Source organism: Alosa alosa, chromosome 7 (genome assembly GCF_017589495.1).
Source record: "Alosa alosa isolate M-15738 ecotype Scorff River chromosome 7, AALO_Geno_1.1, whole genome shotgun sequence".
Taxonomy (NCBI): domain Eukaryota; kingdom Metazoa; phylum Chordata; class Actinopteri; order Clupeiformes; family Clupeidae; genus Alosa; species Alosa alosa.
Genome location: NC_063195.1, coordinates 13,904,763 through 13,976,851, shown reverse-complemented (window position 1 = coordinate 13,976,851; position 72,089 = coordinate 13,904,763). Strand labels below are relative to the sequence as shown.

At 40.0% G+C, this 72,089-nt stretch overlaps 2 protein-coding genes across 5 annotated transcripts in view; both read right to left on the bottom strand.

The window, feature by feature from the left end:
- The window catches only part of LOC125298256 (NACHT, LRR and PYD domains-containing protein 3-like), a 33,640-nt gene extending 26,506 nt beyond the window's left edge, over positions 1 to 7,134 (bottom strand). The window contains exons 1-2 of the mRNA XM_048248958.1: positions 7,046 to 7,134; positions 878 to 1,434 (exon numbers count right to left, since the gene is read on the bottom strand). Coding sequence (XP_048104915.1) covers positions 878 to 1,340 — 463 coding nt within the window. The 5' untranslated portion in view covers positions 1,341 to 1,434; positions 7,046 to 7,134. The remainder of the gene's footprint in view (positions 1 to 877; positions 1,435 to 7,045) is intronic.
- Positions 7,135 to 14,783: 7,649 nt separating this feature from the next.
- On the bottom strand, positions 14,784 to 46,994 carry LOC125297051. 4 transcript variants are annotated; one of them, XM_048247197.1, is made up of 17 exons: positions 46,847 to 46,994; positions 44,551 to 44,593; positions 40,285 to 40,815; positions 38,430 to 38,701; positions 38,052 to 38,154; positions 33,100 to 33,729; positions 32,780 to 32,844; positions 31,896 to 32,009; positions 31,177 to 31,279; positions 28,034 to 28,096; positions 26,567 to 26,635; positions 25,009 to 25,143; positions 23,019 to 24,828; positions 22,713 to 22,886; positions 21,683 to 21,847; positions 16,687 to 16,733; positions 14,784 to 16,374 (listed from the first exon to the last, which is right to left on the bottom strand). In XM_048247197.1, exons 3-17 carry the CDS (start codon positions 40,685 to 40,687, stop codon positions 15,845 to 15,847), a joined length of 4,683 nt encoding a protein of 1,560 aa, XP_048103154.1. In that variant the 5' UTR covers positions 40,688 to 40,815; positions 44,551 to 44,593; positions 46,847 to 46,994; the 3' UTR covers positions 14,784 to 15,844. The 4 variants fall into 4 exon arrangements, with proteins under 4 accessions (XP_048103154.1, XP_048103156.1, XP_048103153.1 ...); XM_048247199.1 differs by lacking the exons at positions 44,551 to 44,593; positions 46,847 to 46,994 and adding an exon at positions 43,529 to 43,676 and having other exon boundaries at positions 40,285 to 40,403; positions 40,674 to 40,815; XM_048247196.1 differs by lacking the exons at positions 44,551 to 44,593; positions 46,847 to 46,994 and adding an exon at positions 43,529 to 43,676.
- Between the last annotated feature and the right edge of the window lie 25,095 nt (positions 46,995 to 72,089).

Sequence of the window (72,089 nt, the reverse complement as noted above, 5' to 3'; positions counted from 1 at the left end):
CTTTCCCTCCCTCCCTCTCTCTCTCAGCAGGTTGATGGAACATATAACGAGCAGCTCTTGTGGTGAAAAGTGAACACGATAATAAAAGTTTCTTTAGACCTCAGCCGTTACTCCTGAAGTTATCTGGATAAACCAGTAAGACAGTCATCTTGTTTGTAGCCTACGCTAGCCCATCTTAACCGGTGTTAAAGTAAAGTAAAAAATAATTCAGTGGAAATGCATGGATTCCAGTTTCTTCCAGTAGCAGCAACTGGAATCCATGCATTTCCACTGAATTATTTTTGGAATCTGATCCCTTATCTGATCCCTGTTCATTCTTACTCGTTGCTTGACTTATCGTGACTAAATTCAAGATGGCTGCAAAGCGCTAAAACTTCGTGAAAGATACTGTCTGTATAAATCGTCTTGTAAAGTAAACTACCAGTGCTTTTTTCAAAGTTCTCAATGTCTCGTTTTAAATGTCAGGGCCCTCGGACGTCTACCAATGAAGTGTGGAGATACATTGAGCCCTAAATAAATGGGTGTAAAACAGTGATTTATTTGCATGGCTAGCCCGATGCGAAGCACCACTATTGAAAAAAGCTGTTGGTAGCATCGCCTAACTAGCGCAGATTTTGGAGTGCAGGGGACAAGCCGAGATGGGCTATGAGACATACGTTCACACTCGGTATCATGTTTCAATACACTTTAGGTCAATATCACACCGGAATTCTCCTTTATGCACCTGCTGCAGCACAGCTTGTGCAGGATGTGATCACATGTTCCTGTTCTTCCCTGTGAAAGGTGAACATGCCTCTGATACATGCGAGTGTTGGTTTGCCTGTATGCATGTGTACGGCACAGCTGTGGTCAATGTGTGTGTGTGTGTGTGTCTTACGTGTGGCGAAACCTCCTTCTGTATCTTCTTGCACAGTGGCTGTGGCTAGGGATTGGACTGGGGTTTGGGGATGAAAGTTCTGCATCGACCCCATAGGCTCCGGTTCCTTGTCTTCATACTCCTCTTCATCCATGAAGCTGTCTATGCTGTCCCCGTTGTCGTTGGCGCGTTTGCCTTGTGAAACGCCGCTGTCACTACTGCAGTCTGGTGTGAGCTCACTTTTTTTCTGGCGTTTCCTCGGCAAATCTGCGGCGTTCCGGTAAGAGATGGAGCCGTTGCCGCTGTCTTTGATTACTACCTTCTGTTCTTGGACCAGTTTCTCCAGTTCTGCACGGGTGCGATCTGGGTTTAACCCGTGTCTCTTTACCCTTCCACATATCTTCTTAAAGTCTGGTTTGGTTTTACTAGACCGTAGTGAATCAATAGCGTTCACAATCAACGTCCTGTACTTGGGTTCAGACATGTTTTCTGTGTGGGTTTGGCCAGAATGTATGTTTCTGTGTGCCCAGAGGCCGAACCCGGCTAGCAATCCAGTAAATTCATTGCCATTATTGTGGCTGTGAATGGAAAAAGAAAAAGAAGAGAGTGGTTTTAGTAAAATGCACAATATATCTTGTAAAATGTTACTTTTCGCTGCCCTGTTATATAGCCGGGTCATTCTGTGTGAAATCATCACACTTTAGAACCGCATCACCTCAGATTTGAATGAAACTTGGAATGCTGATGATTCGGACATAACAAAGTCATGAAAATGAAATTGCATGTGTTTTGGATCAATATTAAGGGAAGTTAGGTCTAATAATGAATTAGGGGGGACTATGACTTTGAATTAATGTATCTCCCTCAGTTTTATTCACAGACAAATGGTTTTTCATCGTTATAAAACTCTTTTCCAGCTCTACATTTAATAGTATTTTGGGTACCAGCTGAAAACAATAATAACACTCAATTAATTACACCGTTTTGACATTTCTCTATGCTGGATGTGAAGTACAACATACAGTACAGAATAGAACTATAAAATCATATATCAAAAGGCTTGTATGGAGTGGCATTGCGCTTATCATTCCTCTCATTTGCCTGCAGACCTACATTCTTGATTTGCTTACAGACCTAGCCTACATTGCAGAATGCCGACAGCTGATACTGGTTGAACAGGATCAAGGAAAATATTTCCTGGCTTTGCATTTTGCTTTAGGCTTTTACATGTAGATTAATTAATAGCCTATTAATGGAAAGCGTTCGATGTTCCATTTTTCTTTTTCCAAGAAGCCATACTTTTATTGATTTTCACTGATTTTTTGTCTACCTCTGTTCATACATTTGTATCCTTGCGCTCTTGCAATCTGATTTGACACTAAAGCCAGTTTTATGTGTTGACTGTCTCTTCTATTGAGTCTTAAATCTGAGTATGGGTATTGGGTAAGCTGGTTTAAAATTGCCATGCCAGATTGCTTATTTCTAGCTCATACAAAGATGAAGACCTAAAGCAGGGGTGTCAAACATAAGGCCCGGGGGCCAGATCAGGCCCGCCAGCAGGATTCAGGCGGCCCCCAGAGAAAAAAAAAAGATATTCACATCCAGTTGCGTAAGCAGAGATAAGCAATATCTCTATGATATGAAAGTGCAAACCTGTATACACATGGTTTGGCTTTAACCCTAGCAACCAGCATAGCAACCACATTATTTAGCATAGCAACCACCATATGTACCCTAGCAATGTCCGAGTAACCATCTTAATTACCCTAGCAACCACCACTATAATGTGACCCTATCAACCACCATAGGAACCAACATGATTACCTTAGCAACCACGTTATTTAGCATAGCAACCATCATATGTATCCTAGCAACTTCCCTAGCAACCTTGTTATTTTGCATAGCAACCACCATATGTATCCTAGCAACACCCTAGCTTATCTTACACCCTATCTTAATTACCATAGAAACAACCCAGAAACCCTAAATTATGATGTGACCCTTACAACCACCATAGCAACCACCATATGTTTAATGTCTTCCAGTCAGGGATGGATTACTGCACGGGCCTACCGGGCCCAAGCCCAGGGGCCCAAAGGGTCAGGGGGCCCTGAAGCCCACGCCTTAGCATGGAATCATTGTTTTAATATCAACAAATCAGGATGTAGGCTATGAATCTGATTGAATTTAGTATATTGGCCATCCCCAAAATGCACCAGAACATAGGAAAGCACATTAAACAAATTAAAACATTTCTGGGGGAGGAGCCCCAAACCCCCCCTCCCACACACATGTATATGACAATAAGTGGGGGGCCCACATCTGGGCCCAGGGGACCGAGAGTTCATAATCCGCCCATGCTTCCAGTAGCCTATCGTATAGGTTATGTTGGCTTGTGCATGAAAAGGACTTGACGTTTCGTAGCCTATATTTCCGTCAGTCTACTGTCTTTTAGCTCATCTTTACCATGACAACCCAGAACCCAACGCTCTACTTTGAGAGACCAACCAGCACGGAAACTGATCAATCTGACCAACAATTAACGCCGATTTGACACTCTTTTGCTGTCCAGGTTTGCAAATCATTCATTTAGAAAATTTAAGTTGCGCTATTTGTTATTATAATCACAGCACGACCTTACTACCATTAGGCCTACCATATCATTAGCATACAATATCGCAATAAATAAGTCATCATAATCATCATCGTCAGCATGGCATGTCACACATAGCCTACCTGCTCCACCACTGAGTTGTTATCATGTAGCTCTACACTCCACCACCTGCTCAATGTCCCTCTGCTCTGTATGCTTGCCTACATCTCCTCGCCTGCTGCGACACAGCGCCCCCAACAATATTGTATTTTTGATATATGATATTGTAGCTTCTACATTGGTGTTATTTTGCACAATTGTCACTACCGGCACCCGCCGCAATTTCGTGTAGGCTACATCGATTAACTTTAGATGCGCTCACATAATCCTGGCTCTGAGCCAAAATGGGAGGGGTGGGACCTGATTAAGTTGTTATTGGATCAGCCCAGTGTCAATAAGAAAATGTAACCAATTTGATTGTCCTTCCTTTGGGCCGATCGTTGGCCAAAATTATTAAATTATAGCCTATTCTATCGGCCCAAAAGGTGCGTCGGCCAATTCAAGGGTGTCATGAGGCAAAACATCCAGATAAACAGGCTCAAGATGTGAAATTAGCACAAATACATTAGGGAAACCAGGCACCAAACACCAAACTCATAAATTGAAGGACAAAAAAAAAAAATACCTTACTCTCACATAAAATGTCTTTGTATTTGAATAAAATGCTAATACAAATAAACAAACATATTAAAGTTAATTATTAAAGACTCTTTTTTAATAATTAACTTTAAAAAAGACCCTTTTTTAACGGCACACCTTATTCCACCTATTTGTATGGATTGGAATGAGGGAACATTGTAACATTGCATTGTGTGCTTTTTTTCTAGCTAATTGCTCACTGGTTTGCTGAAATGTTGCTGTACGATTCATTACACCACACTGAAAGACATGTATTGTCCTCTCCATTCACTCTGTGAAAAGTTACAGTGTTTTATGATTCACACACCTGCATTCAAAGTTGATCCATGTTAAACCAGGCCATAAAATTGTAAACTTTTTTTTTTTCAGACACATTTTAATTATTGTTGTGATGTTTGGAATTAGATGGAAAATAATTGATTGTATTACACCATATTGAAATTGTGAAAATGTTAATAAATGTGCATGTTCAAACTGTATACTGTTTCATGTTGTCTTGGGGTACACATTTGCCACACTAAGGTACAAAATTCTTTGTCGCTGGGGCAGTACACTGAAATCAACATATTTGTTCCTTTTCCAAGGGTACCATTTTGATCCATTACATAAAGGTACAAGTTTGTACCTTAGGGTACATATTTACCACCAAAGGGTACAAACTTTAAGGGTACAAATATGTACCCGGTTGAAAGGTACAAACTGTGTACCCTTGAGGGTACTGCCCCAGCGACGAGCCTTTGTACCTTTAAAAGTACAATTCTGTACTTTCTTTTCTGAGAGTGTAGGTAGCACTGCAGCCAACAGAGTGTAGCACTGTAGCTGCCTGGCTGCTCTATTTTAAATGTATCATAATCATCTATAAAATACATAGCCACACCATGTATAAAAATCACCTGTATTCTTCTATTTTGAAAGTACCAACATACTCTTTAAAAGGAGCATGATATCACTTTGCAAACCTTTCATAGCTATCTAATCTATTCCAGTTGATTAAGTGGACAGTGTTTGAGTTTTTCAGTTTTTCTCTGCCTATGAGACATGCCATAACCTGCAAACAGTCAACAGATCAACTATGCTGACCTGCCTGTTACATCTCATCGCCTAAACACTGTATCAGAGATGCACTCAAAAAGTCACAACTGAACTTGTCAAGCGGTACAAAGTGGAGACAAGTCTCTGACATTGTCAATGCATGCCCAGATTGAGCAGTGTTGCAGAGCAACCACATAACTGGTTCCATGTGTTCCAATTGGATGATTAAAGTTCTCAAAAAACTGATCATTAAAGATCTCAAGAAACTTGAGGCTGGTATGAGAGGGGGTATATTGTGTGTGTGAGCAACCTACAAGTTACTCATCGTGCACTGGATCATCTTCCTGAATCTCAATATTCACAACATAATCACAACAAGTCTGGGCAAATTATTAATTAAATAAAATGTTCAACGTTTTGCTTTAGGCAATACATGGGGCAACCACATAACCGGTTCCATGTGTTCGAATTGGATGACTAAAGTTCTCAAGAAACAAGAAAGTGTATTGTGTGTGTGGGCAACCTACATGTTATCTGCCTGAATCTCAATATTCTTATCACAACAACTCTGGGCAAATTACAAGTCAGTGCTGCATTCATTGTTTTGCACTTTTATAATGTCATCACCAAAAGTAGGTTATTGGTTTTACCAAAAATATTTGGCAGTACGTCACATTTGGTCTGGATGATCCTGCAATGTCATAGCTGACCCTAAAAGTTGATCAAAATGTTATTGGAGTTTTTGGCTGGGCTCTGTTTAGGCCTTCAGAAGACATATTTGTACTCAACATAGGCTCTTAATTTTTTTCCCTTATTGAGATAAGTAGAAACACTCTCATTAGGACATTATTGTCAGGACATTATTGATAGGACATTATTGTCATTAAACGCTTTTACAAAAGTATAGGCCTAGCCTACAGTTGACACTTAATGACCTAGCAAATGTCGGTGACTTAAGTCTGTGATTAGATAAATAGGCACTGGCAGATGCAATAGGTAAATAGTAGATATCTTTGCGTGTTAGCACAAGCAGTAGCCTGTAGGCCAATAAAGGCAAGCGTGTTTGCCACTTACATTCCTGACGTCTGACACTTCAAACTGTTGCAAGTGCATCAAGAAAGGTCTTGCCAGTGCATGTTAATGGCCAATCGTAGACTAGGATTTGGGGGTGGCCAATCAAATCTCAAGGGTGGTCTGTGCCACCCGGAGCCACCCCTCTGGCTCCGCCCCTGATGCGCCCTTTCAGTGTCATAAACAAGTTGCATAGGCACAGCAAAGGGACCCGCAACAAACTGAGCATTTTCAATCTTATTTGAAATTACACAACAAACTGGACCAACACACTACATCTACCTGATACCTGTGGTGATGCAAACAGTGATGCTCAAGTAACCATGTTTCGTGACTTGATGATCTAGGTCTAATGTCTAAGATGATGTTGTAATGTTTCTTTTTTAGTTTTAAAAACACACACATCCACACACAAACATCGACATACTTCCCTTTAAACCGAACATTCTCACTAGTATCAGAGTAAATGTAGCATCACTTAAAACTTGGTCGAGTGAGCAGTAATGAATGAACATATCTCACATTAGATCATTGGGATGATAATGAGCAATTAACATCAATCTTTTTTATCCACAACCCTCAACACAACATCATCGAAGATAAAGTTGTTAAAAGAAGATCTAAATAAAGACAACAAAAGAAAACAGCAAATTCCTCGATGTTGTATTTGTTCAACAGATTATTTTGTGTATACGTATCAATGGAGCACTCTGCACTGAACATCCTTCACTCAACAGACAAACACAACGTCTCCACTCAATATGTATCACCATTTAGGCCGTGATCCATCTTACCTTAGAGTCACTCATTCCTCTGCAATCGCCTTAGAGCCGAGCAAATCCGTCTGATGACTGAAATGAAGAGTTGAGAGTGAGAGAACAGTCTGTCCAAAATCAGGAGGCTTGAGGGTTTGGCTACACCGGTTGGGTGTGGGTTACATGCTGCTATTCCGACATGCCGTTACTTAGACATTGGTGTCATTGTCGAAGTGGCGGCATTAACATTAACTAGTGCAGTGCCCGTTCAAACATGCCATTCCTGAAGAAAACTCGTTGCCCAATTACATGCCCACAGGTATGCCTGCTTTAAAAATAGGATGATAGGAAAACATCATTTCAGCTAAGCATTCAATAATGAATACTGAATATTATAGTATATTAGCCTATAATTAATGTGGCCTCATGTGTAATATGTAAATTTAGGCATGGCCACTAGGACATTTCTACAGATCAGAATGACATAAGCCTAACAACTGTTTTGAGTTAAGGCTAAATGTGTTTTAAGCTTACTGAATAACTTCCTAATACTGAAGACAAACCATTTTGTGGAATGATGCATCATTGTTTGACATTTTCAGATCAAGTCATTTTTCCCGACGTCCAGTATTGACATCCACAGTATAACCTCTGTATAACGTCAAGAATTACATCATAGTCCTATTGATGTCCAAATGGGGTCATGCATCAAAATAGCGGACCTAGTTTGCACATCCTGCAGTCTTCCAGAATTGATCTTGGCCCGACGGACGCAATAAAGACATGATCTGCATGTCCATCAGATAATGTTTTGGTTTGGTTAATGTTAAGGTTTTTTCACCACTTCATTTGTGAAATCATTCAATATTACAACAATAAAAATAACTTTTGTAATTTTAAAACATGCTTTGCAGCGCACACAAATGATAGCCTATGTTTGGGGCAAAGAGACCAAAAATAATTCAGTGGAAATGCATGGATTCCAATTTCTTCCAGTAGCAGCAACTGGAATCCATGCATTTCCATGGAATTATTTTTGGAATCTGATCCCTTATCATACCTTTTCGTTCGTACTCGTCGCTCGACTTATCGTGACTAAATTCAAGATGCCGGCGAACGGTAAACTTCCTGAAGGTACTGTCTGTATGAATTGTCTTGTAAATAAACTACCAGTGCTTTTTCAAAGTTCTCAATGTCTCGTTTTAAATGTCAGGGCCCTCGGGAGTCTACCAATGAAGTGTGCAGCTACTTTGAGCCTCGTAAATGGTGTAAAACAGTGATTTATTTGCATGGCTAGGCCGATGCCCGAGGCACCCCCAACAAAAACCTGTTGGTAGCATCGGCTAACTAACGCCAGATTTCGGAGTGCAGTGGACAAGCCGAGGTGAGCTATGAAACACACGTTCACACTCTGTATCATGTTTCAACACACTTTAGGTCAATATCACACCAGATATTTTTAGCACTGCTCTCATGCTGACAGCAGTGAGATTAGGCATAGCATCCTCTACAGACACTCTGTTTGGAACATTTTGCCGTTCGGGTTTCAAGATTGATATAGCCGGCTAAGATTAATTTAATGCGTAGAGTGTGGATCATCTAAAAGTTTGGGACAACCCAACAGCAGTGTAAGGTAGGTAGGCTATTTAGTGTGTTGCGAGCGAATCGTTATGTAACCATAGCTGTGTTTTTTTTCCTATGCAAAATGCATGAGGTAGCAATGTTCACGTCATGTGAGCCATAGCTGTTTGCTCTGTAGCCCTAAAGGTATTTCTGTCCCTCCCAAACTGCATTAAAATGGTGTGTTTACAGTGGTGTAGCCAGAAATGTGCAAATGGGTGGGCACATAAAAAAACAGGTGGGCAAAGCCAATTTGATTGAACATAAGATAGGCCTAGATTAGATGCATACAAACATTAATCATAGGCATATTATATTCATGACATAACATTGGAATTTATTGAATGCATTTGATCACAGCCGAAAAATTACGCAGAAACATTTTCAACCGGAGCAAAAAATGCATGAATGTATAGCTTCGGTGCGTCACATGAAACACAATTGAGACAACACAGATGGATCATATTGGACAAGTGCAAAGCTTTATCTTAGGCATGGTGCATTCATATAGAGCTAAATTTGTCTCAATAATATTTGTTCCACAGGGGATCCACAAATATTTCTTGATTTGCATGTGTGTTTTGATACCTACAAATAAAAAAATCATATTTGTAACTCGTATATTGATTTTTACAAATATAGATGTGCATTTGTTAATAAAATGCCATTTGTAAAACCGAAAATTTCATTTGTGAAATGTGATTCTGCATTTGTGGATCACCAGCACACGCATTCTTTGCTTTCCAAAGCTACGTGTTTTTGAGACGTTCTTCGCATGAAAGTCGCACAAATCCACACATGAAAAAAATCATATTTGTAACTTGTAAATTCGTTTTCACAATTGTAGATGTGTATTTGTCAAATAAATGACATTTGTAAAACTGAAAATTGATTTTGTGAAATCTAATAGTTTTTGTTTTCGCATTTGTGGATCAGCACACGTGTTTTTGAGACAATCTTGGCGCAGAGGAGCCACCCAGATCCACAAATAGCCTACCTCTAATTCGCCTGCTGTAAGACTTTCTAATCCAGTAGATGGCAGTGTTGTTCTATGGGACTCATAACACACAGAGCTAGTGAACCTAGTTCTTAAATGTAACAAGTTATGCCTTTTACAACAAGCTTTTTGATGGAAAAGTGGTGTTTAATTTCCATAGTCTTTGTTTAGTGAACGCATAAAACCGTCAGTTTGTAAGCGAAATCAAGAATTACGATCTTTGGATTTGTTTATTGACATGTAAGAGAACAGACAGGACATCTGCTATCTGTAAGTCTTCAGTAAACTACCCTACTGAACTTTGAGCTTGTGCATCTGGGCCCTATTGTTGGACTGTTTGTCCTTCCTGACGCAGAAATAGAGAGAGAGAGAGAGAGAGAGTTTTATGCCAGACCAGAGAGGGCATGTTTGAACAGCTAGTCTGTTTTAGCACTTATCCACATTCATATTATGTGTCTTTAGATGATTGAACAATTGAACAGGTTGTCAAACTCTGTAGACTATGTGACAGGTGTAATTTATTTTAAAAATACTGTGGTTGGATATTATGAACAAACAATAGCTGTAAGGATCATTGTTTACACCTGACATGGTCTGTCATAGTTTTTATGTGTTTTTTCTGTTAACTTTGACCCTAAGAACCAATAATTGGAGGGTCTGCTCTGCCGGAAAAATTGTGAAAAAAAAATCAAAAACCAACACAAATGTAGACTAGCCTAGGCCAGAGCCACGTAAAATGTGGAAATGTTTTAGGTCTACCACAACTTGTGCAACAGGTGAAGTAGCCAACGTTTTCTGTGGCTTGGTGTGTCGACATGTTATGGCAGGTAGGCATGTATGAGAGTTTGTCTTACCATGGTGGTTTTTTTTGTGTGTGCCTTTTGGTTAACACATCCCGGGGGAGAGTAAGCGGCTTTTAAACTGCGTTCCAGTTTTCTCGTGTGCAACTATGGATATCACCCTCCCTAAACAAGGAAACGTTACAATAATTTAAAATCTATGTCTTCCAGAACCTGCCAAGCCAAGCTACACACCAATGATGATGTCCCCAGCACTTCCCAAATCAATCTTACTCACTGTATCGGTTTCGTTTGCTTGGAAATTATACCATGCAGTGACAACTGGTTGAAATCACCATAAAACATTTCCTGGAATGCCATGTGAGTGAATTTTCTGCTTTGTGCCAAGAGCTCGCTGATGGAAAATAGGTGATGGGGCTTAGCCTACATTGTGTTCATGCACATGGGGGGGGGGAATCCCAGAAAACAACAATTCACGTCACCTCACATCATTTTATGATCCCCTGGGCACAGATGCTATAAAATGTAAAATGTCATTTTTTGGAACATAGCTAATTTAGATACACCTATGGTGTGGGTGCTTGTGTTTCTTTAGGAATCTGCCTTCTTGGTTTGTATAGAAATGGATATTAACTGACACATACACGCAAGATGGTGGAAATACAGAACCGGTGGTAATAGGGGGAGTTCCAATACTATTTTTTTTTATCTTATACTGTCTCTATTGTGCAGTGGAGATTTTTATATTTATATACTTATATTACTTTTTCTGCTGCAAGTGCATGTTGTGTGTGATGTCTGTATGCTACTGAGACCTTTAATTTCCCTTTGGGGATCGATAAAGTATCTATCTATCTATCTATCTATCTATTTATCTATCAGCCAGGCTTAGTTAATTCTAATGTCAATTATGTTGTCCTGCATGTAGAAGCAGCTTGCATGGAGGTACCCAAAGGAGTGGGGTCCCACCGTGATTGACATCAGCGTCATCTCCCAGGTCATCTGCCAGCACCCTCCCGTTTTGTTATTTCTCCCGGAAAACTCCCGTAATTTTCATGGCCATCAAACTTAATTTTAAAATCATTGATCCATTCATTTTCTCTGTTAGTCTGACATCTCCCAGGTTGCCAGATTGTGTATGAACTACACCCTACACATAGCCTGATGAGCCAGACCCAAAATAAAATGTAGGGTCTGGGCACTCAGCATTGGCAGTGCTCAGTCCAAGGGGCGGGATAATCTGTTGTCTTTCAAATTCCCTCTGCACGCAATATGACAGCACTACAACTCAGGATTCCCATGAGTTTTCCCACCATCGGAGCTAATTGGCTAGTTCAAAATTTTGCCAACTTAAAAAAAGCTTAACTTGTGACACTCTGTTCGCCAACACCAACATCAACAGCAACATCTTTGTTTTCAAGTAGCAGGTAATTCAAGCCAAACCGTTGCAACTCTGCCATCAATCATTATGTTAACCAATACGGGAAAATGTCAACATTCATCTTTGTTCAAATTCATCAAAACTGCTGCACTAACTAAACGAGGTGTGAAGTAGAGCTGCATTGGGATTGGGTCCCGCTGGGATATTAATTTAAGTTCATTTCCATTGAAACCCTAGTGGCAAATTTGTGTGCGTGTGTAGAGAAAGAGTGATTTTATGCCAGACAAGAGAGAGAGAGAGAGAAAGAGAGAGAGAGAGAGAGGTTTTATGCCAGACCAGAGAGGGCATGTTTGAACAGGTAGTCTGTTTTAGCACTTATCTTTCTCATCTCACTCTGAAAGGCTTAGCTGTTGAGCGTTAGTCATGTGACTTCCTCTGAAACGAAACTCAGGTGATGTGTTAAAAAAGAAACTTTATGAAAATGAGGTGAGGTGACATTCATATTATGTGTCTTTAGATGATTAAACAATTTAACAGGTTGTCAAACTCTGTAGATATGTGACAAGTGTAATTTATTGGAAAAATACTGTGGTTGGATATTATGAACAAACAATAGCTGTAAGGATATTTTTTTACACCTCACATGGTCTGTCATACTTTTTATGTGTTTTTGAAAAAAAATTGTGGCCATTTTAGTGTATGCACCCTTTATTTGTTATCAGGTTGGGTTGGCTGTCAATAAATGCATTCCAGAGACACAGACCACATGTGCTGACAACATATACTGGAAAAATAACTCTTAAAATACATTTCTGTATGATTTTGCATAAATTTAATGCAAAAAATGTAGGCATTTTCTTACTTTTTTTTCCAAACTTTGACTTTGGCTCCCTTACTTTAGCTTAAAAACAGGTACACAAATAGTCAAAGCCAATAGTTCACAATATTTACAGATTGTTTTATAAACATATGCAGGAATGCAGTGGAGGCATCCTGCAGCCTGATTACACCATGACCATTGAAGGTAATATATCAACAGTTATTATAGCACAAAGCATTTTAGGAGTCACTCTCCGCTATCTTAGTATGCTTGTTGAAGCCATTTATATCGAATTAATAATGTTTTGAGTTTATTTTGTAAGAACTGAGAAAACCTGTGTTGCAAATATAATGTAGAAATTGGAATGCACAGTTGACCAGTAATTTAGAATGATGTAATTTGATTGGCTGTTAGATTTAGTATAAAATAAATAGAACCCCGCGAAACAGCAGTCAGAAGCCACTGGACTTTGGAGCAACAGTCTTTTGACCTACACAGAATGGGAACTACACAGAACAATTATAGAATATTCATACGGGGACTACACAGTTAATCTAATATAAGAAGTTTTTTATGCTTTGTGACATAAGTAAACTGACAAAGAACTTTTGATTCAAGACTTTTATTTTATAACGTAAGAATGATGTCATTTGATTGGCTGTTAGATTTAGTATAAAATAAATAGAACCCCGCGAAACAGCAGTCAGAAGCCACTGGACTTTGGAGCAACAGTCTTTTGACCTACACAGAACGGGAACTACACAGAACAATTATAGAATATTCATACGGGGACTACACAGTTAATCTAATATAAGAAGTTTTTTATGCTTTGTGACATAAGTAAACTGACAAAGAACTTTTGATTCAAGACTTTTATTTTATAACGTTTTGTGTTGAGTACAAAATAACTTTGAGGTCCTAGGCTAATGAGTCAGCTTGCTGCACTTACACTCCACAATGCTATTAGAACGCTCCATTGACTTGCATGGGATTTCCCAACGTTCTACGGTAATATATATGTATGTAATTACCGCTGCAAACATATAATTACCTCTGTCAATGGCAACAGGTTTTGTGCTTCTGATTTAAGTCTTTCATATCATTCCGCAAGTAGTCCGGTCAGTTTTTGCAATGGAACTTCATTCAAAAGTGAAAGCAGATGGTTGATCAGCTGTGTTCTAAAAAATGTTTGATTCAAGTTCAGCCTGTGTTGCAAACTATTTGTTTCTCAGCAGAAGTCATGATGAAACTGTAACAAATAAATGTCAAAGAGTCATATCATGGGGAGTTTCTTTTTTTGTTTAGGCAAGTAGCCGTGTAATAAGCGGGATAATGTATAGAACACCGGTCATTATCGGAAAATAAGTCCCGTCAGGGCGAAACAAGACCTCGACGCACCTGTTTGCCCTGTCAGGACTTATTTTCCGATAATAATTACAGGTCTATATTCAGACTTGGGCCCTTGTTTTCTTTTATTGAATGATGATTCAAAGCACCGATTTTCTTTACGTAACAAAAGATTGTTGATGGCAGCGTTCACATCTGCAAATAAAGCTATATTACAGCAGTGGATAACCCCAGATACAAACTTGAAGCAATTTTGGATAGTCTCATTTAATAGTATAGTATAGTATATATACTTTTTTGATCCAGTGAGGGAAATTTGGTCTCTGCATTTAATCCAATCGGTGAATTAGTGAAACACAAACAGCACACAGTGAACACACAGTGAGGTGAAGCACACACTAATCCCGGCGCAGTGAGCTGCCTGCTACAACGGCGGCGCTCGGGGAGCACTCAAGGGCACTTTAGCCGCGGCCCACTGGTCGGGGCTCGAACCGGCAACCCTCCAAGGCTGCCTAATTACATAGTTTGCCTTGAGTGTACGATTGCAATGATCAATAAGGCAAAGGCAACCACTGCAAACATCTGGAGGAATATAGCCTCTGCCCTTAACAAGCTTCTTAGAATATTCTACCATCAACATGAGTTTTCTGCCAGTGTTTGTTAAATGTGTTTTGTGTGTGTGTGTGTTTTACATTTTACATTATTTCATTTTCTCTTCTCATCTCTCCCTGAATGAATAAAAATAGCATAATCACAAAGAAATATTGAGATTATTCAAAAGGTTTCTGAAAGAAAACAGTTCTGAAAACTGGTAGAAATTGATATATGTAATCATTTTGTATACATGCAAAAATGTCTCTACGGCAGACTGACTAAATGGTGACCATTGATTGAAAATAAAAAAAGCATAATCACAAAAAAAAGAGAATATTCAAAAGCTTTCTAAAAGATAGAAAACTGGTAGAAACTGACTATGTGATGACCACTGCACTGTCATAATCCTCTGCTTAACGGAACAGAGATTTCAAATCACTTAACTGTTGAGGCAGTCAATAAAAAAGAACATAAGTGCTTAAAACATTGGTATGAATACAGGTACATACATATATCTGATAATTCCTAAAGCAGATAAAAGCTAAAGATAAACTGGTAAAAGCCAATATTTCTCAATATTTATACACAATATACACAATCTTTAGCCTGGAAGCCAGCCCTGAATTTAATCCCGCTCACAAAATTTGAGGTCGGGAAATTAGGTCTGGACTTGTTCCATTGAGAAGCTTCTATGCCCAACAGAGAACTGATTGTACTGATCGCCAATCAATGGCCAACTCTGACAGAAGCTAGACATTAGATTGATTTTGAAAAAGAACATAAAACAGCAATTAAGCCATTTGTCGAGAAGAACAATGTTTTGGCCATTTTCCCTACAGGATTCACGGTAGGCTACAGAATTTTTACAAACATATGCAGAAATACAGTATTGGCTTTCTGAAGCCAGATTACACCATGACGACCAAATTCCGTGTCAAATCAGATTGTTGCTGCACCGTCTCAAATTTTGTTCAAACCTTGTTTATATCATCAATGGGTCCTAAATCCAAGGCCTGTGAAATATTTCTGTGCAAATCTTCTGTCTTCTTATCTTTTTCAGACCTTGAAATTCTTTAATTTTACAGCTTGAAAAACACATGCCATGTTTGGGCATTAATATCTTTCTAGGGTGGAAGACCAACTCAAAAAGCATGTGTAAACAATTTAAAGTCTGTGCTAAATGTCTCCTGGCTTTCAAAAGGGCCCTAGATTTCTCATATATCTGTGTAATTCAATAGTGATCGTAGCACAACAAAGCATTTTAGGACTCACTATCTTGTCACTTAGTATGCTCTTTGAGTTGACACAGAGTAACACTCTTCGAAACCTCAAACGCTGGGTAGAGCGGTTCAACAAATGTCGTATGGAATGTGTGCAGGTGGGTCAGTGCTCCCGAGGAGATATTGTAGAAGGACAGGGTTCCACTTTTCCAGTCCAGGAACACTGCCAGTCGCCCAGAGGTGGAGCGAGGAGTTGAGATGGTTTCAGTGTTGTTATTGTGTTTGGCACTGAATAAGGTGATGAATCGCTCCAGACACCAGGACTTGTCGTTGCATCCGATCTTACTGGTATCTTGTCCGTCCCTGTGAATACTCTTGTACGCAACACCAACTGCAGCTCGTCCACTCCAGTCCACTTCCCAGTAAGCTTTCCCGGTCAGGCCCTCAGTACAAAGGAACTGCTGACAGTGCTGGAATCGCTCTGGGTGGTCTTGATATCTCTGGTTCTCCTTTTCCACACTAACCTTTTGGTTCCTCCAACTTAGCTTTTTGTGGGCTGTGTTTGGGTCTAAAGTGATTTTGCAGGCATCTGAGAAAGTAATTGTCATTAGGGAGTCATTTTAAGTTTCTCATCAGAGGTAATGTGAGCTCAAGTATATTGAATAAAGTTTAAAATTAGTGATAATATAAATATATATTTAACCCTCCTGTTGTGTTCGTTTTATGTTTACTAGTTTTGTGTTCCCGGTCAAAAATGACCGCTGCATTAGAAATAAATTATTATTATTTTGATTATCTGCCAAACAGCTAATAATAACCTAATGGATTTTGCCTCAAGGTCTGCCAAAAACAATGTAGACCTATGTCAAAAACACAAAACATGAATTGGACAACCACTCACATTTCCGTAGTCCTGACTTCAACCAGTATTCTGCTTCACTGTCAAAACTAAAAGAGAAAAACAGAAAATATAAGCAAGGCCAGAGTAGTATTCCTCTTTCATAGTTTTGCAATCACATGACACTGGTTAACTGACAAACAGCCTCTTTCCTTGATGGGGGGATAGAATGGATTGAGCATTTTACCTTCTTCTGTGATGTTAACACAGAAGGTATGCAACTTAGGTCAGTCCAATGCTCAGGTGTCATTTTACAAGTTTTATTTCATTTTACCCAATTACAACCCTATAATTAAGCAGGTCATTAAAATGGTCATTTTATTTCGACAATTCTGGCGCCAACGAGAGTGGCAGCATGTCGAGGTAGCTCCATTTCTTTGTGTTTTTTTCTCCGTCTTTTGTTTACTTTTTTGTAGAGCGGGAGATAAAGTGAGGACGAGGCGATGGGACGTTGAGCTGCCCGGCTTCAGTGTAGCTCATTTGGATAGAGACAATAATCTTTCTGGCAAAAAGAACGGAGGTGGACTGGTGCTATACATGAACAACAGTCCTGGACATGTTACAGTGAAGGAGACTCTATGCTTTAAAGATGTGGACGAGAACTGTACGCTGCTTTCCAAATAACAAGCCTTGGATAACCAGCAATGTCAAGACCCTTCTCAATAGGAAAAAGATAATCGGTACGGTCCAAGACTCAAATTTGAGTGCGTGAGGGCGTTCACACTGAAAATTCCAACGACACAAAGTGCACTGCAAGTCCCCGGATGGTGCACTCATAATGGTCAAAAAGCTGAGTGTGGAATGCTGGACACTTTTCACCCTCAACGGACGCCATCTTGTAGTGGAAAGGGAGGGAGCATTTTCCAACTTGAGGTAATCACAGTTGAGAAAGCTGAAGCAGCAGCAGTGGAAAAAACACTACAGAGGTACAAGCAAGTTATAAGAGAAACTGTTCATGTTTTGACACAGTATGACCATGTCACTGTCGAATAGAGGTCACCAATAAAGCTATATTCAAATATTGCGATCGTCATTTTCGTTAAGTGCATGGAGTTGGTGTTCGATGTGAGACAACACCATTCTGTTAAAATGTACGCACTCCGCCAGTAAGCACACAGTGCACAGAGTGCTGCACCAAAGTGTAGCCTACTCATGGAAGTACGCCAATCGAGACATAGTGCACGTGATATTATGGGAACAGCACTTAGCATTGCAAGCATAACCCAAGGCAGTATCAGTGGGCACATTAGCTTAGGTTGCATTCCGATCACAAAGGTCTTTACATTGTATTCCTTACTCACTACCCACTGCACAGGGTGTAGAGTCCACAGGGAACTCTATTACTAAACAGTTTTATTTGGAATGTACTGCTAGTCTTAGGTTATCATAAATATGTTTGGATTCACAAGACATGTCCATTCAAAACGGTGGAGTGTTGGGTCATTCCAAGTGAAAACAGCCAAAATCGGGGTATCATGTACATGGTACCTCTCAGATTTTGCTGAAAAGCGGTGAAAATATGCCTTATGTTACCAAACAAGGGAATCTGAAGTTTCAGGTCAATATCTCAAACGGTTTGCCCGTGGCGTCCATTTGAATTTAGGGGTGCCACGGCCGTAATGACACATTGGAATTTCACATTTCATCTTTTGCCATTTTTGGAAGCCCATAACGTCTGTTCTAATAGTGGTATAATGCTGTAAACTGGTATGGTAGTTCATTGTAGCCTATACTACACAATTCTGGAGGCAGAATCAACATTCCTTACTGTTTGGGTGAGAGGTGGGTCACCAAAGTCCTAACAAATGTTGACGGCATGTGTGATTTTTCACTTTTTGGGTGGCCTTAGCACCACAATTAACCCATTTACTCCTAAAATGCCTGCTAAAAACACCTATAGAATCCTATGGAATTATAGACTAAACCTTATTTCCTGAGGGTTTTCTGAAAACATACTAAAAATGGTCAACGTCTACCAAAATTTAATATCTAAGCCTCTGTAGCACCTAGAAACATGAAATAAAAAGCATGCTGCGCTACGCAGCATCCAGCGGGAGGGTCAATGTTGCACTACGCAGCATCCAGCGGGAGGGTCAATGTTGCGCCATGCAGCATCCAGCGTGAATGGGTTAATGATCATATTTATTCTAAACAGGTTTATTTGTTATATGTGGGAACCTTGCTCTTGCCAAAATGAATTTGAAGGGTATGGTAGCACTGGCAGGGGTTTTATGGGGGTCCAAAAACCTCTCCAGCAGAGGTGACTCTTTTGGAACCCCATATTTGGACCCCCAAATGACCATGTGGGCACTTGATGATCCTAATGGGATTTATACCAGATAAAGATACATATTTGTTCTTTCTTTTAATGAAATAACATTTTTGACTATGAAGCTCCATAATATGAATTTTATTCTTCATAATGCACCATTTTGGATATTGTTTCCAGAAGTCTGGAATGTAGATCAGGGAGAATTTAGTGATGATAAAGCATGAAAATAGTGGAAATAACTTAGTATAATGCTCAGTGATGGCAAACAATTAAATACTGAGACTGTCACGGATTAATTCCTTATCCCCCATGAAAGAGACCCGCCATCAAACTTTTAAAGAACTAAATAACAAGAATGTTACATAGAGTTTTTCCTTGCCACTGTCACTCTCAAAAATAAAATTTAATTGAAAATTGAATTGAATAGTGTCTTTAACTATTATCCAAGAAATTGTGGAAGCAGTGGCATAGCAGTTTTTTGTCATGGTCCTTTTGGTCAAGTTTGTATTGGCGAGCACTGCGTCCATAGATTAAGTTTTGTGGCTAAGAACATTTCATTCTTTGTTAGTGCAGAAGATATTAAAAAAACACAAGGAAACATACGAATTGGAGAGTTACGCCTTGGACAAAAAGATCAGTGGAACACGATCGCATCATTGCTTTATAACAATGTTTTTTAAAAATAAGATACGGATGAAAATAATATCACAGGATACAATATTCACAGATGTCGACGCCGGACAACGATCGGATTCAGAACACTTGGATACAGAACACCCGGAGGCAGAACACTCGCAGTCAGATCGGCTACAAAACTCAATTTTCTAGCCAGGAAAATACATTGCCTGTATCTATGATGATGACATTGTTGAACATCCAGATGAACATGGTGACGTTTTTGTGAAATTCATGAAGTGTGTCAACAACATCCTCACATGGCCATCGGACCAAAGACAGATCCCCTGTTTGGTGCCATTCCAACATATCATTTGTTGTGTCAGTGTGCCAGACATCTATGGACGCAGTGCTTGCCAATACAAACTTGACCAAAAGGACCATGAAAAAATTATGCCACTGCTTCCACAATTTCTTGGATAATAGTTAAAGACACTATTCAATTCAATTTTCAATTAAATTTTATTTGGAGAGTGACAGTGGCAAGGAAAAACTCTATGTAACATTCTTGTTATTTAGTTCTTTAAAAGTTTGATGGCGGGTCTCTTTCATGGGGGACAAGGGGTTAATCCGTGACAGTCTCAGTATTTCAATTGTTTGCCATCACTGAGCATCATACTAGGTTATTTCCACTATTTTCATGCTTTATCATCACTAAATTCTCCCTGATCTACATTCCAGACTTCTGGAAACAATGTCCAAAATGGTGCATTAATAAGAATACAATTCATATTATGGAGCTTCATAGTCAAAAATGTTATTTCATTAAAAGAAAGAACAAATATGTATCTTTATCTGGTATAAATCCCATTAGGATCATCAAGTGCCCACATGGTCATTTGGGGGTCCAAATATGGGGTTCCAAAAGAATCACCTCTGCCGGAGAGGGTTTTTAGACCCCTATAAAACCCCTGCCAGTGGTACCATACCCTTCAAATTCATTTTGGCAAGAGCAAGGTTCCCACATATAACAAATAATCCTGATTAGAATAAATATGATCATTAATTGTGGTGCTAAGGCCACCCAAAAAGTGAAAAATCACACATGCCGGTAACATAAGGCATATTCTCACTGCTTTTCAGCAAAATCTGAGAGGTGTCATGTACATGGGTGGCTGAGTTGGCGTGGAATGACCCTGTAGTTAGCTAGTTAGCTTGCGAGCTTGCTATCTTGCCAACATCAAATACAACATTTCAGATGTGTTTTGCGATTACAATAAAGGCTTTTTTGAAATGTGCTTATTTCTCGCTAACTTTAACAAAATCCAAGCATTAAAAAGCCAAACAAATTATGTTTATCTGCAAATACGGCCCTATTGGATCATCTAGCCTACTGAAGTCCGGCGTCATTGAACTTCCGGTGAAGGAGCTGCTGCCACGTGAAGCTGGAAGTCTGCAGATGTTTATGTAAATTTTGGGGGCGTTACAAAGCTACAGACCAGAGCCAAAGTCCTTTTAGGCAAGTCCCTCCACTCCGCTTTTTGGGCACTAATCGGCATCTACAGTATTTCAGCAGAAATGTGCATGCGCAAGGCTTCACGACACCAACCTTGCTCCAGCGACAAGATCACAACACATGATTGGCACAATGTCTTCACAACACACCACATGATTGGCTCAATGTATTCACAACACACCACATGATTGGCTCAATGTATTCACATGTCGACATTTTGCTGCGGAAGTGCTGGGATATGTGTAGACAACTAACCCCATGCCTTTCTATGGAGGATTTTTTGAGTGCTGTGTCTCCTCATTAGAAAGTCTCTGCCAGAGCCAAATAAGCCGTCGAGTTGTTGTCATCTATTAGCTTCGTTGCAATTCACCCGTTTTACAGCGGCAGTTTCAACTTGTGAGATTTCAATAGGAAGGAGGTGACAATGGGATTTTGAAGTTCTCTGTATAATTTATTTTATTTTTATTTTCACTCTTATGTCGATACTGTCAAGTAAAGGGTAACCATTTATTTTACGTACCAAACTGCCATTATTCAATTATTCCAAGGTAAACTCGGTTTTGCATTCTATAATGCCTTTAAACAAGTTTCCTCACCTCATCGCACACCGTAGTTGCAGCTGCATTTTAGAGAGTATGGCCCATCCCTCCACCCCTGGGTAATTGCGGCTCAGGTCAAGCTCTGTCAGGTAAGAAGGATTGGCATGCAGAGCAGAGGCCAACGCTTCACAGCCAATCTGTGTGACCCCGCAGCAAGATAATCTAGGAAGGAACATAGAACATTTTAATGTGTGGGGTACAGATTTATTTTTAATAGTAGGCTATGGTGGGAAAAAACATTCTGCAACGTTCTGTAGTGATGGCACCCTTCCTTCTCCAAAATATTTGAACAAGTCATTGAACATCCATGCAAATGAAAAATAAATACTTATGGAGTACTGATTGGAAATACTGGATGTAAGCTAGAACTGTAGACAAGGGTTTCAGATAATTCACTAAGTACTGTAGACCAGGGGTGTCCAGATTTTTTGACTCAAGGGCCACATTGGGTTTTGAAAATTGTCCGGCGGGCCACACACAATAAACAATATATAATAATAATAATAATAATAATAATAATAATAATAATAATAATGATATAAAGTATATAAAATGTTGTATTATTTAAATGACAAAGTAATTTTGTTGTAGAAAATTAATTTCTTAAGAAATACTGTTAATTTGATGCTGTTTAATTCATTTATAAATGGCGCACTGTCACTTTAAGACTCTTTGCCAGCTTCACTCAAATATAGCCTATGGAGTGTAGAAGAGTGTAAAGCGGTTTGCAGTAGCCTAAAATTAACCACAACGTCGTCTATGGCTGGAAAAAATTAGCGAGCGGCCTATGATAACCTAATTAAATGCTCGCCAGGCCGGATTAAAGTGCGTTGCGGGTCGGATCTATGATAAACTAATAAATGCTCGGTGGGCCGGATTAAAGTGAATGGCGGGCCGCAGTTTGGACAGCCCTGAAAGAGACGATCAAACCTTTGAAAACTTATGCATTGCACATTTTTTGTGCATTATATAAGAATTACAAACTGTAATCTGGAGAAACAAGGTAAGGATGTAGCTAATTTCTTACTTCAGTTTCTCCAGTTTACAGTTAGTACTTTTCAATCCAGAACAGATAATCTTAATCCCGGAATCCTGAAGATCATTGTCACTTAGGTCCAACACTCTCAGCGGTGAGTTTGCCGACTGCAATGCTGAGGCCACGATGTCACATGAGTTCTCTGTGAGTTTACAACCAGCAAGGCTGTTGAAAGACACACATTTCAATTTCATTGAACTGCATACTGTATACTTTTACAAATATTAGTATTTATTCTATTTTTTCTCCAGATAACATTGTAGTCAGTGCACAAACATATTTAATTAAGTCACTCACTCAGCCTTGCGGCAGTTTTTTACAGCTGGAACAAGCCTTTTGTAACCTTCGTCACTAGTGTTGTACTTCTTCAGGTCAAACTCGTCCTGCACCTCATCAGAGAGCTGAAGCATGTAGGCTAGTGCAGAGCAATGTGCCAGTGACAATGTTTTAACAAAACCTTTCTCTGAATTCAGAAATCCCTGGACTTCCTCATGGACCGAGCGGTCATTCATTTCACTGAGGCAGTGGAAAAGATTCATGCACCTTTCTGCTGAGATATTCCTCCTCTGTACTTTCTTGAGGTTGCTGATGATTCTTCCCATGGTTTCTGGATCAGACCCTGAATGGGGCAGGAGGCCGCCTAAAATCCTTTGATTAGTCTCCAGTGACATGCCATGAAGAAATCTGACAAACAGATCGAAGTGTCCATTTTTACTGTCTAGTGCTTTGTTCACTGTCCCTTTCAGCAAATCTTCCAGTGTCAAATCATAAGGCATAGGCTTGTTCTTTTGAGTTTGAGCCAGAAAGATCTCGATAGGATTCAGATTCTTGCTTAAATAGCAGTGAAATACAAAGAAGGCAGCAAGGAACTCCTGGATGCTAAGGTGCACAAAGTAGTACATCTTCTTGTGGAAGTTGTTGACATAACAGTCAGATTCCTCTTTCAAGATCTCTGTACACATCCCAGAGACAAGAGAATCATTTGCGCCAATTCCACATTCCGTAAGGTCCTCCTCACAGAAAATGACTCTTTCTTTGTGCAGTTGTGTAAAAGCTAGCTTGGCAACTTTCAAAATGACTTGTCTGTTACACTCTAGAAGTTTCTGCCTGTTCATTTCTTCGGCAACATGGTTCTTCTTGTGTGTCATGTCAGTCTGGATGAGCAGGAAGTGGCAATACATGCTGGTAAGGGTCTTGGGAATTTCACTGCGGTCTCCCTGAGCAAGTATTTTCTGGAAAACTGTTGCTGTGATCCAACAAAATAGAGGGATGTGGCACATGATGTAGAGGACGCGTGATGCCTTGATATGTGCAATGATGGCACTGGCCTGGGCAGGGTCACTGATTCTCCTGCAGAAATATTCCTCCTTCTGTGGATCATTGAAACCTCGGACTTCTGTTATCTGGTCAACGTGTGATAACAGAGCCTGGGTGACAGCTGCTGGCCTTGAGGTGATCCAAAGGAGAGCAGACTCAAGCAGCTTTCCTTTAATGAGGCTTGTGATTAGGACATCCACGGTGGTGGATATTTGCATGTCTGCTACCATCTTTTTGGAAAAGTCCAAACGAAATCTGCTTTCATCCAGACCATCAAGGATGAAGAGTGTTTTCTTGCTGTCGTAGATATCTGGTTTGTTAAGATTGCTCAGTTCTCGATGGAACTCCACAAGAAGTTCATGAAAACTATATTCTCCTGTAAGTAAACTGAGCTCCCGAAATGGTAGAACAAGGATGAGCTTTATATTGTGATTGGCTTCTCCCTCCACCCAGTCAAGAATGAACTTGTGCACACAAACGGTTTTCCCTATGCCAGCATTTCCTTTGGTCAACACAGTCCTGACACGTCTATCTTGCTGAAAAAGATTGTTGCATTCAATTTCTTTACCATGTCTTGATTGTGTCTTAGTAGCCGAATCTATCTGGATGATTTCATGTTCATTAAAAATCTTGGTCTCTCCCTCAGTAACATAGACTTTTGTGTAGATCTGGTTTAAGAGCTTCTTATTATGTCTATTTTCATTGCCCTCCATGATATACTGCACTTTGCTTTTCATTTTGTCCTTTAGGACTTTTGAAATGTTCTCAATTGCAGAATCCACATTTGCATCTGTTTTAAGACGGAAGAAATAAATGACTAAACAAATAAACAAGGAAATAGATACAGTATAAATCCATTGCCACATTCATACAGTATTCATGCAAATTAATGTGTTGGTGTTTTGAGTGTGTGTATTGCAGTTAATATGCCACGGGACCCAATGGTGAAATAGTGGACATTAAGTCTTACCCAATCCTTGCTGTGGCACAGTCACACTTCTATTCGCTCCACAATGCTTGAACCTCTTGAAGTCGTTTTCAGGCAGGTTGTCCAATGTCTTTCGCAGCAGTTGACTTACTGACGTCATTACAGTATGTGACGTGTCTGAAGGAACACAAATGCACGGAGGACAATATGACATTTAAGGCCTTTATTTATTTGTTTATTTATTTGCCTTTTAGCTGGCCAGACATTTCATGAGCTAAATTCCCTCAATTCAAAAATTGTATTCCAGGAAAAAAAAGATTGCAGAATAGGCCTGTGTGCTCTTAATGACCTTCCTTGCCTAAAATGTTTATTATTTTGGATATCAAAAAATCTGTTCTATAAGGATGTGTTCATATAAAGCTATGGCGACAAACTAGCAACAGAAGAAGAGTGAATAATGGAATGTCTAGTTATAACATGTTATTTTATTCTGCGTCTGATACACATTCAAACATCTTTGAGCTGCACTGTTATCTCTGCCTGCAGTATGGAAGCTTGCAAATTGTGTTCATCAAACATGACTTTCATGTATGTGTAGACCACACTGTCCTGAATCTGGCAATATAACAACCATGATGGAGGGGGACTTTGGGGCTGAGCAATTCACAGACATAATATGTGGTGTGCGCCTTCAAGAAATAAATGCCATTTTTTATTTAGTGACGAAAAATGACCTCTCTGCACTCCATATCTGTGACACAAACTAATCTGACCTGACTTGACCCGAGTTTGCACATTAGTCTGTGTGTGCACTCATGATGATTCTCTACAACAACTTTTTACTGCATTGCCATGAACAAAGTAAAGGCAAAAAAGTCTTTCTTTGTCAAACAAATTGGGATGCAATGTGAGCCTTGAGTTGGATACCATGCAATAATTTGCTAGGATCTCAAAACTGGATTATGAACATGCTTTGCCACCAAAACACACAAAAATGTGGGGCAAGCTATATGACGATATTATTTTGCTGTCACTTTGTCTGCTTTATAACCCAGAAGGATGTAAATGATAGCTCTGTGCCTCCTCTTTCATCTGACATGCATGGCATATCTATCACGGGTTCACGAGTAATTCAATTGGTTGTTCTATATGACGTTATTATTTTGCAGTCACTTCGTCTGTTTTTATAACCCAGAAGGATTGATATACTTGGTACCAATGGATAGCTCTGTGTCTCCTCCTTCAACTCATCTGACATGCTTGCCATATCTATGCGATCACGGGTTGGCGAGTAATTCAAACGAGAGTAATGGGTGCGCAGGTGAACAGAGAAGTATAGACTGTAAATATGATGCAATTTGATTTAATCTCATGATTTTAAATTTGCATACTTGATCATACAGACAAGTGTGTAGTCTTGTTGGAAAGCCCCACTGCTCTGCTCTGTCACACAATAAAGGTTTCATTTCGCTGCGACAAATAGTTCTGGAGCAATGTAACAGAGAAGAAAGGGTGTGTTTTTTGACGCACCTTGCGTCAATCGAGTTCTAAGGGTTAACATCATTTCTGAACTAGCATGCCAAGAGAGAAGTATACTTGCCTTCAGTTTTGAGAGATCCAGAGCAGTTTGTTGACTTAGGGTGGCTGATCACAGCTTTTATAAGTGGCCCTAGTCACAGCAGAACATTAATATTTTAGAAATTTAAATGGTTAAAGGTTCTATTTTGAAATGATAACAATATAACATTTTAGTCTGGGACCAAAATGATGTCAACCGATGTAGTTTTGAGTGAGAACTGAATTTGCATTTATAGCAAAATATCCACACTGTAAATTGTAAATTGCTCATTTAAGCCACTGACTGACATTGATTCTGCTATAGAGAGTAGCCTTCACCTAATCACCGCCATCCTATGCAGAAATCCAAAGTTCTTGCGAGAGCAAAATTTGAAATTTGCTCAGCAAGTCACTCTGGCAATCAGTAATAAGTAATCAGTAAACTCATTACCCATGCCCTTGGAGCTGCACGAATCACATCGGTGTATCTGATATAGGCGGGCCATTGGTCATAGTGTTATCCAATTGTATTGAAGTCCGAAAACAGTCAGTAAACATTGGTCGTAGTATTATCCAATTGACCTATGGCTAAGCCACGCCCCCAAACGCGATGAGCCAATCACAGTGCGCATAGAACTCAATACACTCGGACATTCTCTGCTTCCATGTCCAATGTTCCATGTTGAAATGCATTGCAAATAGTCAATGGAAATTTGTTTTTTCATTTGTTTGTTCATATGTTCTTTCTTGACATTACGTTTAAAATGTGTGCATGGGGTACGTGCACCTCCGACACTAGGTATCCCGTGCTTGTTTGAATAAACCGGGGCCGCGTCCCAGACAGGCTCAGGTCGGCCCTGGAATAGGGCAGGCCCGAATTGGGGCTGAACCGAGGACTTTCGGAATGGAATATGATACTAAAACTGAAAAAAAAAACAGACCAGTAGCATTTGTTTAGGGTTGCCTAGCAATATAAGCAAGTGTCTGCTTATATTTGTGAAGAAAAACAATCTACAGATATAAAATCTTTGCAAAATAATTAAGGATACTGCTTCTTACAATTTTATGATTTGATTAAATGTCCTTGTAATTAATTGTGTTGTTATCAGTGTTGTTGCTAAGCACTGTTTAGACGTTTCTAGCATTGTTAGCTAATGTCCCCAATGTTACAGCTCCTTATGGAAACAGAACACCGAGGCCATGCACGAGTGTTTATGACTTTGGGCCAGTCACGGTCCTTAATTGGAAAGAGCCTTACGTATACCTGTAAAACCCCACAAAGTGGTCCAGGAACGAATGCTGACATTTTTACAAATCAGTACCACCCTCAGAGACATTTGAGAGAATATGCATGCTTGAACATAACTGGCAATGCTAATGCACTAAACAACATACAACATGCTCAAATAAAAAGCTTTAGTATCTAGCAGGATGTAGTAAAAAATGGGCATGTTTGAATAACGTGTGGCAGTTGCACAGATATAGCAGATCAGAAGAAAGTAGTACTCACCAACAGTGCTAACTCCTGCTGCTGCTGGGGCCTGACAAGCTGCCATCTGCAGAGGCTTATATCCTGTTAAGATGGACAATGGCATGTTCAAAAAACATTATGAGGGTTTTACCTAAATAGCATGCTAGCTAACAGTCACTATATCTGCCTGGGAAACCGCAGAAAGTGGTCCAGGGCCAATGATGATATTTCAATAAATCAGTACTACCCGCAGTATCCAAACAAGTCTATAGTTCATTAATTAGTCTTTTAGTTTGTTAATTTGGGATGTTAAGAATACTAACTTGTGTGGATTAATGTTCTATCACTGTGGTCACCCAAAGTCTTACAAAGAGCAAATATGTCTCAAATGTGATTTATCTCATGGTATGTGGCCCTGATGTTCAAATCAGTCACCCAGGTAATAGAAGCAAAAGACTAATCAAGCCATTTGTATTCCCAGACTAGATCAGTTTAGAACAATGTAAACTTGTGAGTTATTATCAAATCAATGTAAATGTGGGTAGCCTATAAGGTTCTTTGTAGGGTTTTGGTCACTCCCACTCACACCGTGTTCGTGTTCTGTGTGCTTGGCTTGCACATAAAAGTTACTGTTGTTGTTCCTATATGTGTGTCTGACTGGTAATAAAGCCCATCAGCAGTTCATGCGTATGTAATTGATTCCTGTAATATTGGCCTTAATATGCTGGTTAGTTCTATCTGGACACTTTAGGTGGTGGGCAGGTCCAGCGTTATGGATGTGACAATGTGTGGACTCATATTGGTAAACAAAATGCCTTAGAGTGGGGGCAGAATTAGTATCAGTGAATAAATTTGCATAACTTTTAATGTAACCTCTGTCCTCTGAATACTGAGAAATCCTCAAATTTCATATAATCAATTTCATCCTAAGAATACAAGGTATTTTATCAGCATTATGGATGCGACATGAAATGGACACATTTTTGTGAGAGATTACAGGTTTTCTACAAACTCTGTGAATTTTGAAGGAAACTGCCGAAACTATGATATATGTACCATGAAGGAGACTTGAATGAACACAAAAAGTGTGTTTTGAAACTATCGCCATTTTCAGAATGCATTATGTAGGAAAAGCTGGCGTTATGGATGTGACGGTTTCACGTTATGGATGTGACGTGTCTGAACCAGTCCTCGACAAACTACATAAAACACATAATTAAGTAGTGAATTTTGATATGAAACAATTGAAATAGTAATCATGAAAACCTAGAGATGAAATTATTGCTTCCTCAGTGCCCACTCTGATCCACAGGAAGAATCAGGACAACAAGTCATTTAAAATATAAAAAAGAAATTCATTTTTTTCTTTTACCGTCATCAATTTTGGTCAGTGATTCCCGGGTTACTGAAACAGCAGGGAACATGAAACTTGGTGGCCACTCCCCTAAATAACTAGCCCTACCTGAAACGTTGCACCCAAGATGACAAAATATTTATGGTATGTTAGTCTCAAGAGCCCGCATGAACCTAACCCATACCCACTCATTTGTGATTTGCACACATAAAGTACATGCACGCGCACACACGCACATGCACACACACGCACATGCGCACACACACACACACACACACACACACACACACAGTCGCACACATACAGACAGGCAAGCACACACACACATAAACACATACAGACAGGCAAGCACCCACACACACACACACACACATGCACAAACACCCACCCACATGAATGCAGACACATAAACACACACACACACAGGCACGCATACGAATGTGGGCATGCAAACACACACGCACACACACACACACACACATAAACACACAAACACAGGCACGCATACGCACATGCACACACACAGACACACACACACACTCTCTTATAAACAAAAGCAAACTCACATATGCACACACTCATTTACATGCACACGAGTTGCAGGAGTAGGAGATGGAGACAAATTGACAAGTGTGATTTATTTTTGCGAAGAGAATATGCAGGACTGAGAGGCGGTCATAGTTTATTGCTGCCCTTACTCATGTTACTCTGTGGGTATTAGCTACAGAGGACCTGACACTTCAAATGCTGGCATATCGCGTCACATTTAAAATTAAACTGTGTTAAGCAGACGTGAACGGCAGGCTGAACAGATCTGCAACAGAAGGAGGTTGCTATGTTAACTCCAGCTGCAAAGTCAGCCATCTTCACCAGCTAACACGATAATCCAGTTACTGTACAACATTAGTATGACAGTTACAGGAAGATAATCGCTCAGATTTTCAAGTATTAGGCCACTTGAAAATAGGCTATGGCTAGGCTAATCACTGGAGGTATTTTAATATTATGTTTGTTTTGCTAATGGTTAGGCAAGGCCTCCCTGTGGTTTTGATCAACCTAATAATCTTTAAAATGTCAGTTGTAAACACTAAGTTGAAATGCGTTGAAACTGACATGCTACCAGAACAGACGTTTTATCGGCTTTGAGGTATAATAAAGTCCCCAGTCTTGTAAATTCACATAATGTAACATCCATAACGTCACATCCATAACGCACCATTAAAGGTTTTAAAAGTAAGAAAGGGGCACAATTTGGTCATCACACTTTACATTGATATAAATCAGCTTTGCACAGACACTATGGACATTGTCGCATCAACACTGTATGTGTAGCATAAACTTTTCCTATAAAACGTTATGGATGTGCCATGGAACTTGCTGACTTAAAAACAAAAGCCTTACAAATGTAAGGAGTTGGGCTCTTAAAGGCAAGCTGAGCATAGACATTACTCTACCATTCCCTTGTCAATCTGGAATTTGTCAAATGACACAATTTGTTTGAACATTGGGTCCATTTATCCACTTTTGAAATATGTATAATATTACCATGTGAAAAATGTTGTTTCTGTATGGTTGCACACCATATGTATGATGTAAAAAGAGTGTCATTCTCCATCAAATTCAATCAGATCAGTTACAAACAATAAAATATAGACCTAAATGAAGATTTTAACAACAGTTCTATTTGCGTATGCACAACTTTTTTTTTCCATGGTAAGGATGACCTTTGCATGGAATTGCCCTGGTACAAAATACAGATTCACCCCTGGACTAAATAATATCTAATGTTTTTGCATCAGCAATGTGTCCAAAAAAAAGTCAATCTTACCTGTGACGTAATGTCTGTTAGTAGGGGACTTGTTGGCTTGTGAGAGTCCGGATGTACTTGTTTGTGTGTTAGGGGGAAAAGACATTCTCGGTCGCTTTGCACCCTGGAGAAAACATGAAAAGAGCCAAGAGTGATGAGATGGTGATGAGAATAGACGTTCGTCAATGATATACACCCAGTAATAATTGACTATGCAAGCCAACAAGCATGAATATGATAAGAGCCGTTGGAAAATGTAATGTATTCCTCTTGAACTTCACATGCTCAAAATTATTGTGCAACAATATGAAAAGATAGCCTGGTCACGCCCACCTAAATCTCCTTTCAGAGAGATACTAGAGTGGAACACCATAATTCACAAACGTTTCCATCAGTCGGCAGATAACCGCGCCACTCAGCAACGAGAGTGGATCACGCTAAAGTGGATGTGGTACACTTTGTACACTAGTTTTGTAACACTAGTAGCAACGCCCACACACGTCAAAAATTGGAATCGGAAGAATGTGTGCAAAAGGGATGTCTGATCATCCCTTAGTCCATGACGTGTTTCCGGTTGGAAAACAATACAATATAACAATCAATCATAATTGTTACGCTTGTGATAACAGTTTTATTATTCAATGCTCATGTTTATGTATTAGGTTCTCAATTCCTGTATTTTTCATCCGCATAATTAAGTCAGCTAAATGACACCATAAAGAGGTAGATAGATAGATTACCTTTCCGTTGCTACTAGCTGAATCTGTGTCGCCAGATTTGCTTGCATGCCATGTATTACTGACAATAGGCTGGACACGTTGTACAAACGGCTTTTGCTCCTCTTGGGTGTGTTTCTGAACAACAAAACAAAGTTGGATTGAGATATACAGAAACACAAATACATTGTAGCCTTGCAGTCACATGAGCAGCATGATGTGTGTATCATCAACCAAAATAAACAAGAAATACGAATTATTGAATTATGTGTGCTGAAAATAAGATAAAGTAAAATACTATGAAATCAATTATTAAACCTTCAGTTTTAGCAACTGAATTCATGAAAAATTATACTGTATGTAAGTATTTTTCTTACTGTAAAAGTATTTAACACAACATTTTACAAGTAAAGGGTAATGCATGAAACGGAGATCAGTTCACAGACAGAAACGCACGTTTGAGGTGGTAAAACGACCCCAGCGCGCCAGCGTTCTGTGAACCGCACGTGGTAGAGTCCATTATCCCGCTCATTCCACTGTTGCCACTTGTGTTGTGTTCATTTTCTGTTATAACTCAACCTTTTTAATCGCTAAAACTGTCTTGTTTGTGGAGCTACTTCTTTACGCCACATATCAACTAACTGCTTTTACTTTTTTCTAAATGGATGGTGGCTATAGCCAAAGGCCAGCCGTTAGTTCCATCTCTCCCGCTGTCAAGCAGGCACATCCCATGATTCTGATTAACCTTACCACCTTTGAAACATCGCTATTTTACTTAGCCTACTGCCATGTAACCAGTTAAAAGCCAGCCAAATATTGGAGCTACTTCATAGGTGTGCAAATATTCTAAGAAAGCATGACAATGGGAAATTTAGCCAAGCAGTGGAATAATAATATTATAAACTCACCTTGACGTTGGGTGGGTTCATTATTGACCTGTTTAATTCATCCAGTTCTTGTTCAAGGGCTCTCACTAGGGATACAAGACCATACTGATACTATTAGTTTTGTCTACAATCTTGATCCATTTGCATTTGTTCGTGTGCAGTTGTTGAAACAATTCATCATTATTAGTCAGACTTAACAACCGAATTGTGACGCCCTTAATTCCTAAAAAAATATTTCATAGTTCTGATGCCTTATAGCATCATTCTAAAATGAAAAATGCCCCATGTTATCTGCCAACACTTCCGTAAACTGCTGCTGTGAAATGCTTTTTGTGACTTACTCGTATCAGCTATTTCTTTTTCTCTGATCTTTACCAGAGCCTCCTGGTACTTCTTGTTTGTGTAGTATTCTCCGTCGTTCTGCTCCACCATGGTGTCTATCTTCTTCAGCAGCTCCTTCACCTGAGTCTGGTCTTCCCTCTGTGCATTGTTAAAGGTGTGGTATCCACCCTCACAGCTGTCTATCAAGGTCTGGACCTTTTCATTTAGAACACTTTCCATTGTTCTACCCTTCAGAATATCTCCATGAGTGAATAGCACTATGGTGAACTGAGTCGCATTGGGGCTAAAGTTTTCGTGGATCCACTTGACTGCGTTCATCTCCTCCTCTGTGGATTTCACATCCAGTCTGATCACCAGTAGGAAGGCATGAGGCCCAGGAAGAGAGAAGTCAACACACCTCTCTATCTCACTTTTAAACTCAGTTGCTGTCTTAGACGTATCAAGTAGTCCTGGGGTGTCAATCACTGTGATCTGCCTCCCAAACACATTGGCAGTCTCCCTCTTAGTAACTAAAGTGACAGAGTCCCAACTGAAACCTTCAATAAAGGCCTCATTCCCCAGGATGGTGTTTCCTGTTGCACTCTTTCCTACTCCAGTTTTGCCCAGTAGCACAATCCTCAGCTCTGATCCTGTGATAAGGAATACAAAGACAACAACATGTGAATATGAGTTAGGGACCTATGGGAGACGCTTCTATGAGACATGTCATACACATATAAAGTGTGTACAAGTGTATAAAATGGCAGAATGTAAATAAATACCAATCCACACTTCAGACATGACACCAAAACTATCCTCTGATGTGCTTTATCTTGTTGCAATGGTAAACTCTTGATAACTGGGCTGATCATGAAAAATCTTATTTAATTTCTAAAATCTGAGAGACACTACTGTTACACAGCGTTCTTCTAATACATTGGTTCCCAAAGACTGGGTCGCAGGAGATTTTATTTGGGTCGCCAGCATAGCCTAGTGACAATTTATGTTGTGTAAGGCCTAGCTTATACCTTATATAGCTTATAGGAAAGCTAACAGCTTTCTATTAGAATCTAGACCTAGTTAGTTAACTAGGTCTAGTTTGTCATAACTCCTTCTGTGCATTTGTATTTATATTGAAATCTCCTGGCTTCCTCTTCTTATTATAACCTTTTCTTTTTACCTTTTCAAAAATTAATGTAGCTCTAACCGCTTAACGTACAGACATGGTTGAAATAACTGTTGTGTAGGTCTGGAATTGGAAAAGATAGTTATCATTTCAGATTTTTTTAAACGTTTATACTTCTTGTGAAATAGGGGATTAAAAAATGTTAAAACATTTATTTTTCTCTCTTTGACATCACAAAGGGGGCTCATTTAGAAGGGTCGTAATCATGTCAATCGATGTCAGCTTCTAAGCATACAATCTGGTGCTCCCTAAACTACACATCCTGTAATTAATCGCTTTCGACCACACTGCTTTCAATCATATCTCCATTCTCTTCAAGAAAGTTTACATTCTCTTGGCGTCTGCTTCGTCCAACAAACTACGAGGAAATGGATGTTTTCCTACCACACCCAATGTAAGTTGCAATTAATTTGTGTTTTTTATTCGAACGGAGTGTGTGAAGTCTGTTTTTAACGACTCGGCTAGTTAAAAACTTTGACAAAGATTCTTGAAAGATTTGAGTCTTTTGATTAAAGTTTGAATGAGGGGCATTATTTAAAAGCCTACAATCTTTCAAGAATCTTTCCCAAATCTTATCAAAGTTGTTTGGTGTAAGGTGGCTATAAGCAAGCACGCTGGCATTATCTGTCATCGATTAGCAACAAACTCGTAGCTGCTATTGGTTAGCAACATACTCATAGCTGCTACGTCTAGAGAGAATGTCAAGTTTAACTCTATCTAGTTTGATAATACTGGCATTATGGATAATAACTTGATTAAGCAACAACTGAGGATTCAGTAGGTAAGATATATATTACGTTAGCTAGACCTCGGGAACGTTTCTAGGTTCGCGGTTGTGTGCAGTGGCGGCGGTAGTGTTAGCAGCTAAGTAATAATTACCTTCACACTCAAATGGTAGCCGCCTTTCCTAGAGATAGCTGGCCTGACGAGGGAAATGGCACTGTCTGAAACTTAGCATTCGTTTGGAACTATGTTTGTATGAGAGGTAGGTTGTGTCGTAAAATTACTTGATTGTAGGCTTAGCTGTTAGTTTGTTGTTCAGTTGAACATATTTATCTAACAACTGTCTTTTTTTCTTCTATTTCTGTTAGGTGCCGCTTCACTCTGCTACTGGATGGTGGAGGATCAGGCTGACTGCAACCAGGTGGTCTATGGATGCTATGCTGAAGGGATGGCAGGGAAGCACAGCAAACGTGAATTTCTAAATGAAGAAGAGTGAATAAATGCAATGAAACAGTGTGCCTTCCACGGCACACCTGCCCACCTCCCCCCAACATTCTAAATCAATTGTATGCACCATATTGTTATGTAGCATAGTAATATTATACACTATTTGAAAGCTTGGACTTTTGGGAATACATATATGACAACCTTTTTCATGTACAATTTGTATGGTGCTTTACATTGCCAGATTAATCAAACTATGTCTCACTTAAATTTGATAAAAAAAATGCCCCCCTCCCCCTTCTCCGTTTATGGTGCTTCCCTACTAGCTGCAGTGCAGCTGCAGTGCAATAGATGCGACAAATTGGGTCTTGACATATTCAGAGGAATCCCTAGAAATGGAATATTCATGTTGTTTTATCCAATATTAGTTGTGCAGATGTGTAGTCCATCTTAAACACACCCATTGAAACAACAAAGAAAATGCAAAAAAAGAGACTTTTATGTAATTATTCCATATTTTGTGTAGTCATTCTATATCATAACCCCTGACATACAATCCAAATAATCTACAAGAAACCTCAGAGTGTTACCTTTCATTTGAGACCAGGATTATGCTTCTACAGCCTTCTATTGTCAGTATGCATTTTGGGAACCCAAAAGTCCTATAGGGAGTTTCCATAGGGCATTTTACAAAATTCACGAGCATACCTTGGCAAATAATGGTCCAAAGCAGTCATTTTTTATTCTATGTTGATCTACATTGATCTTCACAAGACCTGATGCTAGGGCTCAGTTGTGTTTCTAAGTCATCTCAAGTGACCTAGAGAGCTGAAATGTGGTCAGTTCAGAGGTACTTGTTATCCGGCAGAAACATAAAACAGTATTCTAGCCTCTGTACCTCTGTGCCAGTACTTCCCACAGCTACTCTGATTATTCCCTAAGAAACTACAAGGTCTCAGCTTTCTAAAGAGACCAACCATTTGTTAGGAGGCCAAACTAGGTGGGAACAGTGGCCTCTGAAGTAGGCACAGTGCAATTTCAAGAGGGAAAAAATGCCCATCCCTCTTAATGGAGGGTGCAAACGTGATGTAGAATCTATGTTGCAGTGCGACTTTGATTCAATGATTTAACCTTGACAAAGTAATGTTGATTTAACATAGATTCAATGACTAATTGAATCTATGTGGAGATTCCTGAAAAAAAATCTCACTTAATCTTTGAGTTCATACAAACCCTTGTACGAAAAAACCTTGTGTGTCAAGGAATTCTTCAGATATCTTTTTGCGGAACTGTAAACACAACTCATGCTTTACAATTCCACTCATGCTTTACAATTTCCAAATGATCAACACACTCCTAGCAAATCTATACACATGTATGGCTATTATTTTCACTATTTTGGCAACTCTCTGGCACACTTTCTCATGTGAAAACTGTTTTAGATAATTAGTTCACTTTGCAATCAGCCTAAGCACTATAAATAAGCCACAGGTAATGTACAATGGGTACAATGGAGGGAACAGGAAGAGTGAGAAGAGTAAGAATTAGAGGAGGCTGAAGAATAGGATGTGGAGGTGAAGAAGTAGGAGGAAGAAGAGGAGGAAGAGGACGCGGAGGTGAAGAAGTGAGAGGGAGAGGATGACAAGGACAAGGAGGTGAAGTTAGAGGAAGAGGACAAGGAGGAGCAAGAGGAGGGGGAAGAGGAAGGGTAAGAAGAGTAAGAAATAGCCCTTTTACAGGCAAAAAAATCAGTCTACATGTGGGGATATTGTCATGTCAGGCCTGGAATATTTTCCCCGGTGCCTTGGACTAGGACATTTTGAGAGAGATGACCCGATGTAGACTGATTTGTTTTGTCTCAATTGCTATTTTGTGTTTTGACTTGGAAAAACACACTTGTGTTTGTTTTGATGTGTGTAAATCAACACCAATACTTGAAGTTTGGATCCCTGTATGTTTACAGAACTATGACAAAAGTATGACCTCAAACTGACATAGTCTACCTTGTGCACAGAGAAAGTGTGTAGTTGGCACATTGTGTGCTTATTATTGTGATGGCTTGTGTTTACTGTTTGATACAAAAGCACAATTTTTACGAAGGTGTGAAGAGTTAAGCAAGGTGTGTTAGCTTTTGCAAGAGAACTACAATGTTTTGCTGATTGGGTGAAAGGTTTTCCTATTTGTGTGTAGAGTTTTGCAAAAAAAGCCATAGTTACAAAAAATGTGCTTAAGCAATCAGAAAAAAACTGTAAGCACCTGCTACAGCACAGCTTGTGCAGGATGTGGTTTGTGTGTGTGTGTGTGTGTGTGTGTGTGTGTGTGTGTGTGTGTGTGTGTGTGTGTCTGACAACAAGTTTGCTGACTCAGATATAGTCTCAGGGTATCATCATTTCTACAGTTGGTCCTAATCACAGCAGAACATGGGCATATTTTTAAAAATGACCTGTTTGTCTATATAGTAAAACACACATAATATTTTAAGATTTCATACTGGCAGGTAAAATGTATAGCAAGCTAATACACTGCTGTAAGAGCTGTTTGTACACGTTTCTGGGTTACCACAACATACATCAAAAATATGACCTGTTGCTTGGCCTGCAAACACAAACATAACCTTACCTGTTCTTGAAAAGCCCCCACTAGTGGATGTGTTGGCTTGTGTATGTTCAGAATTATCTGTGAGCAATTTGGAGGGAGAAGACACTCTGGGGCACTTTATACCCTAGGAGGAAAAAGATTAAAATAGCAGAAACAGAGAGAGAGAGAGAGAGAGAGAGAGAGAGAGAAAACTTAATGATATACACCAGAATAAAGTGCAATCACCAATGGTACGCAGGTCAATTCAGGGGCGATCCAAACTCTCCCACTGTTATAATTCAACCTCACTCAAGTATTATTAATGTCAATAGTCTGAAAAATGTTGGTTTCATAGGTTCAACAGTTGTAGTTATGTGTACAGCATCAGTGGCAGATGTGTTAATTATACCATAGACTCACCTTAGGGACATCCGATGCTACATATGGGGAAAGCCAGTGCATCTTAGCTAAGATGCTGCTGGGTGGGATGACTGTGCCTTTTTTAGTTGCTTTGACGTATTTACGTCTTAAATATTTCCATTTTGTAGAGCAAGTTATTTTATCTTCTCCGAGCTTCCTGGCGATCTCTTTCCAAGGTGTCACTTTTGGCAAGTTCTTACTGTGTTCGTTGTGACGGCGCATTTCATCAATCAGCCTCTCTTGAAAGATTCTGTCCATATTTTTGGAATGTTCTATAGCAAGATATGTATTGTTAATGGCTTTCTAAAATGACCTCCATCAGGATATGTTAATTTGGATATAAAAATACCTATATCAAGATATGAAACCTTGGTCACACAGTATAGTATAGATACTCTTTTGATCCCGTGAGGGATATTTGGTATCTGCATTTATCCCCTCCGTGAATTAGGGAAACACTCAGAAGTAAACTTTACATCATTATTATAACAACTTCTAAGTTGTGTCCTCATGTCATACCAACTCTGTCAAATTTGGTTGTAACCCTGAATAAATTGTGCATGTTGAAATTACAATTTTTGTTTAGGTTATAGAGACAGCATAAAAATGACATTTTTGTTTAGCTTATAGAGACACCTTGCTGCTGAGGAAAAAACTAAGTGGCTCCAGTGTACAAGACATGGTTAAGATGAAGCTGACAGAGTTGAAAAGTGCCCCCAAAAAATCTATATGTAGAACAACCACATCAAATAATTATATAATATTATTACACGGCTCTTCACAACGCAAGTAGAACACTCCATTTGACTTGAATGGGATTTGAAGTCCCTTCAGGGCGGAACAAGACCCCTCCACTGCGTGTTGGGGTCTGGTTCGCCCTGTCGGGACTTATTTTCACAATAATGACCGGGGTTCTATACATTATCTCTTACATAATTAGTTAGAAGAGGCCATGGGACAGGTGTCAGTCAATTAAATAAAATATCCATCAGGTGTATAATATGGCCAATGAGGTTATAGGTTGTAGTGACTTTAGAACAGTGGTTCTCAACCTTTTTTGAACAAACACCCCCTGACCTGCAAATATAATTTGAATCTCTATGATGGTCAGAATGTTGGAAGCTTATGAGCTGTATGTAACTGTATTATTTATTAATAATGTACTCTGGTGTAGGAAAGGCCTTTCTGTCTTCTGCTGAAATTTTGAATATGATTAGGCAACATAGCATGTAGTCTACAGTATGTTGCCTGAGAGGCTATCAGAGAATGTTGGCAGCATACACTGAAATATAGGCATTTATTCAATCATTTGCACAAGACTTATATTTTCTCGTCTGTAGTTCCCTGTTGGCGGAACATGCTACCAGTTCCTACCAGAGCAGGGGTGTCCCTCTTTATCTTCAAAAAATCTCCTTAAGACCCTTGACTCATGTACAGTATGATGCAAATTACCGATTGTTTTTAAATAATTAATGCTGTCAACATTGAGATCCACTTTAGCATAGGCTGTGTGTTTATGAGCCTACATTTTAATTTTTGGAGCCCTGAATCGTTCAACAATTACATTGCAGACTATGCCGTATGTGAAAAAAAAAAAGTGTGCCCAATACGCAAAATGCATACAGGTTGGCAGGACTGTTGCCATCATAAGTTTAAAAGTTGTGATGAATAACTTTGATTAACGCCCTCCATTTGTGCCTGAGTACCCCCCTCTCTGCTACCTCGTTCACAGCGCCCCCCCCCCAACACTTTCCTGCTTATATCCGAAGCAACTTACAATTGTCACAAGGGCCATTCTCCACATAACAACTTGTTTTGGCTACTGAAATAAAAATAAAATAAAAATTTGACTTACGTGTGTTGAAACCTCCTGCAGAATTTTCTAGCACAGTGGCTGTGGCAGGGGATTGGGTCGGTGTTTGTAGGTAAAGGTTCTGCATAGCCTGTGTAGGCTTGGGTTCCTTGTCTTCATACTTGGCTTGTTCGCTACTGCAGTCAGGTGTGAGTTCACTCTTTTTCTGACGTTTCCTCTGCACTTTTTTTGCAGGGTTCCGGTAGGAAATGGAGCCCTTGCAGATAACTTTATCTACCTTCTTTTTTTGGACCAGTTTCTCCAGTTCCGCACGGGTGCAAAATGGGTCTGACCCATGTTTCCTCTTTAGCCTCCTGCATATCCTCTGCATGTCTGGTCTGGTTTTATTAGACTGTAGTGAATCAATAGCTTCCAAGATCCATTTGCGGTACTTGGGTTTGGACATGTTTTCTGTGTGGGATTTGTTGTGTGTGGCCAGAATGTCTGTGTTTGTGTCTCCGGGGGGATGACAAAAAGTGCCAATCTCCTCCAAACCTGACTAAGAATTAAGCAAAATCATTGCCAGTATAGCGCCTGTGAATGGGAAAGAGAAAGGAGAGCATTACTTTAATAAAATGCACAATATTTGGTGATTGTTGCCATTGTGCTTGCTTATAAAATGTTTCTTTGTTCACTTCCTTGTTATGTTTTCTTAGAGAATGAAAAAAAAATTATCAATTTATTATCGGTTAGTGAATGTAAATGTGTGGCTAGACCTAACACAACAGGGCCCCGTTTCCCAATAACGACTGAGACACGCACTTACGAGTGTTTTCTACGATTCATCTTACGATCGTTCGTTTGGTTTTTCCGACTGTTTCCCGAACATGCTCTTAGCGTGAACGCACGTGTACTGCTCTTAAGATGCTCTTAAGGGGAGCTGTCCAAGTTAATAGTTCTGAAATATCCTCTAATTTGATGGTGATGTCAGTTGACTGCATGTCACAGCTATAGGCCTACCGTTTAAACTTCGGATCTACACATTAATTCACATCAATACAAAAATAGAAAAAAAATTACATCCGCATGTAAGCATCTCAAGTAGGCGATACCACACACAGACATAAATAATAATTATTTAAGATTAGATTGTTGCACCGTTTATGTCTGTGTCACTTAAGAATATGTTTGAAGATAAGAAAGAGGTCGAGTAAGAAAGTGAGAAAATGTGTAGTCTTAAATAACATATGCCTAAGCTTAGATTTTGACGCAGCACAGACTAAACCACATGTTCCTTTCTCTACTTTTTCCTCATAGGCCTAATAAAATATAGCCTTCACTTAGCAAAGATAATGGCAAACTTCTGGAAACGTCTTGTTTCATAACTTGTCCGCTTTTAATGACATTATTATGACCATTAAATGTATGCTATTTTGCATGCTAAAATCTGATTCATCACAAGTAAACACAATAAAGAATGGGAACGTAGTTGGATATAGTATTCTAAGTTGTAATTCCTCTGTATGTCCTGTTGGTGACCTCAGTGAGAAGTACCTGTTAAGACGCTAGCTGGTAACGAGAACTCTGGAGCACTCGTAGATCTGCGAGTGTTTTTACAACGCTCTTAAGCTACGATGGTTTCGGGAAACAGTCGGCAAGTCTTAAGACGTTCGTAAGAGGGACTTTACGATGCTTATATAGGCACCCTTAACAAGATTTGTTCTTGGGGCCCCTCCCTGGCTGAAAAGCAAATAATATATTAATAACAATATGCGTCTTTTGCAAAATGTATAGACATAACGCTGATATACAGCAGTCTGTAAAAAAACATCTCAGAATTCCTGTAGCATAACAGCTCTTTTGTGTTTCGATCTTGGAAGGAGGAGGAGGGGAGGGGGTGCAGTTTCCTACCCGGAACTAGAACTCTCTAATTTGACACACTGCGCCAGTGCTACATACAATATGCAACAGGGAGGTACGTTTTCTCTCTCTTGGTGGGTGTTTCAGCTAGCCTAGGCCTATTATGTTTTATTAAAAGCCAGTGCATAATGGATCCAACTCAATATTGCACTTAATCACTGCATTGGTTTCGTTTACACGGAAATCATACCTAGCCTATATTTATGAGCTTACTTCTTGCAGGCACTGACAACTGGTTGAACTTGCCATAAACATGTCCTGGAACGCCATGAAATGGAATTTCCTGCTTTGAGCATGAGTTTACTGATGGACATTTTGTAGTCAAATCACTGTGTACTTTCCTTTAAAACATGCAGCACAAGCATTGTGCCTTCAAACAACACAACTTACTGTCAAATCGCTGTGTGCTTTCAATCAATCATTTCACTGGACAAAAAAAATGCAAACATAGTTTTCAGTATCAGGGGTTTCAGCCTTGATTTTTGCTCTCTGTGCCATTGCTTTCTAATGTTTCTGGTATCAATAAAATTATGAAAAGACTTAAATGTATTGAATTGTATTAATTTATCCAAAGATGTAACTATCAGTGACATGTAAGGCCTACAGTAACTAGGCCTACAGTCATTGAAGTACACCTTGTCATTTTTCATTGATACACACCTAAAGTAAATAGATAGACTTTTCAGCTTGTATACTGTCTTTTTCACCAAAAAGGCAAAAAACAGTACTTTCTCTAAAGAAAACAGTACTTTCTCGGTGCCTTAGCGTCATGCTTGCAAATAGCAACAAAAAACATAGATGGTATCTCTTATCGATATTGCTGATTGAGAATTCTCACAGGGGATATTCAGTGACGTTACCAGTTCATAATTTTTCAAGCAATATAAACTAGCTGTAGGCCTACATCAATGCTTTCCATTTGATCAACACAGTTAATCCAGTATAGAGTTTGGAGTCTTCGTGTGAAAACGGTGCTAAATGTTTTGGAAAAGGCTGTATAAAATGTGTTAAACCAATGAAAATGTGACATTTACAAGAGATGACTGCTGTGTTGAGAAGTTGAAAATCAAGATCAAGTGGATCTCAGTTTATCTAATGGCCTCCTTACACCAAACAACTTTGACAAGATTTGGGAAAGATTCTTGAGAGATTGGAGTCTTAAAAGATTGAATAAAGAAGTAAAGATTGAATGGGGGGTATTAGTTAAGATTTAAGTAAAGATTGAATGGGGGTATTAGTTAAAAGACTACAATCTTTCAAGAATCTTTCCCAAATCTTGTCAAAGTTGTTTGGTGTAAGGTGGCCATAAGCAGTCGAGGAAAAACTGTAATATGAGATCAGTTCTCGACCCAATAGGCTATAACTCACAAGTAGAGTTAAACCTTACCGTGCTCTGTGCAGTGATGGGCGAAGCAAAGTCTTTGTGAAACACTGGGACGTTTGATACAATTTTGCTGGAAAACGTCGACTACATTTCTATTCTATATCCGCCTATTGAGGTCAAAACGACACACATACAGTAGGCTACACTTTGCCAGGGCTACGTTCAATGTCGAAGTGTTTTATTACACAATATACACCAGGGCGGTAGCTTACAGTACGTTTTCTCTGCCGTGGTGGGTGTGTCAGATTTTGTAGGCTAGCCTACTAGATGCAGCGTAATAGGCTGTTGCACGTATTTGCTGTATTGGTTTCGTACGCATGAAAATAATACCTGGCCTGCATTTATGATCTTGCTTCCTGCATTCACTGCTAATTGGTTGAACTTTCCATAAACATTTCTTGGAACGCCATAAAAGGGAATTTCCTGCTTTGGGCACATGAGCTCGCTGATGGAGAATAGGTGACTCACATTGAAGGATCAATCAGGGGTGCATTATTCCCTTTGCTACAACTACGGAGGTTAGCTTTTTACCAACGTGGTCGCCCTAGGCTACTATGCATCATTCAACTAACCAACATGTAAGTTACGTCTGTTTCCTAAAACATAGTAGCCTACTTTGTAAGTTTTGACCATGATAGTTTCCAAACTTCAGTAGTCTGGGCCAGAGCCATAGAGAGTTGCGACACTCAATGTCGCCGCCACGCGGTCACGTGGTTCACGTACGCTTCAACAGTTCCAAACAGCTCTCTGCGTGTCGTGTTATGTCGATGGGATAGACAGCAGCGAGTGCGTTATTGAACTGGAAACATTATTAGAACAAACCAAAAACGAGTGTTATTACGCGCGAACATGCTTACATTATAGTTTCAATTGCATATTGCGAGTATAATTGGTTTGCAACATCGATCTAACATATGTTCTTTGTAGTGCTAACATTGAACGTTTGTTTCCTTCCTTGCATGAGCTGTTATTGGATTCCTACATTTGCCTCCTGCATCACACTACATATAGCCTACTTTACTTACATTGTCAAAAAGTGTCCTTCTCAGTTGGTGTGGTGAGATGAAGCTGAAGGTATCAATAAGAATAAGATAAGAATCAATAATAACTTAAATGTGAAAAGTTTGATCAATACAGCAAGATAAGACACCCACTGTTTCAATAACACACTTGTAACTCAATAAGCAATCAACTGTTTCAATAAAATTTATATTTCAGCCGTCTGGTGAGACTACAGCAGTTTTCAATGTGTGTTTAAAACAAGAACAGGAACAAATGCAAAAAGAAGACTGGGAGGAAGGTATGGTGACTGCAACATAAAAAGGAGGGCTGACACTTATTTAGGTTTCCAAAAAATAAAAAGATTTCAGTTTGTGTATGAACTACACAAAAGACAATATGGAGGGGATGGGTAGCTCTCCATATACTCTGTACACCTATAAGAGGGACATGGTATGAAGGATGCAACACATTTGGCTGGAGTCAGGAGTGTTATGGGAGGTGTGGAAGATGCTGGATCACCACACCTCCCTTTGTGTAAGGGCCCCATTGTGTGGACCTCAAACATAAAAAATGATCTTATCTGACCATTCCAGCCATATATCGCACACCCTCTGTACCCTCTGATTCCTTGGTCCTGGATAAGCAGAACAGGCACAGTGGAGAATGGAGGGAGAGAACAGAGCAGCTAACACACAGTGTATACTTGGGACAACACATTCACACACGCTACATTAAGTCATTAGAAGAAACCTAAGCAAGAGGCCATCTCCAGCAAGAGGCCAGCTGGAGATGATTTACCCATACAGGGCCCACCATTTGCAAGGCTGGTTGGCCCACCATTTGCAAGGCCTCACGTCCACACAAAAAACTATAACAATAACATGAAGAATGATTTTGTTGGGGATCACTTTCAGAGTGATCTATGCCCTATTAACCTGACTAAGTGGAACTAGAACTCTCTAATTTGACACACTGCGCCAGTGCTACATACAATATGCAACAGGGAGGTACGTTTTCTCTCTCTTGGTGGGTGTTTCAGCTAGCCTAAGCCTATTATGTTTTATTAAAAGCCAGTGCATAATGGATCCAACTCAATATTGCACTTAATCACTGCATTGGTTTCGTTTACACGGAAATAATACCTAGCCTATATTTATGAGCTTACTTCTTGCAGGCACTGACAACTGGTTGAACTTGCCATAAACATGTCCTGGAACGCCATGAAATGGAATTTCCTGCTTTGAGCATGAGTTTACTGATGGACATTTTGTAGTCAAATCACTGTGTACTTTCCTTTAAAACATGCAGCACAAGCATTGTGCCTTCAAACAACACAACTTACTGTCAAATCGCTGTGTGCTTTCAATCGATCATTTCACTGGACAAAAAAAATGCAAACATAGTTTTCAGTATCAGGGGTTTCAGCCTTGATTTTTGCTCTCTGTGCCATTGCTTTCTAATGTTTCTGGTATCAATAAAATTATGAAAAGACTTAAATGTATTGAATTGTATTAATTTATCCAAAGATGTAACTATCAGTGACATGTAAGGCCTACAGTAACTAGGCCTACAGTCATTGAAGTACACCTTGTCATTTTTCATTGATACACACCTAAAGTAAATAGATAGACTTTTCAGCTTGTATACTGTCTTTTTCACCAAAAAGGCAAAAAACAGTACTTTCTCGGTGCCTTAGCGTCATGCTTGCAAATAGCAACAAAAAACATAGATGGTATCTCTTATCGATATTGCTGATTGAGAATTCTCACAGGGGATATTCAGTGACGTTACCAGTTCATAATTTTCAAGCAATATAAACTAGCTGTAGGCCTACATCAATGCTTTCCATTTGATCAACACAGTTAATCCAGTATAGAGTTTGGAGTCTTCGTGTGAAAACGGTGCTAAATGTTTTGGAAAAGGCTGTATAAAATGTGTTAAACCAATGAAAATGTGACATTTACAAGAGATGACTGCTGTGTTGAGAAGTTGAAAATCAAGATCAAGTGGATCTCAGTTTATCTAATGGCCTCCTTACACCAAACAACTTTGACAAGATTTGGGAAAGATTCTTGAGAGATTGGAGTCTTAAAAGATTGAATAAAAGAAGTAAAGATTGAATGGGGGTATTAGTTAAGATTTAAGTAAAGATTGAATGGGGGGTATTAGTTAAAAGACTACAATCTTTCAAGAATCTTTCCCAAATCTTGTCAAAGTTGTTTGGTGTAAAAGTGGCCATAAGCAGTCGAGGAAAAACTGTAATATGAGATCAGTTCTCGACCCAATAGGCTATAACTCACAAGTAGAGTTAAACCTTACCGTGCTCTGTGCAGTGATGGGCGAAGCAAAGTCTTTGTGAAACACTGGGACGTTTGATACAATTTTGCTGGAAAACGTCGACTACATTTCTATTCTATATCCGCCTATTGAGGTCAAAACGACACACATACAGTAGGCTACACTTTGCCAGGGCTACGTGCAATGTCGAAGTGTTTTATTACACAATATACACCAGGGCGGTAGCTTACAGTACGTTTTCTCTGCCGTGGTGGGTGTGTCAGATTTTGTAGGCTAGCCTACTAGATGCAGCGTAATAGGCTGTTGCACGTATTTGCTGTATTGGTTTCGTACGCATGAAAATAATACCTGGCCTGCATTTATGATCTTGCTTCCTGCATTCACTGCTAATTGGTTGAACTTTCCATAAACATTTCTTGGAACGCCATAAAATGGAATTTCCTGCTTTGGGCACATGAGCTCGCTGATGGAGAATAGGTGACTCACATTGAAGGATCAATCAGGGGTGCATTATTCCCTTTGCTACAACTACGGAGGTTAGCTTTTTACCAACGTGGTCGCCCTAGGCTACTATGCATCATTCAACTAACCAACATGTAAGTTACGTCTGTTTCCTAAAACATAGTAGCCTACTTTGTAAGTTTTGACCATGATAGTTTCCAAACTTCAGTAGGCTGGGCCAGAGCCATAGAGAGTTGCGACACTCAATGTCGCCGCCACGCGGTCATGTGGTTCACGTACGCTTCAACAGTTCCAAACAGCTCTCTGCGTGTCGTGTTATGTCGATGGGATAGACAGCAGCGAGTGCGTTATTGAACTGGAAACATTATTAGAACAAACCAAAAACGAGTGTTATTACGCGCGAACATGCTTACATTATAGTTTCAATTGCATATTGCGAGTATAATTGGTTTGCAACATCGATCTAACATATGTTCTTTGTAGTGCTAACATTGAACGTTTGTTTCCTTCCTTGCATGAGCTGTTATTGGATTCCTACATTTGCCTCCTGCATCACACTACATATAGCCTACTTTACTTACATTGTCAAAAAGTGTCCTTCTCAGTTGGTGTGGTGAGATGAAGCTGAAGGTATCAATAAGAATAAGATAAGAATCAATAATAACTTAAATGTGAAAAGTTTGATCAATACAGCAAGATAAGACACCCACTGTTTCAATAACACACTTGTAACTCAATAAGCAATCAACTGTTTCAATAAAATTTATATTTCAGCCGTCTGGTGAGACTACAGCAGTTTTCAATGTGTGTTTAAAAAAAGAACAGGAACAAATGCAAAACAAAGACTGGGAGGAAGGTATGGTGACTGCAACATAAAAAGGAGGGCTGACACTTATTTAGGTTTCCAAAAAATAAAAAGATTTCCGTTTGTGTATGAACTACACAAAAGACAATATGGAGGGGATGGGTAGCTCTCCATATACTCTGTACACCTATAAGAGGGACATGGTAAGAAGGATGCAACACATTTGGCTGGAGTCAGGAGTGTTATGGGAGGTGTGGAAGATGCTGGATCACCACACCTCCCTTTGTGTAAGGGCCCCATTGTGTGGACCTCAAACATAAAAAATGATCTTATCTGACCATTCCAGCCATATATCGCACACCCTCTGTACCCTCTGATTCCTTGGTCCTGGATAAGCAGAACAGGCACAGTGGAGAATGGAGGGAGAGAACAGAGCAGCTAACACACAGTGTATACTTGGGACAACACATTCACACACGCTACATTAAGTCATTAGAAGAAACCTAAGCAAGAGGCCATCTCCAGCAAGAGGCCAGCTGGAGATGATTTACCCATACAGGGCCCACCATTTGCAAGGCTGGTTGGCCCACCATTTGCAAGGCCTCACGTCCACACAAAAAACTATAACAATAACATGAAGAATGATTTTGTTGGGGATCACTTTCAGAGTGATCTATGCCCTATTAACCTGACTAGGCCTATACACTTTTCAGTTATCCAAAAAAGACATTTGTCTTACTTACAAATATCACTGACCTAATGAAAGGCAATAATGCCCTCTTGTTATATCAGTCTCTCTTCCATGCAAACTTCACAAAGTATTTGACAAATTACTTGGCAGACAAAGCAGTCAAAATTATTACATCAAGAACACCAACACAAAATGCAAAATTACTGAAAACTGCATGAACTGAAACCTGAAATCGATCATCAGTTCTATACTTCTATACACCACTGTCCCACGACCACGCTCGTGCCACACTCGCCTACCGCTTGTACCACTGCCCTGTTTGGAACAGTGATAGTGGCACAGGACTGGGCTGGCAAGGGACACAAGAGCCACGGACCAGTAACAACAACAATAACTTATAGCCTAGTCTAGGTTTTGCTCCTACTGCTTCCCCTGAAATTCATAACTGAAATCCCCTCGTTCACGAGTCGTGGACACTAACCTACTTCATGTCATGCTCAGCCCACGGTTCACTTCGCTATAAAACTCGCCGTCTAGCAAGCTAATCTATATCATGTTTAAAGAAAATATTCATATACATTTGCTCCATTTTTCACCAAAAGAGCGTTAATCACAAACCCATTGATAACCACCACATCTGAATATAGAGTTACGTGTTACTGTGTAACGTCGGTGTCTTTTGGACTGAGTGCTAGCCTCCCAGAATGCAATGTGTGTGAATGCTGGATTGTGTAATGTCGGTTTTAGTGAGTGTAATTGCGTTTACCATGTCATGTATGTGTTAGCTTGTGTAGTCTTTATTTAGGTTGTACCTCATATGTTTTACCCGGTGTATTGTTTGTGACTACCCTGTTCGTGTATCGTGCTTGTTTTATTGACTTCCCTTGTGTTTCCTATGTAATGGCATCTTGGTCTATGTGTATGAATGATTCCTGCTTCCGTGAATAAATCTTTGATTGGACAATTTAGTCAGGTAGAACTTTGTGGAATTTTGGCATAAGTGTGACGTAAGGTAATAATGCAATTTTTTTTTTCATAAATTGATAGGTAAGGGGGTGTCCTTTCAGAATCTGACGGGTGCCGCTCCGGCAACCTTGAGCATTTTCTTTAAAGTTACATCATCTGCCACACCCTTTTTTGTTCATAGAAAATCATCTAAATATATAAACCCATCATGTATGGTATCAAATTAAACCTCTTCTCATGCAGAAATCAGCTTTGACAATCAAAAAGGTGAAGAAAATAGTTCAGGTCCCTCCAGAGAACAAAAAACCTTTTGCAAAGTGACTTTTAAGGTCAAATAAGGTTCCTTTTTGCCGCGTAATAGCTTATACCTCTAAATCGTGTCATGTTTGGTATTAAATTAAATACATTATGGAACTGCCATGTAGCTTAATACATACAGGAATGCAATCATTCAATAGTAATTCATTTTAATATTAATATTATAGCAAGTCTGATGTACCCGAGTTCACCAACTTGCGGGTTAGTAAGCATGTTAGCTTTAATTTCCCTTGAATCAGTTGCTGAATTTCAGACAGCAATGTTGTGAGGTACTTCCCAGTTAGTTAGTGCATTAATTATAACTGTCCTTGGATTTCCCCCCAGAATTACAGACAACAATATTTTTCATCCTAACATTTTTTAATGCTTTAAAAACAGACATCATAGTCCAGGATTGATACAAACTAGTCTGAGTTAGGAGGTAATTGCCAGTTAGTCAGCACATTAACTATAATGGTCCTTGAATTTGCTCCCTTAATTAGAGAAAACTGCAAAGTTGATTACAGGAGGAGAGGACAGAATCAAGAAAATTATTTCTTCCAGTATTGCAAGGAATGACACGTATAATTTGTCACTCCCCTTTACTTGCAAATAGCAACACAGAACAGACATGGCATATGGATAATGAATGATTACTGATTGAATACTTGTGCAAATGTTTATTATATTATTCACTGAATTTTAAGCAGGGTTCATGTGGCATGTGAAGAAGCTAATAACTGTGTGTGTGTGAGTGAGTGACAGGGAGGAGTAACAGGTTGAGTGAGTTTAGCTCTTGTGTTTGCTTCTCGGTACATCTCTCTCTCTCTCTCTCTCTCTCTCTCTCTCTTTCTCTCTCTCTCTCTCTCTCTCTCATCTCATTTCAAAAGCTTGGGGCAGGTAAACCATTGAACTGATGTTTTATGTGGCCATATCTACAGTGACTGGTTATTGACTTTGCCACTCCCAATTGTAAAGGTGGGAGAGAGGGAGAGAGAGAGAGAGAGAGAGAGAGAGAGAGAGAGAGATACTGATCCAAACCACCTCTCAAAAGAGTTTGTTTACCAATTGCAACTTCTAACAATCAAAAATCACACTGTATTATCCACATGTACACTTATCAACACTAGGAACCATTTAATACCACTGGTATTGTTATAAACATTGGACATTAACAGTGGTTAATTTGGCAGGTGGGGGAACCCTATAATCCAGTGTTGATGCAAAAATGACTCACCGTTGGACAACATATTGAGTATCGTGGTGTAGCAATACTTTTTGGACAATAATTGCAAGCTTCTTGGTCACCTCTGTACACACAAAAAAATAACTCACCATTTATTTTAACAATATCATTGCGCTATCGGTATGAAGGAATATGTTTATTATTAATTTATCTGAGGTGGCGGAACTGTGTTCCTCCCCATTCCCCCCCACTTTAACCCCTGGACATTAACCTCCATCATCATCAACTATATGTTCTGAATGCCTTTTTTAAAAATCTGATACCGCATGGAGCAGTCCACCTCACCGAGATCACATAATTCATAGTTTACCCACCTCTTATTTTACCACTACATCCCTGACTGTAAATGAGAGGTACATTGCAATCTATAGCCTACAATGTTGATGTAGCCTCTGAACTGCAGAACCAGTGAGCTAGAGATTATAACTAAAATAATACGGCCACCTACTGGAAGGTGTTTATTCTGCAATGGTATCAGAAGTGATAGTACTTACTTACAGTATATGAGGAATTTAATTCATTGGCCTGAAGGACAGTTTTCCTTTTGACCATGTAAGAAGGAGAGAGAGAGAGAGATTTGAATTCCTTTGAAGTTTTTTTCTATGCATTGTACTGTATATGCTACATAGTACAGTACTAGTGAGGTCTCCTGCACCAGTGAATGGAATGGAGAGCACTGCTGAGTACTACAGTGAGGTCTCCTGCTTTCTCTTTACGGTCTGTCTGTCTGTCTTGTATGTTGTTTGTCTTTCTCTTTACTGTCTTGCCTTGAATGCTGTTCTGTCTGTCCCTGTCTTCAAGGGATGTCTGTCTCTTCTTGTCTTCATTCATCTGTCTTCATACAGAAATGTTGTTCTGTCTTCATGTATTTGAGGGTTGTCTGTCTGTCTGTCCTTGACTTTGAGATGTTGTCTGTCTGTCTGTCTGTCCTTTACTTTGAGATGTTGTCTGTCTGTCCGTTCTTGACTTTGAGATGTTGTCTGTCTGTCTGTCCTTGACTTTGAGATGTTGTCTGTCTGTCTGTCCTTGACTTTGAGATGTTGTCTGTCTGTTCTTGACTTTGAGAGGTTGTCTGTCTGTCTGTCCTTGACTTTGAGAGGTTGTCTGTCTGTCTGTCCTTAACTTTGAGAGGTTGTCTGTCTCTCTGTTCTTGGCTTTGAGAAGCTGTTGTTCTCTCTCTGGTCTGTCTGTCTATCTTCATTCCGGGCATGATTGAGGAGAAGAGCAGAAAAGGCTGAGGCTGCACATCTAGCCGACTGGGTTTTATGGTGCATAAAGGCCAATGAGTGCATTTGGCTGCATAGACAACAGGTGTATATACCGTAGGTGTCTCGATGTGTGGTGGCGGTATTCTCGTGTGAGTATTGCGAATGAGAGAATATGTCAAATAATAATATTATTAAAAAGTTTGACTTGTAAAAAATAATATTATTAACCCTTACAACCCTAAGCTGTTTTTAGGGCATTTTCACTACCTTTATTCATAAGGATTTATTCTGGTCATTGTAAGTGCCACACACACATATTATATATTGTTTTTTTTTCAGCAGAGTCTAGGCTATCCAGATCTGCCATTTCATGTATTAGTACTAGCATTGATTTTATTTTGATTTTTAAAGAATTAAAATATAAAAATCATATTATAAAAATTCTTATATTTTGACCTGTATCTCACCACAGCAAGCTCATAGCTCTACATGTATTTCATGTGTGTGTAGGGCAGACTGTCCTGAAACGGGCAATATAATTGCGATGTTGGAGGGATACTCTGGGGCTGAGCAATTTACAGAAATATGTGGTGTGTGATTTACGGAAATAAATGCCATTTTTTATTTAGCAATGAAAAATGACCATTCTGCGCTCCATATCTGTGACACGAACTGATCTGACCTGACTTGACCCAAGTTTGCCTGTTAGCATGTGTGACTATGGTGTATGCACTCATGATGATTCTCAACTTTTTACTGCATTGCCATGAACAAAGTAAAGGCAAAAAAGGTGTTTCTTTGTTGAACAAATTGGGATGCAATGTGAGCCTTGAATTGGATGCCCTGCAGGAATTTGCTAGGATCTCAAAACCGGATTATAAACATGCTTTGCCACAAAAACAGACAAAAACGTGGGGTAAGTCCAGCTATATGAAGTTATTATTTTGCTGTGACTTCGTCTGTTTTATAACCCAGAAGGATGTATTTGGTATCAAATAATAGCTCTGTGTCTCCTCTTCCATCTAACATACGTGGCATATATATCCGATCACGGGTCCGAGTAATTACTCCGAGAGTAATGGGTGTGCAGCGTTGGTTTGTGTACATGACGTTAATATTTTGCAGTCACTTCGTCTGTTTTTATAAGCCAGAAAGATCGATATCCATGGTACCAATGGATAGCCCTGTTTCTCCTCTTTCATCTGATATGCTTGCCATATCTATGCGATCACGGGTTCGCGAATAATTCAAACGAGAGTAATGGGTGCGCAGGTGAACGCAGAGAAGTATAGACTTTAAATATGATGCAATTTTATTTAATTTCATGATTTTTTTTAATTTTCATACTTGATCGTAGAGACAAGTGCATAGTCTCATAGTTTGGAAAGCCCCACTTCTTCTCTGTCATAAAATAAAGGTTTTATCTCGTTGTGATGAACAGTCGCGTAGCAATGTAACAGAGAAGAAAGGGTGTGTTTTTTGACGCACTTTGCGTCAATCGGGTTCTAAGGGTTAAAATGAGTTTTGTTTGTTGAGTTAGCTTAATATTATTGTGCTTTATTTGACAAAAACAAACGAGACAACAAACGAGGTGTGTGTGTGTGTCACATCATTGCATTCCACATATTTTCCATGTGAGCACTTCTCTCTTACATGGCTGAGAGTGAGTATTAAGCAGGTCCCGCCACAGGCAGCAGCCATTGCTGCAGGGGGGGGGGGGTGACATCACGCTGGGAGATGTAAAGGCAAAGAATGTACACAAAGCTGACACGTATAGGAAAGTGGTAGGTCAAAGAGTCGCTCAGCGTGTGGCTTAAAACTTCATTCATTTATTTATTTATTTGACTATTTTGTTTTTCAAAAGAAAAAAATGTTGCAGGTGGCGCAGATTGAGTGTAGTGGTTGTGTTAGTGGTTTGGTTCTTATAAGGCCCATTCATGTGCCCGTTCATGGTCAGCAACGGTCTGTACGGATAGCCTTCAGCCCTTTGTCCATCCTCTACGTTAATTTTTTCCTTCTTTTTCCACGGAACCTGAACACACCACCATAAAATCTTGCAGGAACAGAGCAATGTATGAATCTTGCAGCTTTATGTTCTGTATGAAAAGGGAGCTTGAATGAGGCTTTATTGGCACAACGTCAAGGCCTCATTTCCATGGGCTCGGTCTGAAGTGCTTACTGGACTCACACTAATCTGTGTGTCTTTCTCACAGGCAAGTCACACAATTGAGAAGGTGCATTAAAAATGGTTTTATTTGCTCTGATCTTAAAGGGCTTAGCAGTGAACTGTTGAGTTGTTCCGGAAGAATCTGTTAAACAGAACCAAAAGTGATGACACAGCAAACACAGATACACACACACACAGACACACACATACACACACACACACACACAGAGAGGAGGCAGAATCATAAACAGGGGGTTGTTATGAGAGATTTTCAGGGCCGAGGCTCTTTTTATTTGACAGAGGCCACTGAGCCCCCCCCCCCCCACACACACACTTACTTTAGATTTTACCTGCACACTTATTGTACATTGCTCTCACCCACACTTAGTCATTCTCTTTCATTTCAATTCTGTCTTTCATAAACACAGACAAACACACACACACACTCACACTCACACAGTGCATCCCCCCAAATACACACACACACACACTCTCACTCTTTCTCTATCACTCACTAACTTTTGGACTTTTTCCTTCTCCATGCAGTTTTACTGTCCTGTGGGAGGGACAGCACTCAGCAGCCAGCAGATATGAGAAGAGACAAGAAAAAGGAGAAGAAGTGATAAATAAGTGATATCACTTCTCCTTTTTCTTGTCTCTTCTCCTACTGTATCTGTTGCTGAACCAAGAAAACTTAACCAGTACAATCTTAATCCAGGGGACATTGTAGGTGATGTCTATGTGTTATGGAAGTTATGGAATTGTTACATATGTGACTTCAGTCTTGTACAAATGTATGCAGTATGTCAGGAACATGTTTATATGTTTATACAATATATCAATGGGAACGTGCTCGAACAGCAATACACAGGAACATTACCCAGCAACATTGCTCAAAAAATTATTACAGCAGGAGGAACAGCAGGGGGAAGTGACGCTCTGGCCTGGCCTACTCTCAGCAGTAAAACAGCAGGTGTTCCTCAGGCCTGGCCTACTCTCAGCAGTAAAACAGCAGGTGTTCCTCAGACCTGGTTATCACAGCAGTAGAACAGCAGGTGTTCCTCAGGCCTGGTTATCACAGCAGTAGAACAGCAGGTGTTCTTCAGGCCTGGTTATCACAGCAGTAGAACAGCAGGTGTTCTCAGGCCTGGTTATCACAGCAGTAGAACAGCAGGGGGAAGTGTCGCTCAGGCCTGGTTATCACAGCAGTAGAACAGCAGGGGGAAGTGTCGCTCAGGCCTGGTTATCACAGCAGTAGAACAGCAGGGGGAAGTGTCGCTCAGGCCTGGTTATCTCAGCAGTAGAACAGCAGGGGGAAGTGTCGCTCAGCGCTAGGCTACTCTCAGTTCCCTCAACTCCACAGAGCAGTCTAGGATTGAGCTGCTCAGGCCCCACGGTCCACACTCTCCTGAGCAATCTAGACTTGTGCCGTGAGGTGAGCGAGAGGAGGAGAGGAGAGCTTGAGCTTCATGGCTAATTCAATTCCTTTAGATGGGGTTTCAGGAAGTTTGCTTTATTTGCTTCCGTTTGTTCCATTTGACTGAGCTTCAGCTACCGCCGCAGATTTTATTCACTGATATTTAATTAAGTTGGATCATCCTTGTGTAATTTTGAATTGGTTGCTATAGTTACCATTGGACATTGCCAGAGCACTGATATGGAACAGTGGTTAAACTTTACTTTTTATTATCAGACCTACTTTCTTCAGGTGTCCCATGATACAGAGCTAATAGCCACCTGCCAGCCCATTAGAATAATAGTACCATCTGTAGCTGAGTTTTAAATGCTTGCAGAGTTGTTGCTGAATAATGCATCTATACACCGCTCACACAGATTCTCAGATTACTATGGACAGTTCTGTGCCAGCTCTCTCTCTCTCTGTCTCTCTCTCTCTCCCTGTGTGTGCCTGTGTGTATGTCTGAACATGACAGGACTGATGTATACACAATAACCAAATGGACGAAGAGGAATATATCTCTGGATGATGAATCGAGGGAACTAACTATGTGGTGGATATAAAGATAAATCAATAAAAGGCTGGATGTTGTCTCTGCAATGTAACTTGTATCACTAAGCACAACAGTTATGCTTAATTACAGAATCAGTTAATTACTATGAACCACAACAACAGTAAGCTACCATAAAAATTCTAATATAAGCATCCCATACTGTAAATAGCTGTCATTGTAAACACAACATGGAGGGAGGACTCGGGGCCTGTTTATGAGCAGGGGAAGGCACAGCTACAGCTATTACTCCAGCGGGCTGATGGCCAAGAAGCATCTTTGCCCAGAGTTGACGTGACTGGAAATGAGCCTTATTATGGGGGGGTAGGGAGGGAAATGCAGCTTTTCAGAGGGGCACTTATCCTAATAACTGCTGTCTAAACCAGATATGGGAGGTTTGGGGTGTGGATGGATGGGTCGGTGTGTGTGTGTGTGTGTATTTGTGTATGTGTGTGTGGGGGGGGGTTGTTTCAGAGGTATTGCCAGATATATTAGGTTTAACAAGAGAGGTTAATGAATGTGCAGCTGTCCAGAGAGACAGAGGAGGGGTTGCGTAAGTCTTGGTCCTTTCATCACATACTTTTCGATTCTTTTATGTGACCTTGGTGTTTCATTTTAGTTTCTACTTTTAACTCAATCTGTTGACTTGTTTATGTTTAGTGTTAAAACTAAAGCGAAATAAAGTGGCATGAGTCATTTGAACGGCCAATTTATTTTGTTTGGTTCTAAAACTCTCTATCGCTAATTTTAAAAACATTAAAAAGTAATGTTATTTACTTGTGTATTTCAGGTGATATCAATAAATTTGCAGATGTGTTGTTTTGATTGAATACAAATAAATCAAATAACAATACCCAAATTACTTTGAAAACAAAATGTAAAACAATTATTTATGAAAATTAAGTTAAATGGTGGATAGCATTTTGGAAACAAACTTCTTTCTCTTCAAATACACTTCACTTTTAAGATACAAATATACTTCTCTTTTAAAACAGTTTCATGGACATTTATTTCAGCATGGATTTAGGTTTGTTAAAATAAATCTACTCATACCCACTTAATTATGGGGATGTACATTAATGGATAAGTCTAAGAATGTATGGATCATTCCATAGGTTAACACTTAAGGGACCTTCAGGTCTTAAAGGTGTCTCTTGATTGCTTCTCTTATTGATCTAACTTCCTATTCCCTCCTAATATTCTCCTGGCCTGTTTTCACAGAGGGCTTTATTCATTCCCATCCTCTCCTCTCATTCCGTGGTTAGAGAGAGACAGGGAAGGAGGGAGAGAGAGATAGAGACACAGAGAGAGAGAGGGAGGGAGGGAGAGAGAGATAGAGACACAGAGAGAGAGAGGGAAGGAGGGAGAGAGAGATAGAGACACAGAGAGAGAGAGGGAGGGAGGAAGAAAGGGCAGGAGAGAGAATAAGAGAAAACACACATATGCATATGCACACAGAAACCTACACACACACACACACACACGCGTGTGCACACACACACACACACACACACACACATGCTAGTTAACAATCTCTAATTGCTTCCACCCCCCACCATCCCCGGGGAGCTCCCTGATTAAACCTAAAGGGCACCCCATGTGACGGTAGGCTACCTCTGGCGTGATCTTAATATGACTGAGCAGATCCAAGGGTTGTGGTCATCAATAATGCAGCACTTCCTGTTTGCCAGGAAGATGGGTTGGAGTAACTAGTCCCCGCAGATTTTCCAAGCCGTGCTCTGCTGACGCGAGTCCAGATAGCGCTAGGTTAAGGTCACCTCTGCTGGAGAGCGCATGCAAGAGTGTGTGTGTGTGTGTGTGTTTGTCTGTGGGATATGTGTGTGAGTGCAAGCTTAGTCAAATATAATGATTTAGTCACCTGAATCATCAACTAGCCTACAATGTCAACAGGAGGGATGCTATAGCTATAGGCTAACCTAACTTGGTGTAACCCACTTTCAGTGTCAGGCTGGTCTAACACGCACAGATAAGAGAATGGTGTGTCCGCTCTATCTAACTTTAAGGTAGACCGCTAATAAGCTAATTTCCTGATAAAGTTGGCGTATTCCTTTAATGTCCCCGTAATTCATCCCGTTAGGGATTGGAGTCAGTGCGTTGCCCTTGCCTGTGTTTTATGGGCACCCATAAACACCTGTGCCAGTTACCCATCATGCATCAGTGATATATGCCTTTAGGTGAATAAATGAAAGAATGGCAAAAAACTCCCAAGTTAATTGCTTCAGGATGAGTGAATGATGAATTGATGAGTGAATGATGAATTGATGAATGAATGGATGGGATGAATGAACAAACGAGCGAATGCATGTGCATAGTTGATGAGATCCCAAAATATATCCACCATGTCGTAAATTTTTAGAGTCAAGACTAGCTTTACTTACTGCATCATGTAACACATTAGCATTTAATTTAGTCTCATTTAAGAGGCCAGCGTGTGATGAGTGGCTCCCAAAGCTGTCTGCTAGTTGGTGATAAAATGGCACAATTAGCTGTTAGCTGTTAGACACTGCTGCTGCCTCAGCTGTTCTGACTTCTGTGGTCTCTCAGCCAGGGAGTCCTCCGAGACCCACTCAAAGTAGCTGAGGGTGGGTTAAGAGAGGATAACCTCACTGTCCCGCTTCAGGTCCACTGGTGATCTGAAATGCATGTAAAGATGAGTGAGTTCTACATGTGGTAAGTATGCTAACGTCACACGAGAGAATGTCCTCACACCAGGAGTCTAGCTCCCAATTTGTTTAATTAAAACCAACAATGTATTTTGCCTGAAGAAGACCCAGATGGGTTGACACATTGTTGGTTTTATAAAAAAAAAAGAACTGGGAACTAGACTCCAGTGTGCAGACATTCACTCCTTTTTTGACATTTTGTTTTTCTGTATACTTTGTCCTGCACCTGGCCTAAAGAAGGGTGGGATGTGCACAACCACTCTTTCAGAAGTATGCTAATGTCCTAATATGCTAATGCAGTATGCTAATGTCCTAATATGCAGTATGACTAAGTAAGCAACTTTGTTGGTTGCAATGCAATTTCCCATTGCCAACCAACTAAGTTACTAACAGGTTAGCAACTATGGTTTTGGGGAACACACCCCTAATCTGTAATATGTAAATACCCTTCGTGTGAATTTTCAGGATCTAGACTCTGTTCGAGGCTTCAACTTGTTACACTAAAATGTATTAGTCTTCTTGTGCTTGCCCCAGGTGTTTGAGACCTTAGGCTCTGTAGAACACTTTCATGCGATGGAGCTAAATAAGTTAGTGGATTACTTTTCTCTGGACTGTGGTGATTAAAATCAGTGTCCAGACAACCAAATTGTAGGACCGTCTGCTTTGTTGCTTTAACCTGACACGGGAGAACAAAGAAATTAAATGAAATTAATGTAGAAAAACAAGAGCTGGTGTACAGCAGCTGGGTGGTTGACATGATATGGCCTTTTTTTGGTCCAATGTGTCAAAGATAGGTAAATTATAAAAAATATATCAAAAACTATGGTGATATTGTTCAAATGCTGTTTTATATGAACATACAGAGCATTCATGGGATTAATCTTCCATTTTTTCACAATTTTCAGCCAAACCAGAAAAAAGCTCATATGGCGTGACTGTCCCAGTCACATTTTACAAATTTTGATTTTGAATAAAAACAAGAAAATTAATTCATTTTCTGTTTATTCAATCATATATTGATAACCCAGATGCCTACTTGTGAGTCTGCTTGACTAAAAGTTCAGGCATAATATTGTGAAGCCACCCTTAACTAAAACACTTTGTCCCAGAAATGGATATCATATATATTATATAAAGAGAATAAACTCAAAGGGGAACTACAAACATTCAGATTGAAGCCCACCATTGAGAAGAGAAAAACTCAGGGAACCCAAGAGCTATACAATATTTGGTGGCATTCTGTTTTGCATAGTTGTGATTTCTAAAAGTGAACCTTTACATGATATACCCGTCTTAAACTGTCTTTTGTTGTCTTTTGGACTGACAATGGGAGGAGGGGCTTGGGATCGGTCAATTAATGGATAAACACACGTGCGTGTGTGCACACACAACACACATACACACACACACACACACATGCTACAGATGATTCCCATTAGAGAAATATACTGTACTTGTGGATAAAAAGGGATGTGGGCAGTGGGCAGCCGTGGCCCACTGGTTGGCACTCTGGACTTGTAACTGGAGGATTGCTGGTTCGAGCCCCAACCAGTGGGCCACGGCTGAAGTGCCCTTGAGCAAGGCACCTAACCCCTCACTGCTCCCCGAGCGCCGCTGTGGTTGCAGGCAGCTCACTGTGCCGGGATTAGTGTGTGCTTCACCTCACTGTGTGTTCACTGTGTGCTGTGTGTATTTCACTAATTCACGGATTGGGTTAAATGCAGAGACCAAATTTCCCTCACGGGATCAAAAGAGTATATATACTTATACTTATGTAAGCATACACACACAAAGATATTCCCACCTGTATGCCCTATACTCACTTTATCTGTGCAAGCATGCACCCAAAAACACACACACACACACATGCACACACACAGAGAGCACACAGCTGAGTCGCACAACTTTGTCCTCATTCTCCTCAACCATTCTCCTCTGCATGGCTGAGGGCGCGTCTGAAATGCCATGAGTAAATAATGGGAGGCAGCAGCAGATGGGTATGAGTGGAGCCATTAAACATTCATCTGCTAATTTCTTAAGCCTTTTGGCTTTCTTCCATTTCATTTATGGACTCTTTCTTTCTTTCATTCTTTCATTCTTTCTTTCTTTCTTTCCTTCCTTCCTTCCTTCTTTCTTTAGCATTTGATTTTATTTATTTCTTATAGGGTTCCCTTCCCAAGTAACCTAGCCTTTTTTTCTCTCTTTATTTTGTTCTTTATTTATGTATGTATTTATTTATTTTTCTTACTTGATTTTACTTATGCTCTTTCAGGGGCCTTCAGATACAACATGATAACAACAGCTGTTTTTAAACCCATTATGGCTCTGTGCCACGCAACAAAGGTTCGTCGTGGCATCGAGCTAGGGAACGTACTGTATGATCAAAGTTCAACATTGTTGAACACTGTGGTGACTTCCGTTTTGTTTATTGTTGTTGAACCTATCAATCAGTCCCATTGATCTCTTTGTATCTGCCACATCCAAGGTGCATCATTTCATCATTTAATCATTTAGTGATTCTATCTGATTAAGTAAGTATATATACTCTTTTGATCCCGTGAGGGAAATTTGGTCTCTGCATTTATCCCAATCTGTGAATTAGTGAAACCCACTCAGCACACAGTGAACACACAGTGAGGTGAAGCAAACACTAAACCCGGTGCAGTGAGCTGCCTGCAACAACAGCGGTGCTCGGGGAGCAGTGAGGGGTTAGGTGCCTTGCTCAAGGGCACGTCAGCCGTGCCTACTGGTTGGGGCTCGAACCGGCAACCCTCCGGTTACAAGTCCGAATCGCTAACCAGTAGGCCACGGCTGCCTAGACTACTGCTAATAACAATTTTATTTCCCCCTGTCTGGAGATTATTGTATTTTTCTGTTCTATTTGTGTGGAGTCCAAAGAATATGACCGCAGATGGATATTAAGTCATTTTTACAAGTAGCATTTTCTGTCCGGAAACTCTTCAGTTTGAGCAAAAGTGTGAAAACTCGGTTCCGGTTCCGGCCGAGTATGGAGTAGACGCAAAAACTGAATGATCCCGCTACTTTTCATCTAAAACTTTGTTAAATAACCCTTTTATTGTTTTAAAACAACCCAGTGTGACATTGTACAATTTCCTCATCCTACAAGAACCTGTTGCATATGGCTGCTAGATCTGCTAAACAGAACAAAAAAGCGCGGTCAAGGACGGGACAGTGGCGACATCCAGTGACTCAACATGACAGCTCTAACTAGCCTGCTGGAGCAACACCGGGCTGCCCTGTCAATGGAGTTCAAGTCTGCCATCTCAACATTAGAGGTAAAACTAGATCGGGTACAGGCTAAAGTTACTGATCATGACCAACGACTTACATGTATTGACTCTGCCATGGATGACTTTGATGAACGCATACAGGGGCTCGAATCAACCTGTTCTGCGCTTACAGACAGCAACGCCAAGTTGAGGGCTAAAACGGCTGACCTTGAATCACGTAGCCGCAGGAATAACATTAGAATAATCGGCCTACCTGAATCTATTGAGGGTGGACAGACGTCCTACAACGTTTTTCCAGAGGTGGAAAGTAACGAAATACATTTACTAACGTTACTGTATTGAGTAGTTTTTCTGTGTATTTTGTATTTTTTAAGTAGTTTATAAAATCGGTATTTTAAATTGTACTTGATTACATTTTGAGTGATGTATTGTACTTCGCTACATCAAAAATCCCATCCGTTACTTGAGTAAAAAAAAAAGTTAAGACTAACTGAAACAGAAAGGGAGAGAAAAAAAATTGCGCCCTAAACCACTAGCCTAGTGATAATGATCAGCATGTAGCCTACAACAGGACATGAATCAAGCTGGCGCCATGCAGTCTTTCTGAAAGTGATGGAGACTGGATCACGAAATGCATCAGATTAGTCTAACCTATGAAAGTGTATTTTCCGCTATTCCAATCGGTTGTCTCAGTTCGTTTTAGCACTATATGATTGCGGAGATATTTAAGCACCATGGGATTTCGTGTTTTGACGTTTGTGCTCACCTTTCTTTGGAAATAAGTTTATTAGCAGTTGTTTCCCCTCATTTTGATGTCTCTCTTTTTCCTGTTTTGGCCTTTGTTTTTAGTAACCTGACTTGGCTTTCTTGGAGAAAGACATTGCACCAGCAGCGAAACAATTAGCGGTCCATTACTAGGGATGCTCAACTAAATAAACAAAAGATAGGCCTAGACTACCTTATGAATCGTGCAGGCGGACTAAACCATTAGCTCTTTAGCCAGGGAGAGTGAGAGTGACCTTACACAGTTTTCACTATGATTTGTATACAAAATCCAGTCAGTCAAACTTTAAATTTCAGCTGACATTCATTTTGACATTTAATTTGGAAGTTAAAATATTCAGGTAAAATAAATATATGGTGGAAATAAGCATTGAACGCTTTTTTTTTTTCAGTAATTAGCCTAAACTTCCAGTGAGTCTATTCGAAATTTTCACCACACATTATATTAACACACATATAAAAAATCCAAACATAAGAGTTTTGTGTATTAAAGTGGAATGACACAGGAAAAAAGTATTGAACGTGCCTACTGAAATTTCTTCAATACTCTGTGGAAAAGCCTTTGTTTGTAAAGACAGCTTCAAGACATTTCCTGTAAGACAAAACTTATTGGTCACAGTATCAGGTCTGATTTTAGCCCATTGTTCTAAACAGATTCCAGGGGTCCCTCTTGTGAATCCTGATCTTTAGTTACTTCCAGAACTATTTAATTGAATTGGCTGCCTTCAAGTCTTTCTGGAGCTTTCTACGAGTGGTCCTTGGCTCTTGTAATTGACTATCCTTCTGACTGGTCAGAAATATTACGAGGAGATCCTGTGCATGGCTGGTTGATGATGCAGTGATGTTTCTTCCACTTGCAGATAATGGCTCCCATGCTGCTTACTGGAAGATTCTGATGTTTTGAAATGCATCTGTAACCAGTTTCATTGATATGTTTTGCAACAATAAGGTTGCAAAGGTCTTGGGAGAGCTTTTTGCTTTTATCCATCATGAAATGTTTCTTGTGTGACACCTTGGTAATGAAAAACCTTTTTAAGGCCCATCAATATGTAGGCTACTAACCAAGCTTATATTCATTTGCACAGATAGAAAGGATAACTACTCTCTATACAGATTCCAGCTCGTTCCTTCCCTTTCCTTGCCTTAGTGCTTTTTCTTAGTGTGTTCAATACTTTTCCCCTGTGTTATTCCACTTCATTACATGACTCTACTTATGGAGTTGTTTGGATTTTTTATGTGTGGATTACCTGAGTTATTACTAATGCCTGGTGAAAATGTTGTGCCCCCTGTATTCCACTTTTCACGGGCCCTATACTGCCCACTTTCCCCCCCAGTACGATGCCCTTTAATCTGCTGAACCTTCTGCTCGTTTCCAAATATAAAAAAAAACTCTCTGCAACTCAATATTGGCCTGCCTGCCTCAGCTGCCTGTGAGGGGCTTTTCAGTTGTGCTGGATTACTGTTCACTGCAAAGCAACCCAAGGATGAGTGCAACTAACTTCTAAATCAACTAAATCAACTACTGCTCAAACTTAAGAGAACTCCGGTGATTTTTCACATAGATCTCCATTTCTCAACATCCTTTTCAGGCAAGTACCTCCACTCGGCGGCCATATTGCAACACTTTTTTGGCACTTATCGTGCATCTATTTCAGCAGAAATGCGTGTGCGTAAGGCTTCACGACACCAATCTTGCTCCAGCAGCGAGATCACAACAGATGATTGGCACGATGTCTTCACAGTACACCACATGATTGGCTCAATGTATTTTACAACACAACACATGATTGGCTCAATGTATTCACATGTCGACGTTTTGCCGCGGAAGGGTTGTGATATGTGTAGACATATGATGTGTAGACAACTGCCATATTGGTGTTACAAACTAACCCCATGCATTACTATAGAGGATTTTTTGAGTGCTGTATCTCCTCATTAGAAAGTCTTTGGTAAAACTGGTTGTTCTGGTGCCCCCAAAAAAAAAAAAAAAAAAAGTAACTTAGTAACTTTTACTTAAAGTACATTTTAAATGAACTACTTTTTACTTTTACTTGAGTACATTTTCAGATCGGTATTTTAACTTGTACTTGAGTAATATTTCATCAAGGTATTGGTACTTTTACTTGAGTACAATATATTCGTACTTTTTCCACCTCTGCGTTTTTCTCCGAGCTCCTGCGTACAGTCATAGGCGATGACATCCTGCCTTCTCCACCTGAGCTGGACCATGCCCCTAGGTCTCTTGCACCCAAACCAAAGTCGAGTGAGAAACCCAGACCTGTCATCATCCGCTTTCACAACTACAAGGTGAAGTCCTTGAAGCCCGTAGGAGGAGGGGGGGGGGCTGCGGTACAATGGTAGACCTATTGGGATCTACGAAGACTACAGTCCTGAGGTCCTGGAACAGCACAGTCTTTACAAGGAGGTGATTGCTGAGCTATATAAACAAGGGCTCAAGCCTAGCCTTCTACACCCAGCCAGACTGAGGATCACAGCAAGGGATGGCAGTAAAGTTCATTCGCAGAGCGAGAATGAGGCGTATCTAGCTGCGACGGAGGCAACCAGGGCAGTCAATCACCAGATCCACTCTTCCGGCCCTGGCCACGGTTCTGACCTTGAGTAGCTTGCTAGTGAACTTAGCCGCTAGCGCTAACTTTGTTGAAGCTGGAAGTTTGGTCGACGGATTTGATGTTTTCTTTTTTTTTCTTTTCCGTTGTGTGCTTAGTATCACTCGGCGTTAAATGTCATGTCAGTTCTGTACTTTAAATGTTTACTATTATCCAATTCCATGTTATGAGGATAGTCTCCCACTGACGGGTAGCATACGGACAACTGTTCAATTCGACCTGCTCCAAGCGCGCCGCCACATTAACTGATCTGCCGCTCAGCTCTACACTTTTATAGCATTCACCCTGGGCCGGAATGCTTCCCAGGTCTGTTACGCTTACTACGCCCCCTTGTGGATGGGGGTAGAATTTTTCTGTAATCTGTACTCATTCTGGAGATATCATATTTCTACACATCTTCGTGCATCTGAAATCCGTCGTATAAAGAGGACATGGGTGGGTCATCTATTCCACTCAAGGTATTCTGAGAGGGCGAGAGGGGCTGATATTCTAATTCATAAAGATATCCCATTTGAGCCAACTAACATACTCTCAGATCCCAATGGTCGCTATGCAATTGTCTCAGGCAGGTTACAAAGCATTCCTCTAGTCTTGGCCTGTATTTATGCCCCAACTTGGGATGACGATAAATTTATTTCCAAATTCTTCTCCACGCTCCCCCAAGTTGATAACCACCACATTGTTATTGGTGGAGACTTTAATCTAGTCCAAGACACTAAACTTGACAGGTCATCATCTAAGCCTCTCTCACTGTCCAATGCAGCCAAAGCCTTGAAATTCCAGACCGACCAGCTGGGCTTATCTGACCCTTGGTGATGTAAGTTCCCTAGTAATAGAGCCTTCTCCTTTTTTTCCCCATACTTACTCACGGATTGACTTTTTCCTACTTGATAATAAATGAATGCACCTAGTTAACTCCTGTGAATAACATATTATCATTATATCAGATCATGCCCCCACTTCTGTAGACATTAAACTACCCCAATGTAAACCTCCCACCAAACGATGGCAACTTCCTTCATATCTATTATCAGACAATGAATTTAAAGACTTTCTTACAACGGAAATTATTTTTTCTTTCAATCAAATGACACTCTAGACACTTCTTCTAGCACTCTACGGGAAGCCTCCAAAGCTTATCTTCGGGGCCAAATAATATCCTTTGTTTCCCAGCTCAGGAAAAGAAAACGATCCAGGTTAGGTGAAATAGCTACTGAACTCTCTTTACACCTCTGAGACCTCCCCAAACTTAAATCAGCTATTATTCCCCAAAATTAAAGAAGATCTTGCCAACGGTTTAGTTGAACCTATCACTCTCTTAGAAGTACAAGAGGCAATTAAATTACTTCAAGGAGGCAAATCACCTGGACCAGATGGCTTCACAGTGGAGTTCTATAAAATGTTCTCTGCTGCCCTGGCCCCTATCTTAGCGAGGGTGTTCAATGAGGCCTTTCTAAAAGGCCACCTACCACCAACTATGTGTGATGCCTCAATTTCTTTGATAGCCAACAAAGATAAAGATCCCCTACTCTGTGGCAGCTATAGACCCATTTGACTGTTAAATGTAGATGTTAAAATCCTGTCTAAAGTTCTGTCAGGACGTCTTCAGCGTGTAATGCCCATATTAATCTCCCCTGACCAAACTGGCTTTATTGCAGGCAGACAGTCCTTCTTCAACACCAGAAGGTTACTTAATATTTTGCTTTCCCCAAGCTCGAACCAACCAGAGGTAGTGTTGTCTTTAGATGCAGAGAAAGCGTTTGACAGAGTGGAGTGGGATTACTTGTTTTTTATACTAGGAAAATTCAGTTTCAATTGTAAATTTATATCTTGGATCAAGCTTCTTTACACTTCCCCGAAGGCGTCTGTTCGCACCAATGACATGCAGTCTCCACCCTTTCTACTACACAGAGGCACGCGACAGGGCTGTCCTCTTTCCCCCTTACCAGGGGCTGCAGAGACCTTTGAAGGGGCAGGGGCTCAAATTTAAAAAAAGGGCACATGGAACAAAATTTTCAGAAAACGTGTTAACTTTATTTAAAACTTAATTTTGATTACAACCCAATAGGGAATACATAGGCTACATGCAAATTATATCAAAATAAAACAGAGATCCACTGCCTTTTGCTGCCTCCCGCAGCTCCTTCTCCCTCTGCTTTCGCTTCCTGTCTTTAGTGGGCATCTTTGCACTGCAGAATATCATATCATGTTTTATAGCATAACATAATGCATATGAAAGCTAGAAAGGATACACACAATCTGAATGGTGTAAACTGGAACTTAAGTTTTACATACCCTAGCCTATAAAGCTTTGATCTTCTGAACCTGAGCTGGACATTTTTTTTTTTTGCATTTAAATTCTAGCATTATGCTATTTCAATGATGATGGTGGGGCAGGGTATTATATGGTTTAGCAATTTAATTTGCAAAGTAGTCTAATGTACTGATAAACATTTTATAAATGTTCATATTTATTCATTATGTATCAAGAAGAATGGGTGTAAATAGCAGACAGAGCTGTAACACATTTTTCTCATTTCTCTCCTTGGTTCTGAAAATTCAATAGGAGTGCATATGTACTGTAGGCCTACTGTAGCCAGGGCACAGACAGATAGGTCTTTTCAGTTTTCATTAGGCTATTGTCTACGCAGAGATCATAGGCTATAAGACTACATCTTATTGATTAAATTCAAAGCTAATTTTAATAGCCTAGAAATCTAAACGCACCCTAGCGGCAGCAAATATGTTATTGCCTAGTCTGGCTTGTCAGGCTATAATTTTAATGTTTATCACAGTGAACTACCACCATTAGCAAGCTGGTGTCTTGCAGATTCATGTGCTGTGCGTGTGGCCACTGCAGTGAAATGATAATGTAGCCTACTGTAAACAGAGAACGACGTGTGGAGTTGGGTTAGTTAAACAACTACAGTAGCCTATGTCGTCGGCTTATGACGATTTAAAAAAGGTTTGCCTACTCTGTTTTATGAACTAGGTCTACTAACCTAAGCTACTATAACATAGTAACCTAAACAGAATGTTATGAACGTTCAGCCTTAGATTTTCGAAGCTGCCAGGTTATTGAAATGGATGGACCATGACATGGTTAAAACGGGTTTGATAGCCTACTTCATTAAACATGAAACAACTTTAAACATTTTATTCTCTATCTCTAAGCTGAATACTATTGCATGTTCAGATAGGCTAACTGCCAAGTGACCTTACCGTGCTCCCAAACGTCTCCTGCAGCACTGTGCCTGCGTGCACCTTCTGAGAGTTCACTGAATGTATGACATCACGGATTGGTGGCCGCAAGGCATTTCAATTAACACAGAAAATTTATTTTTGTAAATTTCTAATTTCACAAACTATTAATGAGACATTTTAGCGAATATTCACGTTGGAACTAGCGGAAGTATTACAAATTTTAAAAAGTAAAAAACGGGTCTTGTCAAAAGGGCACTTGGACATCAAAGGGGCAAAAGGACAGGTGCTAGAGCCCCTGTAGCCCCCCTTCTCTGCACGTGCCTGCCCCTTACTGTTTGCTCTAGCCATTGAACCCCTTGCTATCTGGCTCCGCAGTGAGGATAAATTTGAAGGGATCACCCGAGGTGGTCTTACTCATAAACTCTCCCTCTTTGCCGACGATCTCTTATTATATATTTCCAATCCCACATCCTCCATTCCAATTATTCTTAACATTTTAGAAATGTTTGGTAAACTCTCTGGGTACAAACTAAATCTATTAAACCAAACTATTCCTGATTAATGATATAGCTAAGAGGCTTCCCACCTCACATTTCCCTTTTAAAACGGTACCTGATGGTTTTGTCTACTTGGGGGGTATTCATTACTACCTCGCTCAGCACAATGTTCTCTAAAAACTTACTCTCTTTAATGGACGTTTGTAAATCTGATTTCAGTAGGTGGTCCAATCTTCCCATATCCATGATTGGCCAGGTGAACCTAGTAAAAATGGTAGTTTTGCCCAGATTCCTTTATCTGTTCCAACACCTCCCAGTAATTGTCAATAAATCCTTCTTTCGTGCCTTAGACCAACATATTGTGAGTAATAAACCTGCTCACATTAAAAAGTCAATTTTGCAGCTCCCAAAGCCCAAAGGAGGCCTTGGACTGCCAAATTTCTGTTGGTACTATTGGGCATGCAACATAAATAAGTTACTCTATTGGGTTAATTCTTGCCCAGAGATTACAAACACTCCCTGGGTCCATTTAGAACTGTCCTCTACCAGCTGCTCTCTACACTCAGTGGTCTCCTCCCAGCTGTCCCTTGCGAAAAATATCTCCAAGAATCCAATTGTCCTGAATACCATCAAAATATGGACACAATTTCAAAAACAGTTTGGTTTGGTGGGATCTTCTACTGTGGCCCCTATTTTGGACAACCATCTATTCCCACCACCTTGCTCAGATAAGGCATTCAATGTGTGGGCCGCCAAAGGTCTCACCACCATCAATGATCTGTATAGCAAAGGCATTTTCTTCTTCTTTATGGACTTATCAACAAAATTTGTTCTTCCAAAATCTTATCTTTTTAGGTATTTCCAAATCAGACATTATGTGCAAAACCACTTTCCCCAGTTTCCAACATGTCCCCCTGACTCAAAACTAGACTCTTGTAGAATTCTGGGGTATTCTTACTGTATTCTGATGTGTTCATATGTTACTTCTGTGTGTAGTATACAACAGGGAGAGGTCCATATTATTGTACATAACTGTGCCTTAGGCCTGTGTACCAGCAGGAAGGTCATACAGGCCAATGTTTAGGAACATCCGAGGAACATCAGTGATAACATGGGCCGAGGGAGACAGCATGTCTGCCTATTCAGGCTAGTATCTCCATCTGGCCAGGGCCGGGTTGTGTACACTGGTTGGCACCTGCCACGTTGGCATGATTGACGTTTGTATATTTTAGTATAACAGGCTTTGTCTTAGGTTTTGACTCGGAGACGGATCGAGGAAGCGACCCGAGGAGCATCTTCTGTCGGAAGGCTCAGCAGCCGCTTCTAATAACAACCACAACTGTTAGACTCTGCACAGTTTTACTGTTTGAGACTTAGCCTGTGTTCTGTTATTCATTGTTGTACCATCTACAATAAATCATCATCTAATCGCCGATCCTGATCCCGCCGTCAAGCTTTATTGACCATCTTCAATACAGACATTAGAACTAAAACACAACGCAACAACCAGAGAATCCAACATTTGGTGCCGTGACCCTTCTCGCAAAGAGAAGAAAGACGACAACATTTGGTTATTGTGACCCGACTGCAAGAGGAGAGGGAAGACGAGAACATTCAACGGGTTCAAAGAGGTTTCGGGGGCAGATTTTGGATTTTGAACATCTGTAAGAGTCCATCTTGGCACCCTGATTGACGTGACTGAATCTCAGCTGGAAGCCTGCCAAGAGGGGAAACACTGCTGTACTGCGCACCCTGCATGCAGTGAAGACATTCTGACCAGGTGAAAGCAAAAAGTCTTTACTCCTTTATGCGGGTAAAAGAACCAAAGTAAAGCTAATTTATTAGATAAATTAGAAATTAAAAACTGCACATTAATGAGAGTATTGAAGTTTGTGTCATTAAGTGTTTTGACAAGTAACATACCTATATACCTATATCAATGATTGATGAGCTCTAGATGTCATTTGATATAAGAAGTTTTCTGATAAAAAAAAGTAAAAGGTCAAAGTGTACACATATTTTGGGTAATTGGATAGATTCGTGAACGAATTAAAAGAAGTAATCGATTAACTACGGACAAGCTTGGGGGATTAAATCTTTTATTTTTCTGTACTGCCATTACATGTTAAGCTGTGTGAGTTTTATGAGATAAATGCTGTGCGTGTGCCAATGAGAAAACAGGAGGAGTTGCTACAGTCATTATTTTGCCGAGTGAACTGTGTGGTTGTTTCTCAACGGTCTTTGTTTAGTTTAATGGCCTAGGACTAAACTTAGTGCTACAGTGATACGGAAAGGAGACGAAATCACCAGAGTGGGGTGTTTTGGTTGTGCAGTATTTGAAAAGTGGGATAGGGTTTCCACCTATGTTTT

What these genes read in the sequence shown, in the direction of transcription:
- LOC125297051 (XM_048247197.1), bottom strand. Translation starts at nt 40,687, where the DNA reads ATGTCCAAACCCAAGTACCGCAAATGGATCTTGGAAGCTATTGATTCA. An exon ending in TGCAGGAGGTTTCAACACAC is followed by an intron (nt 38,702 to 40,284) that starts GTAAGTCAAATT and finishes ATCTTGCTATAG; the next exon opens with AACATTCCAAAAATATGGAC. An exon ending in AAAAACTGCCGCAAGGCTGA is followed by an intron (nt 22,887 to 23,018) that starts GTGAGTGACTTA and finishes GTCTTTCAACAG; the next exon opens with CCTTGCTGGTTGTAAACTCA.